This window comes from Gymnoscopelus braueri (assembly GCF_963280865.1).
Source record: "Gymnoscopelus braueri genome assembly, chromosome: 3".
In the NCBI taxonomy this organism is placed as follows: domain Eukaryota; kingdom Metazoa; phylum Chordata; class Actinopteri; order Myctophiformes; family Myctophidae; genus Gymnoscopelus; species Gymnoscopelus braueri.
The window spans coordinates 59,247,504-59,319,592 of NC_137612.1; the positions used below are offsets into that span (position 1 = coordinate 59,247,504).

General features: G+C 42.5%; 4 protein-coding genes across 6 annotated transcripts in view; 2 read left to right on the forward strand and 2 right to left on the reverse strand.

Annotated features, from left to right (window-relative positions):
• Positions 1-21,713: 21,713 nt before the first annotated feature.
• On the forward strand, positions 21,714-22,829 carry LOC308082054 (adiponectin receptor protein 1-like; the record flags this gene model as incomplete). The annotated part of the gene is made up of 1 exon (XM_080423663.1): positions 21,714-22,829. The coding sequence occupies one exon, from the start codon at positions 21,714-21,716 to the stop codon at positions 22,827-22,829; it is 1,116 nt and encodes a 371-aa protein (XP_080279789.1).
• Positions 22,830-24,951: 2,122 nt separating this feature from the next.
• On the reverse strand, positions 24,952-38,593 carry blcap (bladder cancer associated protein). 3 transcript variants are annotated; one of them, XM_080421303.1, is made up of 5 exons: positions 38,519-38,593; positions 33,588-33,980; positions 32,882-33,072; positions 30,374-30,505; positions 24,952-27,678 (listed from the first exon to the last, which is right to left on the reverse strand). In XM_080421303.1, the coding sequence occupies exons 3-4, from the start codon at positions 33,023-33,025 to the stop codon at positions 30,386-30,388; spliced, it is 264 nt and encodes an 87-aa protein (XP_080277429.1). In that variant the 5' UTR covers positions 33,026-33,072; positions 33,588-33,980; positions 38,519-38,593; the 3' UTR covers positions 24,952-27,678; positions 30,374-30,385. The 3 variants fall into 3 exon arrangements, with proteins under 3 accessions (XP_080277429.1, XP_080277427.1, XP_080277428.1); XM_080421301.1 differs by having other exon boundaries at positions 33,581-33,980; XM_080421302.1 differs by having other exon boundaries at positions 33,581-33,938; positions 38,519-38,581.
• Positions 38,594-57,294: 18,701 nt separating this feature from the next.
• On the forward strand, positions 57,295-58,490 carry tmem74b (transmembrane protein 74B; the record flags this gene model as incomplete). Its single annotated transcript, XM_080423665.1, has 2 exons — positions 57,295-57,522; positions 57,942-58,490. The coding sequence occupies 2 exons, from the start codon at positions 57,295-57,297 to the stop codon at positions 58,488-58,490; spliced, it is 777 nt and encodes a 258-aa protein (XP_080279791.1).
• A 7,015-nt stretch (positions 58,491-65,505) lies between these two features.
• The window catches only part of psmf1 (proteasome inhibitor subunit 1), a 9,875-nt gene continuing 3,291 nt past the window's right edge, over positions 65,506-72,089 (reverse strand). The window contains exons 4-8 of the mRNA XM_080424173.1: positions 71,593-71,675; positions 70,260-70,433; positions 67,270-67,326; positions 66,833-66,982; positions 65,506-65,738 (exon numbers count right to left, since the gene is read on the reverse strand). Coding sequence (XP_080280299.1) covers positions 65,687-65,738; positions 66,833-66,982; positions 67,270-67,326; positions 70,260-70,433; positions 71,593-71,675 — 516 coding nt within the window. The 3' untranslated portion in view covers positions 65,506-65,686. The remainder of the gene's footprint in view (positions 65,739-66,832; positions 66,983-67,269; positions 67,327-70,259; positions 70,434-71,592; positions 71,676-72,089) is intronic.

Genomic DNA, 72,089 nt, shown 5'->3' on the forward strand with positions numbered 1-72,089 from the left:
GGCCCAGCACGCTTCCGCTGCGCCACTCTGCTCTGACTTATGCAAGATGGAAATTGAACCCACAATCTCTAGATTAGGACATTATGCACACTGCGCATAATTCATGTACAGATAGAATGCATTGTATAGTCAAGGAAAAGCTCAGCTTAGACCTCCATTACGAGCAAACCTTCAGAGATTAGTGACTTCATGACTAGCTCTCGGGCATGTGCAGAAGACACAGGCGTATGAAAGCAAGGTTTGTAAATACATGTTTATGGCAGTGGTGGGATTTGAACCCACGCCTCCAGAGAGACTGGAGCCTTAATCCAGCGCCTTAGACGACTCGGCCACACTACCTACAGGCGTTGTGTGTCGCTGATGCCTACTTGTTCCTCTGCACTTGAAGCAGGCGTAAAGACCAAAGTGGACATGGCCACAAGTGAGGAAATACCATATACCCAGATTCAACACGTTGTCTTGGAGTGTACAGCAGCTGTGTCTTTTCTCAAAATCAAGAAACACTAAAGATGGATAGTGTGATCAGAAGGAAACAGTTGGTGGACAACATGCTTAGTAGTGGAAGATCTTGATCGCAGAGTTCAACTCTATTTAGAAGGAACTGTTGAAGGACCACAGGCTTGGCAGAGGATGGATTCGGTCCATCACCCCTGTGGGCTAAGAGCGCAGCAAGCTGAAATACACCCCAGATGGGATTTGAACCCACAATCCCTGGCTTAGGAGGCCAGTGCCTTATCCATTAGGCCACTGGGGCTAGCTAATTCAGAAAGCCACAGCCGCAGAATACGCATCTAGGCTCAATGTATAGAAATGAATGAAAAGAAGCCACTGGCAGTGGTGGGATTTGAACCCACGCCTCCATAGAGACTGGAGCCTAAATCCAGCGCCTTAGACCACTCGGCCACACTACCACACAAAAGCACATTTTGTGTCTCATTCATCTTCAGGTCTATTTCACAAAGGAGAGTCCTTGTTGTTTTCTGACTACTTACAGCAGAAAACGCGTGGAAATAAAGTGGACAATAGTGGACAGACTTACAGCTAGGTACGTGCGAGCACGGTTCACTTCAGAAACTACATTGCGTGGGTTTTGCCAGCACGATGAAATCGGCATGATGCCAAGACAGCAGGTTGATGTTGTGACGACGAAGCGTTAAAAGGAGGAAGCAGTTGTTGGACAACGGGCTTAGCAGAGGATGGTTTCGATCCATCGACCTCTGGGTTATGGGCCCAGCACGCTTCCGCTGCGCCACTCTGCTCTGACTTATGCAAGATGGAAATTGAACCCACAATCTCTAGATTAGGACATTATGCACACTGCGCATAATTCATGTACAGATAGAATGCATTGTATAGTCAAGGAAAAGCTCAGCTTAGACCTCCATTACGAGCAAACCTTCAGAGATTAGTGACTTCATGACTAGCTCTCGGGCATGTGCTGAAGACACAGGCGTATGAAAGCAAGGTTTGTAAATACATGTTTATGGCAGTGGTGGGATTTGAACCCACGCCTCCAGAGAGACTGGAGCCTTAATCCAGCGCCTTAGACGACTCGGCCACACTACCTACAGGCGTTGTGTGTCGCTGATGCCTACTTGTTCCTCTGCACTTGAAGCAGGCGTAAAGACCAAAGTGGACATGGCCACAAGTGAGGAAATACCATATACCCAGATTCAACGCGTTGTCTTGGAGTGTACAGCAGCTGTGTCTTTTCTCAAAATCAAGAAACACTAAAGATGGATAGTGTGATCAGAAGGAAACAGTTGGTGGACAACATGCTTAGTAGTGGAAGATCTTGATCGCAGAGTTCAACTCTATTTAGAAGGAACTGTTGAAGGACCACAGGCTTGGCAGAGGATGGATTCGGTCCATCACCCCTGTGGGCTAAGAGCGCAGCAAGCTGAAATACACCCCAGATGGGATTTGAACCCACAATCCCTGGCTTAGGAGGCCAGTGCCTTATCCATTAGGCCACTGGGGCTAGCTAATTCAGAAAGCCACAGCCGCAGAATAAGCATCTAGGCTCAATGTATAGAAATGAATGAAAAGAAGCCACTGGCAGTGGTGGGATTTGAACCGACGCCTCCATAGAGACTGGAGCCTAAATCCAGCGCCTTAGACCACTCGGCCACACTACCACACAAAAGCACATTTTGTGTCTCATTCATCTTCAGGTCTATTTCACAAAGGAGAGTCCTTGTTGTTTTCTGACTACTTACAGCACAAAACGCGTGGAAATAAAGTGGACAATAGTGGACAGACTTACAGCTAGGTACGTGCGAGCACGGTTCTCTTCAGAAACTACATTGCGTGGGTTTTGCCAGCACGATGAAATCGGCATGATGCCAAGACAGCAGGTTGATGTTGTGACGACGAAGCGTTAAAAGGAGGAAGCAGTTGTTGGACAACGGGCTTAGCAGAGGATGGTTTCGATCCATCGACCTCTGGGTTATGGGCCCAGCACGCTTCCGCTGCGCCACTCTGCTCTGACTTATGCAAGATGGAAATTGAACCCACAATCTCTAGATTAGGACATTATGCACACTGCGCATAATTCATGTACAGATAGAATGCATTGTATAGTCAAGGAAAAGCTCAGCTTAGACCTCCATTACGAGCAAACCTTCAGAGATTAGTGACTTCATGACTAGCTCTCGGGCATGTGCAGAAGACACAGGCGTATGAAAGCAAGGTTTGTAAATACATGTTTATGGCAGTGGTGGGATTTGAACCCACGCCTCCAGAGAGACTGGAGCCTTAATCCAGCGCCTTAGACGACTCGGCCACACTACCTACAGGCGTTGTGTGTCGCTGATGCCTACTTGTTCCTCTGCACTTGAAGCAGGCGTAAAGACCAAAGTGGACATGGCCACAAGTGAGGAAATACCATATACCCAGATTCAACACGTTGTCTTGGAGTGTACAGCAGCTGTGTCTTTTCTCAAAATCAAGAAACACTAAAGATGGATAGTGTGATCAGAAGGAAACAGTTGGTGGACAACATGCTTAGTAGTGGAAGATCTTGATCGCAGAGTTCAACTCTATTTAGAAGGAACTGTTGAAGGACCACAGGCTTGGCAGAGGATGGATTCGGTCCATCACCCCTGTGGGCTAAGAGCGCAGCAAGCTGAAATACACCCCAGATGGGATTTGAACCCACAATCCCTGGCTTAGGAGGCCAGTGCCTTATCCATTAGGCCACTGGGGCTAGCTAATTCAGAAAGCCACAGCCGCAGAATACGCATCTAGGCTCAATGTATAGAAATGAATGAAAAGAAGCCACTGGCAGTGGTGGGATTTGAACCCACGCCTCCATAGAGACTGGAGCCTAAATCCAGCGCCTTAGACCACTCGGCCACACTACCACACAAAAGCACATTTTGTGTCTCATTCATCTTCAGGTCTATTTCACAAAGGAGAGTCCTTGTTGTTTTCTGACTACTTACAGCAGAAAACGCGTGGAAATAAAGTGGACAATAGTGGACAGACTTACAGCTAGGTACGTGCGAGCACGGTTCTCTTCAGAAACTACATTGCGTGGGTTTTGCCAGCACGATGAAATCGGCATGATGCCAAGACAGCAGGTTGATGTTGTGACGACGAAGCGTTAAAAGGACGAAGCAGTTGTTGGACAACGGGCTTAGCAGAGGATGGTTTCGATTCATAGACCTCTGGGTTATGGGCCCAGCACGCTTCCGCTGCGCCACTCTGCTCTGACTTATGCAAGATGGAAATTGAACCCACAATCTCTAGATTAGGACATTATGCACACTGCGCATAATTCATGTACAGATAGAATGCATTGTATAGTCAAGGAAAAGCTCAGCTTAGACCTCCATTACGAGCAAACCTTCAGAGATTAGTGACTTCATGACTAGCTCTCGGGCATGTGCAGAAGACACAGGCGTATGAAAGCAAGGTTTGTAAATACATGTTTATGGCAGTGGTGGGATTTGAACCCACGCCTCCAGAGAGACTGGAGCCTTAATCCAGCGCCTTAGACCACTCGGCCACACTACCTACGGGCGTTGTGTGTCGCTGATGCCTACTTGTTCCTCTGCACTTGAAGCAGGCGTAAAGACCAAAGTGGACATGGCCACAAGTGAGGAAATACCATATACCCAGATTCAACGCGTTGTCTTGGAGTGTACAGCAGCTGTGTCTTTTCTCAAAATCAAGAAACACTAAAGATGGATAGTGTGATCAGAAGGAAACAGTTGGTGGACAACATGCTTAGTAGTGGAAGATCTTGATCGCAGAGTTCAACTCTATTTAGAAGGAACTGTTGAAGGACCACAGGCTTGGCAGAGGATGGATTCGGTCCATCACCCCTGTGGGCTAAGAGCGCAGCATGCTGAAATACACCCCAGATGGGATTTGAACCCACAATCCCTGGCTTAGGAGGCCAGTGCCTTATCCATTAGGCCACTGGGGCTAGCTAATTCAGAAAGCCACAGCCACAGAATACGCATCTAGGCTGAATGTATAGAAATGAATGAAAAGAAGCCACTGGCAGTGGTGGGATTTGAACCCACGCCTCCATAGAGACTGGAGCCTAAATCCAGCGCCTTAGACCACTCGGCCACACTACCACACAAAAGCACATTTTGTGTCTCATTCATCTTCAGGTCTATTTCACAAAGGAGAGTCCTTGTTGTTTTCTGACTACTTACAGCAGAAAACGCGTGGAAATAAAGTGGACAATAGTGGACAGACTTACAGCTAGGTACGTGCGAGCACGGTTCTCTTCAGAAACTACATTGCGTGGGTTTTGCCAGCACGATGAAATCGGCATGATGCCAAGACAGCAGGTTGATGTTGTGACGACGAAGCGTTAAAAGGAGGAAGCAGTTGTTGGACAACGGGCTTAGCAGAGGATGGTTTCGATCCATCGACCTCTGGGTTATGGGCCCAGCACGCTTCCGCTGCGCCACTCTGCTCTGACTTATGCAAGATGGAAATTGAACCCACAATCGGAATTATCGGATTAGGACATTATGCACACTGCGCATAATTCATGTACAGATAGAATGCATTGTATAGTCAAGGAAAAGCTCAGCTTAGACCTCCATTACGAGCAAACCTTCAGAGATTAGTGACTTCATGACTAGCTCTCGGGCATGTGCAGAAGACACAGGCGTATGAAAGCAAGGTTTGTAAATACATGTTTATGGCAGTGGTGGGATTTGAACCCACGCCTCCAGAGAGACTGGAGCCTTAATCCAGCGCCTTAGACCACTCGGCCACACTACCTACAGGCGTTGTGTGTCGCTGATGCCTACTTGTTCCTCTGCACTTGAAGCAGGCGTAAAGACCAAAGTGGACATGGCCACAAGTGAGGAAATACCATATACCCAGATTCAACGCGTTGTCTTGGAGTGTACAGCAGCTGTGTCTTTTCTCAAAATCAAGAAACACTAAAGATGGATAGTGTGATCAGAAGGAAACAGTTGGTGGACAACATGCTTAGTAGTGGAAGATCTTGATCGCAGAGTTCAACTCTATTTAGAAGGAACTGTTGAAGGACCACAGGCTTGGCAGAGGATGGATTCGGTCCATCACCCCTGTGGGCTAAGAGCGCAGCAAGCTGAAATACACCCCAGATGGGATTTGAACCCACAATCCCTGGCTTAGGAGGCCAGTGCCTTATCCATTAGGCCACTGGGGCTAGCTAATTCAGAAAGCCACAGCCGCAGAATACGCATCTAGGCTCAATGTATAGAAATGAATGAAAAGAAGCCACTGGCAGTGGTGGGATTTGAACCCACGCCTCCATAGAGACTGGAGCCTAAATCCAGCGCCTTAGACCACTCGGCCACACTACCACACAAAAGCACATTTTGTGTCTCATTCATCTTCAGGTCTATTTCACAAAGGAGAGTCCTTGTTGTTTTCTGACTACTTACAGCAGAAAACGCGTGGAAATAAAGTGGACAATAGTGGACAGACTTACAGCTAGGTACGTGCGAGCACGGTTCTCTTCAGAAACTACATTGCGTGGGTTTTGCCAGCACGATGAAATCGGCATGATGCCAAGACAGCAGGTTGATGTTGTGACGACGAAGCGTTAAAAGGAGGAAGCAGTTGTTGGACAACGGGCTTAGCAGAGGATGGTTTCGATCCATCGACCTCTGGGTTATGGGCCCAGCACGCTTCCGCTGCGCCACTCTGCTCTGACTTATGCAAGATGGAAATTGAACCCACAATCTCTAGATTAGGACATTATGCACACTGCGCATAATTCATGTACAGATAGAATGCATTGTATAGTCAAGGAAAAGCTCAGCTTAGACCTCCATTACGACTAAACCTTCAGAGATTAGTGACTTCATGACTAGCTCTCGGGTATGTGCAGAAGACACAGGCGTATGAAAGCAAGGTTTGTAAATACATGTTTGTGGCAGTGGTGGGATTTGAACCCACGCCTCCAGAGAGACTGGAGCCTTAATCCAGCGCCTTAGACCACTCGGCCACACTACCTACGGGCGTTGTGTGTCGCTGATGCCTACTTGTTCCTCTGCACTTGAAGCAGGCGTAAAGACCAAAGTGGACATGGCCACAAGTGAGGAAATACCATATACCCAGATTCAACGCGTTGTCTTGGAGTGTACAGCAGCTGTGTCTTTTCTCAAAATCAAGAAACACTAAAGATGGATAGTGTGATCAGAAGGAAACAGTTTGTGGACAACATGCTTAGTAGTGGAAGATCTTGATTGCAGAGTTCAACTCTATTTAGAAGGAACTGTTGAAGGACCACAGGCTTGGCAGAGGATGGATTCAGTCCATCACCCCTGTGGGCTAAGAGCGCAGGAAGCTGAAATACACCCCTGATGGGATCTGAACCCACAATCCCTGGCTTAGGAGGCCAGTGCCTTATCCATTAGGCCACTGGGGCTAGCTAATTCAGAAAGCCACAGCCGCAGAATACGCATCTAGGCTGAATGTATAGAAATGAATGAAAAGAAGCCACTGGCAGTGGTGGGATTTGAACCCACGCCTCCATAGAGACTGGAGCCTAAATCCAGCGCCTTAGACCACTCGGCCACACTACCACACAAAAGCACATTTTGTGTCTCATTCATCTTCAGGTCTATTTCACAAAGGAGAGTCCTTGTTGTTTTCTGACTACTTACAGCAGAAAACGCGTGGAAATAAAGTGGACAATAGTGGACAGACTTACAGCTAGGTACGTGCGAGCACGGTTCTCTTCAGAAACTACATTGCGTGGGTTTTGCCAGCACGATGAAATCGGCATGATGCCAAGACAGCAGGTTGATGTTGTGACGACGAAGCGTTAAAAGGAGGAAGCAGTTGTTGGACAACGGGCTTAGCAGAGGATGGTTTCGATCCATCGACCTCTGGGTTATGGGCCCAGCACGCTTCCGCTGCGCCACTCTGCTCTGACTTATGCAAGATGGAAATTGAACCCACAATCTCTAGATTAGGACATTATGCACACTGCGCATAATTCATGTACAGATAGAATGCATTGTATAGTCAAGGAAAAGCTCAGCTTAGACCTCCATTACGACTAAACCTTCAGAGATTAGTGACTTCATGACTAGCTCTCGGGCATGTGCAGAAGACACAGGCGTATGAAAGCAAGGTTTGTAAATACATGTTTGTGGCAGTGGTGGGATTTGAACCCACGCCTCCAGAGAGACTGGAGCCTTAATCCAGCGCCTTAGACCACTCGGCCACGCTACCTACGGGTGTTGTGCGTCTCTGATGCCTACTTGTTCCTCTGCACTTGAAGCAGGCGTAAAGACCAAAGTGGACATGGCCACAAGTGAGGAAATACCATATACCCAGATTCAACGCGTTGTCTTGGAGTGTACAGCAGCTGTGTCTTTTCTCAAAATCAAGAAACACTAAAGATGGATAGTGTGATCAGAAGGAAACAGTTGGTGGACAACATGCTTAGTAGTGGAAGATCTTGATCGCAGAGTTCAACTCCATTTAGAAGGAACGGTTGAAGGACCACAGGCTTGGCAGAGGATGGATTCGGTCCGTCACCCTTGTAGGCTAAGACCGTAGCAAGCTGAAATACACCCCAGATGGGATTTGAACCCACAATCCCTGGCTTAGGAGGACAGTGCCATATCCATTAGGCCACTGGGGCTAGCTAACACAGAAAGCCACAGCCGCATAATACGCATCTAGTGAGTGTTCGTCCAGGACAAGTCAAGTCATGTTTTTATATGACCAAGCATGGAATTTTGTCCTTTTAGGGTCAAGGCCACTTGGCCTTAGGTGTTGTACATTTTGTGAGGGCACAAAGGCCAACTACCAGGGCGGGAAGGCCATCAAATAAAACAATTATTTTATCTCCACGGAAATAATGAATTTCACTTCAAGGTTAAGGATGATTTCATTTTAATAGTAGTACAAGTACAAGTACAGTATAACTATCAGTGACATATAACCCGCTTATTTCACAAAATAATTTATTGGCATTTTACCAATATACAAAGTCACATTGGTCTCAATATTTGTCACATTCAGCCCTGGACTTCACTGATTGAAGTAGGGCTCTCATGAACCACATGAGCATTCACAGATTAGAGAATTTAATGCATTTTCCTTACAAAAAGTATTTTCATTTAAGATGAATTGTGATTGGACTAGCAGTAATGACTTAAGTTGTTTTTTACATGATATAAAATATAATAATTATATATCACATTAGATCATTAATTTGGTTAACGTGTCCTCGGGTAAACAAGTTTTGTTGCAGAGTTTAACTGCTGTTGTGTGTGACCTTCACGTGTGTAAAGCTCCATGATTATAAGCGCAAAGACTTTTCGGCATGTTAGACAGTTGTTTGGCAAAGCGGTGCTACTGGACAGCATACGTAGCTCGCTTCCCCTCGAACATTCCGTCACTCTGGCGGACTCTCATCATTCACATATAGGTACTGCAGTCTAAACTCCTGTCTGTTACAATTGTTTCAGTTAACTAAGCTGGTAACGTTAAACAAACAGCAGCTCTCTCTCTCTCTCTCTCTCTCTCTCTCTCTCTCTCTCTCTCTCTCTCTCTCTCTCTCGCTCTCTCTCTCTCTCTCCCTGTCTCTATCTCTCTCTCTCTCTTTCTGTCTCTCTCTGTCAAAAGCGTTACTTCATTTATTATTTATTAAGCAGCATTTTAAGCTACGAGCGATACATATCAGGCTCGAAATCAAACCTCCCACTGGTCATTATGCGCAGCGACGTTTCACTTGGAAACCGTATTGACAGGAATATAGCGCTGAGGAGAACACAGTGAAATCAGCTGGGGCAGTGCAGTCGGCTGGCATCAAGGCCACTGTGGCCGTGGGGCATGGGTCACACAGCCAAACAGAGGGGCAACGAGAGCCATGGTCATGGTGGCCGCCGTGAAATTCCTGCCCTGTATAGCACACAACAACAGCCACTGACCCAAAGTGCTTTACAATCAGGGATGAGCTGCAACAATGTGATAACAATTATTAACAATAATTAAAAACACACCAAGAAGCACAAAGTGGATGTCACGATCCGCTCCTCGGACCGTGGACTGACTTTATTATTTAGCCATTGTCTGACCTTTTATGGTATTGGACCCTTTTGGACCCTTTTGACCACTCTTTCTGTTTTGTTCCCTGTTCTCCATGTACCTTTATTCTGTAGTGTTGTCTTGGTGTTTCCTGTCTGCCCTAGTTGTTGCTTCCTGTCTTGTCTCACCAGTATGTCTTTGTAATTGTAGTTCACCTGTGTCTTGTTCTGTTCCAGCCAATCATGTGTTAATTGTCCTTTGTTCTCACCTGTGCCTAGTTAGTCCCTGTCTATTTATATGTCCCTCTGTTTCCAGTCTGTGTCGGTTCATTAATGTTGTTACTGTGTTCTGTCTGTTACCTGTTGTCCTTATACTCCCTGTTTAAGTAATAAATCCCCCTGCATCTGAATCACTCTGTCTCCGCTCACTGTCTGCGCTTGGGTCCTACACTTCTCTGCCCCGCACCGTGACAGTGGACATAAACCACGGGGCATCCTCACACATGAGAACTGAAAGCAAAGGGAGAAAGGTGGGTCTTTAGATTTTATTTAAAAACGTCTATTGCGGGGCACGACTTAATGTCGGATGGGAGACTATTCCAAAGTGTGGGGGCAATACAAAGAAAGCCCAGCGGTCACCTCTGTTTTTTAGCCGTATTTGAGGGACTTAGAGGAGCCGTTGAGATGACGATCTGACTGCCCTGGTGGTAGAATATGGAGTTAGCAGATCAGTGATTTACTGTAGAATTAATCCATTTAGGGCTTTAAAAATAAAAAGAAGAATGATTAAATCAATTGTATAATCCACTGATAGCCAGGGCATTAAACAGGATGGTATTTTCTTTGTGCAGCATTCACATGATGCTACTGTACCTCCTCTATCTGACACAGACACACTGAGGAGTCATTGCCGACACAGAACGCAGGGTAGAGGGGTTCAGTGAAAGTGGACTGGAAGGTGTGCAGGTGTGTCAGTGTTTCAGGTGACACACTGTAGAAAGACAGCATGCCGGCAGAACAGTCCACATGCACTCCTACCCTGTTGGAGTAAGAAGCGGTCTGGACACGGAGGACAGTGCTCTGATCATTGTGACGGACAGTGTAACTGTTACCATTACATACCAGACTCCAGGACTTGTCACTGTATCCAAACCTACTGTCATTTTCACGGCCTTTGTGGCCACCACATCCCAGATTAAAGACCCTGTCATCGGCTCCAAACCTACGGCCATCACACTGTCCTCTGTACATTCCTCCGTATGTCACTGCTATAGAAACCCATCCACTAAACTCTACCTCCCAGTAACAGCATCCAGTCAGACCCTCACTACTCAACACCTGTGGCCAGGAGTCGAATCTGTCTGGATGATGAGGATGCAAGTGATCCTCTTTCACACGTATCGCCTTCCTGTTGTCCTCAGACAGAGAGAGCTTTCTGTTTGCTGTGTTGGGGTCCAATGAGAGTTCATGGAAATCTGATGGGAAGAAAGATACAATACAACACCAGTTTAGGATCAAATGTGACTTAATTATGTATGGTATGTAAGCAGAACACTGATAACAGAAAACCGATAACGTGGAACTTTGTGCCACCACATCAGTTTGTCGCTGATCAATGTGTCACTTTGCAACGCATTTTTTAATAATACAATCATTTTTACTATGTCTTTCCAGCACTCACACAACCGTTCTTAGTATCAGTGGTGTAAAGTAACTAAGTACATTTACTCAAGTACTGTACTTAAGTACAATTTTGAGGTACTTTTACTTTAGTGGAGTATTTCCAAATTTCTGTACTTTTACTTCTACTCCACTACATCTCAGGGACAAAAAATCTTTTACTCCACTACAATTATTTGATAACTTTAGTTACTAGCTACTTTGTAGATTTTGATTATTATTACAAAACCACTTACATACAGTATACTTTGGCTATTTGAAAATAGCCGATCTACAAGCTCACAACTCGTCGCTTTACACATTTTGATACCAATACTTGTGTACTTTTACTCAATTAATATTGAAATACCTTACTTTTACTTGTAACAGAGTATTTTTACATTGCAGTATTGATACTTTTACTTAAGTAAAAAATAAGAGTAGTACTTGTTCCACCACTGCTCAGTATACAGTAGGTGTATCCTTCCTAAGGAAGGATACACCTATAATAAGCTTCCTTTACTTTAAGTGCTTCTGTTTTGTGTGTTCTTCAGAGGAGAAGTGGGGAAAGCTTTTAGGCAGTTTGTATTGTGAATATCTCACCCTTACCCTGCAATCCCACCAGAGTTCACTGTATAACAAGAGACAGAGCTACCGGGATGGCATTCATGCACTTAACCTCTTCACGTCCTTTTACAGGTAAATAAGTCAAAAGGCAGAACAGTGTTGTTGAGATCCCTGATCAATGTAATTACATAAGTTAAAGTAGAACAAGTGAATCGCTATTTGAATGTATCCTCTGGTTTGAATGGAAACAGATGGATGCAACACACACAGGTGACAGCCAAAAGGCAGTGGTCATTTTATGGTGAGGTAAGTAGTAGTTACTTAAAGGAGAATTTTGGACTAAGGTTTTCTTATCTTTTCTATGATGTTATGATATCTTAGGATGAATGGTACAGTAGAAAATTTTCATAACTCCATCCCGGGTCCGCCACAGCATAAAACGTGCGCGGATAGGCCTTGCGTTAGATCGCATATTTTAATAGCTTTTCTTTTTTTTCTTTTTTTTTTTTAGATCTGACGTTCATAGTGACAGAACACTGTCCCCCCAAAAAAAATAACAGAAGACTCGCTAGACGAGATTGAAATCTCGAGATTTCAATGTCGTCTTTTGGTTGCATAGTGTTCTGTCACAATGAATGTCAGATCAAAAAAAAAAAAAAAAAACTATTAAAATATGTGATCTAACGCAAGGCCTATCCGCGCACGTTTTAAGCTGTGGCGGACCCGGGATGGAGTTATGAAATTCTTCTACTGTACCATTCATCCTAAGATATCATAACATCATAGAAAAGGTAAGAAAACCTTGGTCCAAAATTCTCCTTTAAGGTTAAAATGGCTAAAAGCTACAGCAGGCCCATCAGAGACAGACAGCTACACAGAGACTTGACAATGTGACACATTCACTGCTGGTGTGAGTGAAGGTTTAGTGTGTAATTCTACAATCTTATGTGGACACCACAGGTAGGAAGGATACACCTACTAAGCTAGTGTTTTTTTAACTTAATTTTTTGTTTAATTATTTTTTTGTTAATATCACATACTAAATTAGCCTACAAATTATTCTTGTTGTTATCATCTTCGTTCGGAGTAGGATGTGAAGGAGTGAAGGCCACATGCTTATATGAGCTGATCATCTGAATAGCTGCATTTGTGCTCAAGAATAAAACTGAAAGCACGCTTACACTTCCTCAGATCTGGTTTCAGCCCACACACTGCACCATGGTCCACACTGGGGGTGGAGGAGAGACAAAGTCAGACCTGCGTATTCTCTTTGATGATAGATTAACTCTTTGACTGCCAAGGACGAGTAAACTCGTCAGTTGGCACTTGGTCCACAGTGCCAAACACGAGTTTGACGAGTTGGGGGTTTTCAGTGGTTTTCCACCAGATGGCGCTGTTCGCTACCCTATGAATGATGCTTTCACTGCCAGATGACGACAGACCCGGAATTGACGTCATAAAAAACAATAAAAGCTTGTAAACTTCCTGCTTATTTCCTGTGGTAAAATGTCTATCTGCTCTATTAAGGACTTCAAAGCTAAGAACTGGTGTTATGACGTAATTTAAGACGGAGGCGTGACCAATGCCATTTTGCTATTATGGGTGCAGTAAACTGCGCACTGCACCAAGGTGTTATGCGGTAAAACTGCCCTGAATTAGTCATGGGTGTGTTTGGGCGTTACTTTAATCAATCCAATCAGAGTACCCGCTGCCATACCCTTTAAGATCAGTGCAAGACGCAGTGTTATTATCCATGCGTTAAGCGGTGAGAGCAAACCTCACATTGAAAGGACCAAAGAGACTGCTACTGCTGCCTAAAATATCGTAATTTGCCTAGGGTTATGAGAACCTATACACAGGACTTCCACGCAAGGGGGCCCTCCAGGAGGGGATTCATTAATTAATTTAAGTTTATTAATTTATGTTTTTAATAAATAAAAATAGCCGCCAATATTACACAGTAAAGGCATCTGCTATTATATTTATTTGGGTTATTTCCAATATATTATATAGCCTATAGGATTATATCCACATAATAGTATTCATATACTTCTGAATCCTGAAATAAACAAAACTGTGAGGGAAAAAAGGCATTCGGGTGGAAACCGGAACGCTCGTCCTAAAACACACTCGCCCCATTTTTTTTGCGGACCGAGGCCACCGGATTAGACTCGGGGCGGGGGTGTTTTAGGACGAGTGATCTTCCATTCCATTTTGCAATGGAGAAAAATTAAATATTGATGACGATTTTAAACTGTTAATCATTCAACGATACGGAAGAGCATTACTGTATGATAGTTCACTGTTCCCTTCTCTAAGCCTAAAAGTTACAACAGTAAAAGACGGAGAGATTCTTTCTGATGATACATGGAGTTTTCTTTATTTACACACATACGCGCTCCCTCCAACATGGTGTCAGTATATGCCCATCAATAATCACAATGTATGACAACAACTTACCCTGTTGTAGGTTGACTAGGATCCATGCTGCTAACAGTGATCTCTTGTAACTTTGTGAATCACTCTGGAAAACAGCGTCTGCAGATTGTCATGTACATTGTTAGTTACAGTGTCTCTCCACGTTGTCAATAATCTGCTGAAGCTTTGGTTCTATTGTGTGGAGGGGGAAGAATTTAACTGAGAGAGAGAGAGAGAGAGAGAGAGAGAGAGAGAGAGAGAGAGAGAGAGAGAGATAATTATATTTTACTTCTAATTTCTTTCAGGATTTCGATACCAATATAATATTAATCATTCCAACATAGTAATTCGACAAAAATACATTAAATGATTAAGAAATATTCATGCAGGAAGCAACATAAGTGCAAAACAATAAACTATTTGGCAGATATCCAATCTGTATTCCTACTGCTAAACACAACATCCTGCTACCATCAAAACAACCAAACTCCACCCATAGATGAAGAATAGTACACACGCACGCACGCACACACACGCGCACACACACACACACACACACACACACACACACACACACACACACACACACACACACACACACACACACACCTCCCTCCACTATTACAAAACATTACATTACAATGTATGGGTGATAACACACTCATATCAATATGAACACATATATTTAACAGGACATTAGCATGTGTCCTGTGGTAATGTCCCCAGTGTAAATTTTCACTTCAAGGACCCCTTGTGTGATTAGGCCACGGACCCCCATTTGATAGTTTGTTCCCCCCTAACTCAACTAAATCAATCTACAGTGTAACATGCTCAGTGTTTATGTAACTCTGTGACTCTGGTCAGTGGTTATCAAACATGTTTATGTTGAGGACCACCAAACTGATATTAATTAGGCCATGGACCCCCAAAAGACAATGTGTGTGTTAACCCATTCAGACCGGGAAAGAATGTGTGTCATTATTAGATTTCTTTGGCTATTCAAAAATAGGACATTTGCAATTTTTGGGAAAAATCGTGACAATTTGTGCAAATCTTTAAATATATATTTTTTAAAGCAAACATTTGTAAAATATGTTGTTCCAGGGACCCCACAGAAGCAAAGATTTGAGTTACAAATGTTCGCTTTAAAAATATATTCAAAGATTTGCATACATTTTCCACGATTTTTCAAAAATAGCAGATGTACAAGCTTGTAGATCTGCTATTTTTGAATAGCCAAAGAAATCTAAAAAGATGCGTTCCCGGATTTAATGGGTTAAAACAAAAACAAAACATAATTCTTCAAGGTTTTTTCCGAATTATTGGACCCCTGGGGGTCCCCGGACCACATTTTGAGAAGCACTGTTCTAGGTGAACCCTAGCATGAGGCCCCTGGCAGTGTGCATGTTTAGCACATGCAGGTGTTTTTAAAGTCACTGATTAAAGAGTAGCATGTGTCTGCGCGTTGCCTGCAAAAAAATAATAATTAAAAGTATCAATACTGCAATGTAGAAACACTCTGTTACAAGTAAAAGTCTGGTAATCAAAATTTACTTGAGTAAAAGTACAAAAGTATTGGCATCAAAATATACTTAAAGTACCAAAAGTAAAAGTACTCAATATGCAGAATGTCCCGTTTCACAAGTTAAAACATTTATAAAATGTATACAAATCGTTTGAAAATAGCAGATTTACAAGGTCCACATTGTGAGCTTGTAGATCGGCTATTTTCAAATAGGCAAAGTTTAAATAGGGCTGAAGTGGTAAAAGTATAATAATCAAAATCTACAAAGTAACTAGTAACTAAAGTGTTAAAATAATTGTAGTGGACTAAAAGTACAATCTTTGTCTCTGAGATGTAGTAGTGGAGTAGAAGTAAATCGAAGTAATCTTAAGCACAGTACTTGAGGTCATGCACTTCCCACCACTGCTGACTGGATTATTGCTGCACGTGGTGTTTCTGGGCTGTTATTGTATTCTAAAAGGGAAACATGAATGACAGATCAACTATGGAAACACAACAACATGGAAACACACAATCTAATATGAAACATAATGTTATTACCTAGTCTCTGCTGAATGTCTGCTGCTGTCAGGACACAGAATCAAACTAGTCACGACACTGCAGTCCTTTAAATAGTGCGATGCCCCTTGATTATGCTGTGTAAACACTCAACATTGTATTAGCTTTGATCATGCGACACCGTTGGCATACCGTACAACGTAATGTCCCCTGGCTTTCTCATCAACATAGAATACCTGTTCACTTCACTGGAAAACACAGTATAAGTACTTAAGTAAAAGTAGCAATACCACAATATAAAAATACTCTGTTACAAGTAAAAGGCCCGTGTTCAAAATGTTACTTGAGTAAAAGTACAAAAGTATTGGCATCAAAATATACTTAAAGGACCAAAAGTAAAAGTACTAAAATGTTTAAAAGTAGAAAATCTACAAGCTCACAATGCGTCGTGAGCTTGTAGATTGGTTGTGGTTAATTTATGTTTTATAATGTAATAATTTATATCTGCAAAGTAACTAGTAACTAAAGTTTTCAAATAATTGTAGTGGAGTAAAAGTACAATATTTGCCTCTGAGATGTAGTGGAGTAGAAGTAAAAGTAGAGAAAATTGGAAATACTCCAGTAACGTCAAAAATACCTCAAAATTGTGGTACTTGAGTACATGTACTTAGTTACTTTACATCACCACATACCATAAAATATAATCATAATCATGTCCCCAGGCTTTCTCATAAACATAGAATACCTGTTCACCTCACTGGAAAACACAGCTATAAGCTACCTTGCCAAACAAAAAAACAGTTGGTAGAACCTTATACATGAGGTGGATTTATGTGAACATGTGGTTAGCACTTTCCAAGACACACACACACACACACACACACACACCACACACACACACACACACACACACACACACACACACACACACACACACACACACACACACACACACACACACACACACACACACACACACACACACAGCCAGCAGGTAAGTGATTACCTACCTACAGACATTAAAATAGTAGTCCAATTGCGGTCCAATGAGGATGCGAGAAATACTAAATACTAAAAACTTGTAGAAAGGTAAAATCACCATGAACTAGAAAAAGTGCTCCTCGGAGCACAGGTCTCCGTCAGGTCAGGTAGGTTATTGTGGGCCAACAATGTTCGGAATTTGCCAATCAGGATGGAATATGAAAAATCGGACAGAACCATCTTGATCACTTGACTATAGAGATAATGGGTACCGATTTGCATGATGATTGGACAACATTTGTAGGAGTAATACAACAAAGAAAGGTTTTGAAAAAATCGGCCTCCTGGTGGCGCTATAATAGGGCAATGTTAAAGGGTGGAATTTGTTCTTCAACTTAGGCCTAGGCTTCACGTACATGGATCTTTTTCTAAACGCACATTTTTGTGTGCGTTTGGGCCTTTCAGCCACACGCAAACGGTGTTTTTGGCCGCTAAAACGGATGTTTTTGTAAACGGATAAATAAGTGAAGGTTTTCCAAAACATGCGTTTCAGTGGATCTGTGTGGACATGTAATCCGGAGATTTTGAGAAACGATGACGTCATCGCGCATTCGCACATGGTCATTATAATAATAAATAATATAATAATACATAAACACCGGACCGCTCATGGTCATTATAATAATAAATGAAGAGAGAGAGAGAGCAACACTTACAGTCTATGAAACAAGGCACGCTCATTTATGGCAAAATAATGTCATAATTAATAATAAGACAGTGGTGGGAAAAGTAGCTCATTCACTGTGTGACGAAAACCCTCTTTCTCTGCGCCAAGTAGCGAACACCGCACGGCTCGCACACGGGTTGAATGTGGGGTCTGTCGTCCTAAAACACAATCGCCCCCGGGTCAAAATCCAGCGACCATGGAGCGGCCGCGGGTGGCCCGCTCAAAAGGTGCGTGGGGCGGGGAGTTTTGGGACGATGGAATGAATTGATGAAGTAAAACTCATCTGTTTGCGTAGCCCTGAATCATGACTGTCATACCATGACAGCAGGGCCGGAGTGGGACTCCAAAACTGACCGGGAGTTATACGCCCAGTCAGGCCACTCTGTGGCCGCGCGCGCGGCGAAATTTTTTGGGGGCCTTTGGAAGGCTTTGGGGGGCCTTTACAGTTAAGTTACAGCAATTTCACTTGAAAAATGTACCAATCTGTGACAGTCACACAACAGGCCTGACTGGCCTGGCCTGAGTTTAGGAGATTTCTTTTTTTTTGGTGCAGCACTTAAGCGCTGCGCTGGCTGTGGCTGGCTGGCCTGACCTGATTTTTTTTTTTTTTTTTTGAGAGAGACAGGCAGGCCACTAAGGAGGCAGGCCACCGGGAATAGTCCCGGTCCTCCCGACGGCCAATCCGGGCCTGCATGACAGTCATGGTGCTTAGAGTCCCTGCTTTATAGTAGTGTTCGATTTTTTTTACATTGCCAATTCTCACATGTACATAAACGTTCAGATTTCAAATATAAAGTGCTTACCCCTGAGCCACAGACGTTACAAGGCGATCCGGACCGCGATAAGTACCCGTATCTCCCGTATTGTTCAATAAAAAGCATTTTAATACGATCGCCGGCCATTTTCTCCAAATTTTCTCCGATGCTTTTGACCATGCGACACTAATGGTTGGGAGGTGTATTGCACTCTGATACATTACAAACAAAAAAGAAAAGAAAAAGAAAATGGCCGGTGATGGGATTAAAATGCTTTTTATTGAACAATACGGGAGATACTGGTACTTATCGCGGTCCGGATCACCTTGTAACATCCGTGGCTTGGGGGTAAGCACTTTATATTTGAAATGTGAACGTTTATGTACATGTGAGAGTTGGCAATGTAAAAAAAATTTAACACCACTATAAACCAAGGACTCAGCGTCATGTGAACCATGGCTACTGTGCGCTGCAGCTGCGCCCTAATAATGTTGTTTTCGTTTATGTTCACGTATGCTGTTCACTAATGCAGCTATTGCAGTATTGGGCCTTAACATGTGATTACAAATATGTATAGGCTATATGTATTTGACCCCTCATATATACAATTAATTTAAATATAAAATCTGATATAAAATTGAAACTTGCAGCTGATCAATGCGTTTCTGCGTCTACGTGTGGACAGGGATTTTTTTAAATCTTTGTCATGTGGCCAGGGATTCTTTTTAAAAACGGAGGACTAAAATATCCGTTTAGTAAAAGATCCATATACGTGTAGCCTAGGCCTTAGTGCGAATGTGCTTTTAAAGTGTCACCTCAATCGGACGCTGCGTTCATGATTTGTGGCATTTTGTTCAAAACGGGCCACTTCTGCAAACTTTAGATGTCATTGTTAGCCAATCAGGATGAAATATGAAAAATCAAACAGTTCCATCTTGATCACATGACTATAGAGATCATGTGTACCGATTTGTGTGAAATTTGGATAAAATGTGAAGGCTTAATATCCAAAAATGTGTTTTACATAAGTCGGCCTCTTGGTGGCGCTATAAAAGGCAAATGTGAAAAATGCAGGGCGGATGTTTTTCCTTGGCCTCTAGGGAGTGTGCGTACAAAGTTTCACGCAGATCGGTGCAGTTATAGTTAAAAACACAAATCAGCCTTTTATAGCGCCACCATGAGGCTGATGTGAAAAATGTCAGGTGGCATTTCTTTCTCGGCCTAGTGGGAATGTGTTTGTGAAATTTCACGGAAATCACAAGCTGCGTTCATGATTTGAGGCATTTTGTTCAAAACGGACCAATCCTGCAAATTTTGGAAGGTAACCTTAGCCAATGAGGATGGAATATGGGAAATCGGACAGATCCGTGTTGATCACATGACTATAGAGATACTGTGTACCGATTTGCATGACGTTTGGATAAAATCTGTAGGAGTAATGTAAAAAAATGGGTTTTGCACAAATCGGCTTCCAGGTGGCGCTATAACAGGCCCATGTGAAGAATTTGAGGCAGAGGTTCTGAATTGGCATCCAGGGAGTGTGTGTGCACAGTTTCGCAGCAACCGGGCCAACGGTGCCGGAGATTAGCTGGTAACACACGGACAGGACACACACACGGACACACGGACGGACGGACGGAAGGACGGACAGGGGGTAAAACATACTCTCTCGCCATGCCTTTCGGCCTGGTGGAGACAATGAATGAACAAATGAATAAATCAATGAATCAATGAATCAATGGATCAATTGATGAATTGATGAATGAATGAATGAATGAATGAATGAATGCATGCATGCATGCATGAATGAATGAATGAATGAATGAATGAATGAATGAATGAATGAATGAATGAATGAATGAATGAACGAATGATGGCCATGAGGAATAGGCATAGAGTTAAAGGGAATAGGCCTACATACATAGATAGAGGTTTTGCCACCAAGCCAGTCATGAACCAACAGCAGCCACAACACAACAGACACACTGCAGGTCTTTAATTCAAAATGCAAACATTTTGAAATGATGGCTGTTAAACCATTTGGAACTCCCTCAAGGAACCATGACGGTCTATGGACCACACTTTGAGAGCCACTGGTGTAGCAGAGTGTTTCAAGCGGGTCAGCCTTTTTTTATGAGTTTAACTAAATATTGTGGCTTTTCCAACAATGGAAAACTAAAGCCACAGTTCTTGATCAGGGGGCAGGGGCTGTAGTCTTGTGTCTCGCTTTGTTTAGGCTACAATTAATCGCGGAGAGAGAGAGAAGGTACCAGGATTTTTTAAATTTGTTTTGGGTTGACCGACCCCGCATTAATTGCATCGGAATCTATAACCCGTCCACCCGCCCCACAGTTCAACCCGCGGGATCTGCGGGCTACGGGTCGGCCCGTGCATCGCAAATACATACCTAGATACATACATACATACATAAATAGTTGGGATAATATCGGGGCGCTCGGGTGTTGCAGGGGTAAAGTACCTGTCAACCACCATGGAGTCTAGAGGTACGTCCGGCTGGGCTGAGCATATATTGTGAGGGTGATATTTGTCACTGCACGTACTCCTACAGGTTGGGGGGAGCCTGTCAGTGGGGAGTGTTGAACAAGAGGAGTAGGATGGAGGCGCTATGTCCTCCCGGTGGGGGCTCCTCTCTGGCACATGAGCCAGTAATGTAGGGTACAACAGTACGTTCTTCCAATGGGAGCTCCTCACTGGCAGGTGAGACAGTAAAGTAGGATGGAGGCGCTACATCCTCCCGGTGGGGGCTCCTCACTGGCAGGTGAGCCATTTAAGGAGGGTACAACAGCAGTGGGAGTACAAATAAATTGGCTAAATTAAAAATAACTCATAATCTCATAAAAAAACTGTTAGACCAGGCTAGACTTTACTTCACGTTCAAATTAATGTCTAAATATGGAATTCCTCACGGCTCCATATTTGGGCCGGACTGATGACAATATTGTCACAATAATGTCACAGTGATGATGTGAGATTCTTTGGCAGAAATATGAGATATCAATGCAATATATATATAGATCTGCAGAACGAGGAAGAGTTCAGACACACTTCCTATGCCAGGCCCAGATGAGCCCCGGACAAATGCAGACCGCTCTATCCCCGAGGACTTCCATGTCCCACGTGATGTGGAGCTGATGGAGCTCATGGAGATGGGACCCCTGCTAGAGGATGCAGAAGACGGCCGGCAGATAGAAGACTTGGAGATAACGCATGCTGACCAGAACCATGGTGATGTGGAGGAGGTCCCTCACAGAAGAGGAGGTGATATGGAGGAGGTCCTTCACATAGGAGGAGGTGATGAGGAGACGGTCCCACAGGTTCTCCCTTTCCACGTCCTTCCATACTGGCTGCAGGACAACGACTACCTCCTGCACGGACATCGGCCGCCCATGCCCTCGTTTCGGGCCTGTTTTCGAAGCATCTTCAGAATCCACACGGAGACGGGAAACATCTGGACCCATCTGTTGGGTCTGATCTTCTTCGTGTGCCTGGGCGTACTGACCATGTTCCGTCCAAACAGCTCCTTCATGGCCCCCCTGCATGAGAAGTTGGTGCTGGGGACCTTCTTCCTGGGAGTGGTGCTCTGTCTCAGCTTCTCTTGGCTCTTCCACACGGTCAACTGCCACTCCGAGCGCGTGTCGCGCACCTTCGCCAAGCTCGACTACTCGGGCATTGCCCTGCTGACCATGGGCTCTTTTGTTCCCTTGCTATATTACTCTTTTTACTGCTCTCCTCGGCCCCAGGCGATCTACCTGGCTGTCGTTTGTGTCCTGGGCATCACGGCCATCATCGTGTCTCAGTGCGAACGCTTCTCCACCCCCCGTCACCGGATTACGAGAGCGGGCGTGTTCATCGGTCTGGGGCTGAGCGGTATTGTCCCCACGGTTCACTATATCTTGAAGGAGGGCTTGGTCCGCGTCACACTGGGACAGATGAGCTGGTTCTACGTCATGGGTGCCGTCTACATCGGCGGCGCCATGCTGTACGCAGCCAGGATCCCCGAGCGCTTCTTCCGCGGTAAATGTGACATCTGGTTCCACTCGCATCAGATCTTCCACCTTATGGTCGTAGCCGCTGCCTGCGTCCATTTCTACGGAGTTATCAACCTGCAGGAGTTCCACTACGGCCTGCAGGGAGCGTGCACAGCTAACAACGCTACTGATCCCTAGTGTCTGCAAGGACTGGTTATTGGAGGCTACGTCTCTGTAGCGGAGCCATAGCCCCGAGTTATAGTCAGTTCCCATTGGTCCACTAAGACCTCCCACCAAGTTTCGGACCCGTAGGATGCACAGAACAGGAGATGTTTACTTAAACGCTGCTGTGCATGTAAGCATGTACAGCTGACAACACTACTGACCTCTAGCGTCTGTAGGGAGCATGTACAACTGCCACACTACTGACCTCTAGTGTCTGTAGGGAGCATGTACAGCTTGAAAGAGGAAGAAGCAAGCACTCATCAGACAAGTAGTTCGATGTACATGTGTATCGGGTGCACAGTTCAGGTAGAAACAGTTTCTCAGGAAGGAATACCAGCACTCACTTTCATCCACTCAGGATCCTGTCTATTACGGTCTTATCGCCCTCAGCAGCTTATAAACCGGACGTTTCGGCCCACAGGCCTTCCTCAGCGTGTATGAAGCATACAATAATCAGTGTCACTTATAAAGGGGACCTCAGTGCCTCGCAAAAAGCGGTCCCGGTGAGAATCATATTTGCATGCCACATCAAGCACAACGTTTTTTTTACAGGAGGGTCAAAAATAAGAATGAAAACAGTATTCATTTGTTTCACGGATTTGTACCACACTTTTAGAAGACATTTCTAGAAAAACCCATGTCCATGCGAGTTAGAAACCCCTATATAAAGACAGACTCTGATTTTTTCAAAAATACCACCACTTCATCATAAAAGACACATTTTAAATACCATAGACACACTTTACAGATCTATAGGTCTCTCAGGCTGTGCTGCTTGTTACTTCCTCGCTGAAGGCTTTTTGTTCTTTGTAAATTGTGCTGTTTGTCTCTGGTCTTACATTTCATGTTTGGCCCTTAACCAGCAGTCCATTCCCACAGTGCTGGCCCTCTGCCCTAAATGTCTTTTACATTGTTGTCATAATTGTACGTATCCACAGGTTTCCCAGGGCGTTGTGGGCATCACTTCCTGTCGATTTGATCCCTGATACCTGATCAAATCGACAGGAAGTGATGCCCACAACGCCCTAGGAAACTTGTGGATAAGGTATTTTATTCATTCATTATTCATCCCTGTAACTATCATTGTGTTTTTTTTATACTGGTCTAACTTTGGCCTTTCATACTGTTTGACCGAAAAGGCATAGGCTGAAGCTCATAGCTTATTTATGCCTATCCTTTATACATGTTGATTTAAGTTATTCATAGTTACAAAGTTCATTAAATGAACACTCAAAAATTATCCGCAATTACATTCAAAACTACTTAATCTGTTCGTATTAATCGAACACTCAAAATGTTTCAATATTTAAATTCATGACTTCATACTTACCCACACCATCACGTGTGTGAAAGTGTGTAAGATATACACCCGAATGCGTGCATATACCCATATACGCACGTTCAAATATACATACCGTATTTATACAGACGCCAACACTACCACATCACACCATACCCCTTGATCCATCAATTAACTTATTACATATATATATATACATATATATTAACATGTTAAACCGAGCAGGCAACACTCCCTAATCCCCATATACATACATACATACATACATACATATATATATATATATATATATATATATATATATATATATATATATATAGTTATTATAATATATATACGCCCAATTCCCCGTTTAGAGAGCGGATGTCGGCCCGTTCACTCTCCTTCGGCCCTCCTCTTCCGGTGAAGCTCCTTTGTTTTCATTCCTAATAACAACTCTATACGTTGTAACCGCAGTCACCGACAGACACGTGGTGAGCTTTTAGATCTGCCACTTTCGGTGCGTGACACCACGCACAACTAAGTATCAAGCCTTTACTAGAGATGCAGTGTACGGCATGGATTAAAAAGGACAATTCTTTCAACATAAAAGGCTGTATTCAAGTTCAGGAGAGTTCAGTAAAGACAATTATCTTGAACGCTGCCTTCAGGTATGACATGGAAAGGACACCTGGGGAAAAACACATTTGGTTAACAGAGTATTTCTACATTGCTACTTTTACTTAAGTAAAACATTTGAGTACTTTTTCCACCACTGCTTATAAACTAGAAAAGATTCCACTGGACACCTTTCAACACATTTAGAGGAAAAAACTTTATTTAAATTATAACCAAAAGCAGTCATGTACTACTAGACCAAGATCAACGCGCGCACACACACACACACACACACACGCACACACACAGACACGCACAGCAGGGCAGTTGTTTTTAAACGTGATTTTGACCTCTGACCTTCAGGATTGCTTAATTATTTACAAATTAACTCATCAGATTCTCGCCACATCAGTGTGACAATTCATACTTTTCAATACTTCAGTATTTTGATTTAAAAACAGAGCACTCCAGTACTTTAAGGCATTGGCTCACTAAGTGGGGTCCAGGGACCCCCAGCAAAAGTAGTTAATACAGCATCACAATCATTTTGACCACTTTATCCATCTATATATTGGCTGTTCAAAAATAGCAGATCTACAAGCTCACAGCGCAAGCTAGTACGTCTGCTATTTCTGAATTTTTACATAAATCTTCTCATCTGGGGGGGGGGGGGGGGGTGCACAATACCTTTTCAGATCGGGGGGGGGGGGGGTCCGTAGGGGTCCGTAGGGGGTCCGTACATATCAATTTGAGTGGTCCTTGACATGAAGAGGTTTGAGAAACACTGGTTTAAGTCAAGTACAACATTTTGACAGAGCAACTTCCACTTGTAGTCGTAGTAATATATTGAACCAGGAGCATCTGCTTTATACTTTATGACTCAAAGTACTGGAGCTGTAGTACTTGTCCTCCGGCGATGACAAAAAATACTTTTATCTTTACGTTTCAAAACCATATTAACCAAAAACTACACACTCACACCTTATCACATACACTAACAGTCTTACACACACACGCAGGTTTGTACTATACTTGTGAGGACATTCGGCCCTCACAAGTACAATACACACACACACACTCTTCTAACCCTTTGGAAACTTTCAGCATTTTTCATGTGAATTAAAATCAACAAAAAAAAAGAAACAGGAAAAGAAAAACTAATTTAAAACCCGCCTCCCTCATGCACAGGAAATAAACAAAAAAACAACAACAACCACCAATCAGTTCGCACAGTTGATGGTTTCCACGACAACGAGGAGGAGGGAGAGGAGGAGGAGGCGATGAAGAGTCATGGAAAACGCCCCGTGATGCTGTGATGCAGCCACAGGCCTCTAGGAGGAGCTCCAACACAAGCTGTGGTCATGAGCCAATAGCAAACACTGACACATCATCCCTACTCTCTGAGGAGCCCTCTGATTGGTCGGCTGGATTACAGGCTGGGGGGGGGGGGCAAATTGACAGGCTTGGGGGGGGGGTCAAAGTGTGAAAACAGCAGATCCACAAGCTCACGATTTTGCAGACCGGCTGTTTTTGGAGCACGACACCTGCGCTCAGATCAGGCATTGATGGCGAGGCCGTTCATTGGATGGATGGATATGGGCGGGGACCGAGCTATGAGCCTGTAGATCCGATTTTTGGGGGGGAAATCGTGAACATTTGTGCCGATCTTTAAATATATAGTTTTTTTAAACAAACATTTGTAAAATGTTGTTCCAGGGGACCCCCAGATGCAAAGATTTGAGTTACAAATGTTCACTTTGAAAAATATATATTCAAAGTTTTGCAGAAACTTTCATAATTTTTTCAACAGCTTGTGTATCTGCTATTTTTGAATAGCCCAAAGAAATCGAAAAATGACTCTGATGATTCTTTCCCGGTCTTACTGGGTTAAACTTATTTTTAGATCAGGTCACTTCATGATCAGGTTTTCATCCACGGCACCCCTACATTACGTTGTTACTTTACAGCGCTTTACATTTATGTCATATTACGACACGTAAATATGTAAATCGTTCCCCCTAAGGTACGTATGCCACGAGGAAAACGTGAGAGAATATCCTTTTCCATTATAGGACAAATTGAAAATAACTTTATACTTGACGATCAACCACTTGAACCCCAGCATCCCTATATTCTGGGGGGAACATTAACCAAAAATAGCAGATCTTCAAGCTCACAACCTTGGTTGGAGGGCTGGGTGGGTGGAGAGTAAAAACAGCTAGGTGAGCTGAGGTGACCGCCTCACCGCTTATCACCGCTGCTCAGTGATGTCATTTTGTACCGAGGTGGGTGGGTGGATTAAGACCGGGAACGCATCTCTGTAATTTTTAGATTTCTTTGGCTATTCAAAAATAGCAGATCTACAAACTCATAGCGCGGCACCGTGTGCCACGCCATGAGCTTGTAGATCTGCAAACCTTTGAACATATATTTTTTTAAAGCGAACATTTGTAAAATATTTAGTTCCAGGGACCCCCAGAAGCAAAGATTTGAGTTACAAATCTTACGCTATGAGCTTGTAGATCTGCTATTTTTTGAATAGCCAAAGAAATCTGAAAATGACAGATGCGTTCCCGGTCTAAAAGGATTAATTTTGAGCATGTAGCTACCTAAGGAATCCCCCCAAGGATAGTCTGCTAAATCCATCCTCTCCTCTCATCTCCTCTCCATCACCCTGGCAGTGTTCTCCTCTCTCTGGTTCACATCATGGTTGCAGGATGTCTTCTACAGTTCTCCTCCAGCACCGGCAGTGTCTCCTCCTCCTCCTCCTCCTCCTCCTCCTCCTGTTCCATGTCTTCTCTCCTGCTCTTCTCCTCCATGCTCACTACCCCCTCTCACAGCATGGTGGCACTCTCTCTCTCTCTCCTCACACACACACAGTCCATGTCTCTCTCTGGTCTCTCCTCTCCTCTCCTCCCAGCAGACCTGTGAACATCAGGACATTTAGTGAACATCAGGACATCGAGTGAACATCAGGACATTTAGTTAACCATTGAAGAGCTAACTAGAATTACGCTCACAGGCCACTTCATTAGGAACACCTGTCCAAATTCCACACATTATCGCAATTTCTTATCAACCAATGACATGGCTGCAACTCGATGCATTTAGGCATGCAGACATGGTCAATATGATCTGATGCAGCTACAAACCAGGCATCAGAATCAGAAAGGTGATTCAAAGGGCCAGACCACTTTGGTAAAGGTTTGGATTGTGTAGTTACCTTACCTTTAAATTATGTTGATGCCAATACTTTTGTACTTTTACTCAAGTAAATTGAGTTTAAATTGATTTGGAAAAACATCTAACTCGGATTTCTTCACCCAGTTTTTTGGTGAAAACGAGCCATATTCAACTGCCGATAACAACAGAACGGACGATCGCAATCGAAAAAAATTATGTTCCGGTGGATAGAAGAGACCCCCCCCCAGACAGCTTTTGTGTGGCTTCCGTGGGCCTCTGTGGATCGCCAAAATATGGTAAAACCGCTGGCAAGGCGAATGAATGAATTGATTGCTGGCAGTCAATGTATTAATTTGAAAAAAGTCATGATGGTTGTGAACTATTCTCTGTAAACCCAAGAGATGGTTGTGAACTATTCTCTGTAACCCATAAAGATGGGTGTGAGTGAAAATCCCAGTAGATCAGCAGTTTCTGAAATACTCAGAGGAGCCGGCTTGGCACCAACAACCATGACACGTTCAAAGTCACTTAAATCCCCCTTCTTCTCCATTCTGATGCCTGGTTTGAACTTAGCAGATCATCTTGACCATGTGTACAGGCCTAAATGCATTGAGCTGCTGCCATGTAATTGGCAGAGTAAATGTACTTTAACATGCAGTTGGAGAGGTGTCTAATAAAGTGGCCGGTGAGCCTATGATATTGACTAATAATACTAATAATAAGAGGTGTGTTTAATAAAGTGAGTCTATAATCCTGACCATGGCAGACTTCACACCACAACCATAACGACAACAAATCCATGAACGATATATTTCGAATCACTTTCAGCACGACAGGAATATTGACAGCCAATCAAACTTAATCGGCACATCTGGGCTGCAGTTGGTCTCACTGACCCTCGGAACATTTAGACGATTATGAAGCTAACACTAGCTGCTAGGCTAGTTGGCATTACCTCGTAGAGTTTACTTCCTCCCGGAGGGGGCTCCCCACTGACAGGTGAGCCAGTAGGATACAACAGCTCCCCACACATAAAAATGTGTGGGGAGGAATTCATTGGCATAACGACTAAATTGTGGAGAAAAGGGGGTCAAAAGCATATACCTAGTATATTTGTAAACCTACATTTGTAACTATGGTTGTTGAGGTGTCATTAAGATGTTATATTTATGTAATGAGTCACCACTAGGGGTGGGCGATATGACGAAAACACCGGTGAATCCCATGTCTCCACGATATGCCTTTTCAGAGAGATCGTATAGATCGTGATACAGGCATACAGCGAGAGCACATTGTATGATTTGCAGTTCTACACCTTGACTTATACTCCATTGCACGACGGTGTCGTTAGTCAAAACGCGACGCGTTATCAGCTTGTAGATCTGTTCTTTTTACTCATGCACGCATCCAGAGGCCCCATCCAGAGGCCCCTCCCCCCTTTTAGCTGTCTGTCTGTCTGCAAACTACGTTTATTTGCAAAGTTTGCAACGACAATGTTCAAATGTCACTCGACTTTACCGTTTAGCGTTCAACCAAGCACTGAGGGGTCACCGCATGGTGCAACAGCTATAGGCTGTTACGTAGCACTGGCACACAGCCTAAACGGCATTTGAGAAAACAAGCGCTGGAAACTGCTGCGTGTGTATTGTAAAACTGTTGGGGCTTGCATGACTCTGCTGAAAATAGTTGATCAGCACAGCAGTAGTCCTACAAGTTACTCACTCGCAAATATTTTTGAAACACGGCCGTCCACCTACACCGAATGTCACATGACATGATAGAACAGCAACATAAAAACAAGACTATCATGTATTTTATCCAGTCTGACTTTTACTTTCGTATAGATCGAAATCAATAAAATACATAAATAATAAATAAATAATCCAAAGCTAATAAAAACAAATAGATTACCGGTACATATCTATCTGTCTGTCTGTAGTATGTATCTATCTCTACAGTATACAGTATGTATGTAAGCTATGTAGGCCTGTATGTATGTACATGTATGTATGTACCCAATATCGATATCTATAGTTATGTATGTATGTATGTGTGTGTATGTAGGCTATCTGTCTGTCTGTCTGTCTGTCTGTCTGTCTGTCTGTGAACATATTTGTTAATAATATATATTATAATAATATGTGGTTGTATAATAATAATAATCATATTAATAATAATATATAAATATAATGAATCATCATCTTATATCGTAATAAAATAATAAAAATCTATATTAAAAATGAATCGTGATAAAATCATGGATCGCGATTCTGGCTGAAGAAAATCGTGACATGTGATTTTGGCCATATTGCCCACACCATACTATAGGCCAATGGGAAGATTATGATATGGACCATCTGACTCTGATTAATGGGTGAGACAGCAGACAGACTGGCATCAGGACAGTGAGACGGGTATATGTATACGTGTAATGTACCTGTCTGTGTCTCTAGGTGCCAACGACAGCTGGGTGAGGGGCGACAGCGGGTAGACTGGCATCAGGACAGTGATATAGGAAGCAGTTTCCCCAGCAGCTGTAGCACAACAGGAAGAGAGCCGCCAGGAACACCTAGAAATATAAGAAGAAGAATGATAATAATAATCATAATAATAATGATAGTAATCATCCTCTTCTGCCCCGTTCTCCTCAGTGGCTGGAGCAATTGATCTGCATTTGCACACAGCCATTGACCATTACCATGTGCACGGAGCACCGAAGCCCGTTTTTTCGCTTTCCCCAAATGTCAGCTGTTTATTAGCGTTTTTGTGTTCGCTGGCTCCCGGGTTGCCAAATCATGTGTGTGAAACAAGCGCCGGTGTTGCCCGTTCCGTGAAACAAGCGGACCATGACACGCGCGTGTGTGTTGGAACTGTTGCAGGTACCAAGTACTAAGTCACTTTTTAGGCCTGATGTACATACTTTGGGTGCTCATATCCGCCGATGGGTATGGTCTAGTAATAATGATAATACATAATTATACTAATAATAAGACGCAGGATCTCCTCTTCTATCAAATAGAGTGCAATGAGGACTCGCTGGAGCCCTCATCCAATGTTATTTTGACTATGCTTGCACCTTATGGTTCACTAAACATTTCGATGTCTCTAAAAACTAAACTGCAGACCTCTCAAAACAAACTAATAACACTACTGCTTGTCCTCTCTACCAGCACTCTTCTCCGAGCTCACTTTGCTAGTCTGGGCTGGCTCTAGGCAGAACACAGAGTGCAGAACTTTTTGCAAGTTCCAGACAGTGTGCGGGATCTTTTTCTTTGATTAGATATCACAGATCCCTTTCTGAACATTTGGACCTTCCTGGTTGTCCCATGCACCCGTCACCAACCTTTAAAGGTTCGATGACATTCATTTTCACTTTTTTTATTTTTTATGTTTTTTTGGGGGTTTTATGACCTCAATTACACCCAAAAAATCTGAACTTTGAACATTCAGTGGATTTTCTGTGGTCTGGGGTTTTCTGAATAATTAGGCTGAAAAGTAATCTGAGCTTGGCCCTTCGACAGTGAGGTCACAGTCAATTAATCCCGCCCAATCTCCTCCTCGCCCCTCCCCTCCCCTATCCTTTCCTTTGGGGGGGGCGGAGCAGAGGCGATGATTGACAGGCAAAATCCCTCACCAGCAACACCCGCAGGCAAAGATTTATTTTTTCATTGCAGTTGAAAAGGCTTTAGAAATGTGAGACAAAAACACCTACAGTGAATCACTGGAGTGGAATTTTCAGTTAAAACTTTTTGTACACGTTTGAAGGACCAGGACAAAGACTGAATGTGGTGTAAACATGAATGTCATGATACCTTTAAGATGTGCATCGGCCTTCTCTTAAAAGGAGACGCAACATCTCTCAATGGGTCTGGTCTTTAAGATACTAGGATCAGTGCCCAAATACCTGTGGGCATGTCCATGGGCATAACACAAGGAGATTATCTGACCTCGTTCCCCCAAAATTCGTCTCAAACATGGGTAGTAACTACTACTACTATGCTGCCACCAAAATGTGAAATGGCCAAAAGACAAAGGTTCTCGACTCCCTACCCAAACTTAACCTCAAAATGCAAGTGAGCATAGTTTAACTCCTTGATAGTAGAATCCTCTGTGTGCCCCCCCCCCTCCTCCTTTCTCTGTAAATATATCTTAAGATTCTATTCTGTATTGTATGTATTACTGATTAATTTAATACCATGGAAGCCGCTCGGGTGGTGCAGTGGTAAAGTCCCTGCCTACCACCACGGAGGTTGTGGGTTTGAATCCACCGTGGTGCATCCGGCTTTGTCGAGTGTCTACACACGAACACAATTGGCCCGTGTTCGGGGGAGGGAAGCCGAGCGGGGAGGAGGGTGATATTGGTCATTGCATGTACTCCTACGGGCTGGGGGCGGAGCCTGTCAGCAGGGAGTGTTGGGCGGGAGGAGTAGGGCGAGGACTCTACGTCCTCTTGGTGGGGGCTCCTCACTGGTAGGTGAGTCAGTAGGAGACAACACAGAAATGTGTATGGGGAGGAATCAATTGGCATAACGACGGGGGTAAAACATAATTGGCTACTCAAAATAAAAAACATTAGTACAATGGACCACAATGGAAACAAGCCCCCTGGGGCTTTTTGTGTTATCCTTTTAGCATAACCTTCAGCATAACCTGACGTTCCATCAAGGGGTCTTATGAGAGACACACCCTGAATTTGAGACCATTTCTTCTATCGCCCTACGAGTTATGCCCTGGACATACCGATACTCAAGAGATCTGGTGACTTATAATAGATAAGATGTACATATTTACCAGAGCACATATGGTGCAGGGTTTTTTCTCCATTTGGAAGCTCAGCTGATAGTAAACATGGTACAGGCAGTCCACGAGCTCCAGACGTGGCGCAAAGTAATCACTTATCTATTCTAAATAAGTGATTGTATTTTTATTAAATGTATAAACTCACCAGAGCACATATAGTGCAGGGTTTCCTCTCCAGCAGGAAGCTCAGCAGGTAGAAACCCATGAACATGGAGTGATTGAACCACAATGCCGGGTTCAGAGGCTTGGGTATCAGCAGTACCGGCAGCAACCACTGGAGGCAGTACATTGTCTCTGTTGGTGGGTGTGACGTCTCTCTGGTGTCTGCTGTCAGCACTGTAAACGAGAATGGACACAGCGAACGGTGACGTCACTCACTGGCTGCTACAGACCCGTTTGGAAGCCACTATGTCAGTTAATTCATATCCACCATCGTGGAACTTCCGGTCCCGAAACTTCTAATGCGTGAGCCGTGAGGGGGGATATATATATAAATATATATATATACACACACACACACACAATAAAAAAGGATGGACCTTCCATAAGGTGCTATCTGACGAAGCTCACGGCGTTGTGCTGATAAATCACTCAATGCAGTTAAGTTCTCTGGAGTGTGCAGTCTCTTCCTTATGGAAGGGCCATCCTTTTTTACAGTTTATATGCCTGCAGCCTAGACTTGCACCTCCTACGAGTTTTTTTTGCTGTGCAGGAGTCCTCTGTTTTTTTATATATATATATATATATATATATATATATATATATATATATATATATATATATATATATATATACATATATATATACACACACATTTTTTACGTTAATAAATTACTAAAGTTACCTTTCACCTCTGTGCTAGAGCTCAGCCACACAGCAGTGCAGACGTGGGGGAATTGTAGTCCAGAGATGTGTGGGAATTGTAGTCCAGAGATGTGTGGGGTTTGTAGTTCAGATGTGTGGGATTTGTAGTCCAGATGTGTGGGGTTTGTAGTTCAGGGCTGGTTAGTTTGACTTTTACTTTGAAAGCAGGTGTGTAGTTTGTGTACACATAGTGTGTGGTTGTCTATTGGGCATCCCAACCAGCAGGAGGCACTATGGAGTCAGGTCTTGTAGGTGTTGTGTTAATCCACTTGGAGGCGGTAGGGAGTCAGGTCTGTGTTGTATGGAAGATGTTCAACGTTACTGTTGTCAGGTCAGACCTGAAGGCAGACAGACACATCAGTCAGACAGACAGGTCAGACCTGAAGACAGACAGACACATCGGTTAGACAGACAGACAGGCAGACATGTCAGACCTGAAGACAGACCTTAAGACAGACAGACAGGTCAGACCTGAAGACAGACCTTAAGACAGACAGACAGACAGGTCAGACCTGAAGACAGACAGACAGACAGACAGACAGACAGACATTCATGTCAGACCTGAAGACAGACAGTACAATAGTATCAGACTGTGGTTGTACTGGTCAGCCTCCAGTCGCGATGTGACATGTTGTGAGATTCACATCTGCTATTTTCAAAAGTCATGTTTTCATCGTGTGCCTGTGATGACTCATGAATACTAGACTCCATGTTCTGGGCAGGTCATTAAAGGCAGGTACACACTGCAGGATATTTGGTCCAATATTGCTGTCGCCGACATTTTTTGGCGCTCGCCGACAAAACCTCCCGATCTGACACAGATCGGCCTTTGATCGGCGAGCTAATGCTCGCTCTGTGTGAAAGGTTCCGCGAGACGATGTGGCCGCGATTATCCGCTCTGCGACGGCTTTCCGACCGTTTTCAGATAACTACCATGTTAGATATTCAGCTCTGTCCCAGACAGGACAGCAGACAATATCGTACAGTATGAAAGGAGCTGCGACCACCTTGCAAAGAGATGAACGCTACAGCCAATGAGAGCACATTACAGCCACCGTGGACCACAACAAACAGATCCCCCTCATAGTTACCGTCCAGTCCTGTATTAAGTTAAACATTATTATAAAACAGAATGAGAGTGAGCGAGCATGCTCGAAGGGGGCTGTTTATTTGAGACTATTGCACAGAGATAGAGAGAGAGAGAAAGACACAGAGAGCGAGCGATGTGTGTGTGTGTGTGTGTGTGTGTGTGTGTGTGAGTCGTTGTCTGACTGTCTGTGAGTGTTGCCAGATTTTGCGAGAGAAATAAGCAACCAGGTTTGTGAAAACAAGCCCAACAACTATGAGCACTTTAAGCCTATCTACAAATACATTGGATACTTGAAAATAGACGATCTACAAGCTCACGTTGTAGATAGGCTATTTTTAAAGAAGGGGGGGGGGGGGGGGATTTGTGGAATATTTTCCAAATCCACACAGATCTTGTATGGGGGTCTATGGCACAACATATTTTCAGAAGGGGGAGGTCGTCTGCGCCTCTGCGGACAATTAATTATTATTATTAATTTGGGGGTCCTTCTCATGAAAATGTTTGAGAACAACTGGTTCAAACAATATTAGGAAACAAGGCCAAAAAAGCAACTACACTTTCAAGCAACTTTACAGAAAAATAATCCCAAAGTCGCTTATAATAAGCGGACATGGCAACGCTGTCACTGACTTCAGCGCACTTGATGTGCGAGAGAGAGAGGGAGGGGGAGAGGGAGAGGGAGAGAGGCATATCACGGGATACGTCGATTAAAATGAATTGGAATAAACACAAATGTATGTATTGGGTCTGACTCTGGAGATAGCATCCTAGTGAACTATCCTACAGTGTGTAATCCCTGGTCGGGGATCAATCTATAGGGTGAAAACCACAACGATATATGACAGCCGATTTCAAGAAATAAACTCCTGCAATGTGTAATGCTTAACGATCAGACGACTCCCCGACCACTTTAAAGTCCTACAGTCTGTACCTGCCCTAAAGGCGAATATTAGTAGAAAATAGGTGAACATTTGGCTATTTTTGGCAAAGAGATGTGGTGTACTGTAGATCAGGGGTCTTCAAAAAAAAAAATTCAGGCCAAGGACCCCTTAGCTGAGAGACAGATGAAGCAGGGACCACCCCACTACATATTGTATACAATTGTGTTGCAGATTAATTATTTTTTTCATGGATAGCTTCATAGACTTGTTTGACAGCACTATCATCAGTGCTGTGTAAATTAATGGGGTTTTTGTTTTGTTTGTTTATTTGTTTACACATATTTTATATTAATATGTTGTATTCATGTTAATGTGAATTTAACCACTCAAACCCTCAATACCAAGTAAACTTGACCCTTGGCCCTTGGCAGTGGCGTTCCCAGAAATTACATTTAGGGCAGGCGAGATTCCCCCCTCAACTCGGGGGAAAATCTCGGGGGAAACAAGTTAACACAACAACACTACCTGACTACAAAACTGAAAAACGTTAATAAAAACAATAATAAGTAGCCTATAATCAATGTAGGCTATGTATTTTTATTCTAAAAAAAAGCAGCATTACAGAAAAGGCGAACATGATGTCCTGCACAAATTATTGACTCATTTCAACATTGCGATTACAACAGTAACAATAACAGCCAAATCAAATAGTTTAAGCATGTAGTGATGTCTCAAAACATGAGACGACGGGGCTTGCTGCACTTGACAATATCTATAACTGAATCGTAGTTCAGACCTTCAGTTAAATCCCTCTCAAACGCTAGGAGACACAGACTAGGCGAGAGGTTGTCATTGTACTTCTGCGTGTACTTTTTATGCCAGGTGAGTACAGGTGATGGCCCAGACCCCCACTCCTGGCACTCCTAGTACCCCATGAAGACAATGGCATACATGATTTGCATCACTATAGGCGAGGGTCGCTCTGCTGAATGGATACGGTAGTGATTGGCTGCCTGCCCGCGTGAATGACGGCCGCTGTCTGTCAGTCTTTTACTTTATTTTCTAGGGGTGGCGAGATTTTAGTTGGGCAGGCGGCCGCCTGCCTTGCCTCTATGGTGGGTACGCCACTGCACTGGCCCTTGGTCTGCTCTTTTTCCCCCCATCTACACCAAAAGTCTTTCCCGCAAATAGCAGATCTACAAGCTGCGACTCGCTTGTAGATCTACTATTTTCGGCTCATGTTCCCCTCAAAATAGGGATGCTTGGGTTCAAGTGGTTAATAACCCCCTGTTGAAAACGCATGGTGTAGAGGGCAAAAAGCAGGGGGCCAAGGACAGAGCCCTGGTGAACTGAGTTTAACCCATTAAGACCGGGAACGCTTACGTGTAATTTCTTTGATTTCTTTGGCTGTTCAAAAATAGCAGATCTACAAGCTCATAGTGCGGCACAAGCAGTGGTGTAAAGTAACTAAGTACATTTACTCAAGTACTGTACTTAAGTAAAATGTTGAGGTACTTTTACTTTACTGGAGTATTTCCAATTGTCTATACTTTTACTTCTACTCCACTACATCTCGGAGGCAAATATTATACTTTTACTCCACTACAATTATTTGAAAACTTTAGTTACTAGTTACTTTGCAGATATAAATGATTCCATTATAAAACATACATAAACCACTTCAGCCCTATTTTATACCTAGGCTATTTGAAAATAGCCGATCTACAAGCTTGTGAGCTTGTAGATCTGCTATTTTCAAACATTTTAGTACTTTAACTTTTGGTACTTGAAGTATATTTTGATACCAGCACTTTTGTACTTTTACATTTTGAATTCCGAATTTTGAATTGTAACAGAGTACTTCTACAATGCAGTATTGATACTTTTACTCAAGTAAAACATTATTTGTACTTTTTCCACCACTGGGCACAAGTGCCAGGCTAAGAGCTTGTAGATCTGCTATTTTTTTAAATCGTGAAAATGTGTCTAAATCTTTGAATATATATATTTTTAAAGCGAACATTTGTAACTGAAATCTTTGCTTCTGGGGGATTCTACTAATGTCAAACAGATTTTTTGAAAGAATTTATGTTGCTATAATAACAGTGGTCCTCAAACCTTTTTCATGTCAAGGACCCCCAAAATGATATGTATTTGTCCGCGGAGCCCCCCATGACGGCCCCATCACAAAATATTTTGTTCCAGGGACCCCCAGAAGTTTGAGTTAAAATGTTCACTTTAAAAAATAATATATATACAGTATATATTCAAAGATTTGCACACATTTTAACGATTTTTCTAAAATAGCCAAAGACATCTTAAAATGACACAAACGCGGGGGTCCGCACACTAATTCATGTTAATTGGGGGGGGGGGGTCCATGTTTGAGAACCACTGCATTCGTTGACAATTTAATGTGTTTTACTTCGAATTAAATCCAGTGGTATAGAGTAACTGAGTACATTTACTCAAGTACTGTACTTTAGAGGTATTTTCAAAAGATTTGCATCCATTTTTACATGAAAACTTGCGAAATCAGGACATTCTGCATGATGAGTACTTTCTACTTTTGGTACTGTAAGTACATTTTGTACCTTTCCACTTTTTACTCAAGTACATTTAGAATTCCGGACTTTCACTTGTAACTGAGTATTTCTACATGGCAAGTATTGATACTTATAGAACCCGGGGAACATAGGTATGACCCCCTTAAATGGCATTCAGGGGAACAACACATGAATGCTAGCTAGCAGCACGCTAACACTAGCAGGCTAGCCTGGGTTAGCAGCAGCATTTCTTTTAGTTCAGTGCCTGTAATAAATAAATAAACGGGACTTTTAACGAAAAACATTACAACCCGTTCGATAAAAAACGTAAAGAAGTCACGAGCCGTCTGGTTAAAATGATAGTTCATGAATTAAGACGGTTAATGAAAAGGTAAACAAACCTGACGGACATATTTCCGTCTCATTGTCAGTGGGACTCCATCGCTGTTCTGGAGCAGCATTGCTGCGTACATGGGCAGGGTTGCCACGTTCCGCGAGAGAAACGAGCATAACCGAGCAGTGTTGCCAGATTCTTCGAGAGATATTTTTTTGTTTTATTGAATACTTTATTAGAAGTTTGCAGGGGAAAAAAGCAGTGGTGTAAAGTAACTAAGTACATTTACTCAAGTACTGTCATTATCTGGGGCGGGCCCCAGATGATCAGCTTAATTTAAATTGTTTTTTATCTATCTATCTATCTATCTATCTATCTATCTATCTATCTATCTATCTATCTATCTATCTATCTATCTATCTATCTATCTATCTATCTATCTATCTAGCTATCTCGGACATAGAGGTCTTGGATATCAGTTCATTCCTACTGGTCTTGGACACAGAGAGGTCTTGGATATCAGTTATTTCCTATTGGAGTGCCAAAGGTCAAACGATATTGAGAACCTTTGGTAATGTGTTTATTTAGACTAGAGCATTCTGGCCTAACTGAATGAATCCATTCCAGTTGATATTATGTCATATTATATTATATTATATTATATTATATTATATTATATTATATTATATCATATCATACATTACATTACATTACATTACATTACATTACATTACATTACATTACATTACATTACATTACAAACATTTGGAGTTTGAAGTAAGACTGTCTGTCTGTCTGTCTGTCTTAGGGGTAGAGTGGCCGGTAGAGAGGCCGGATGGAGGACCGTGAGGTTGCAGTTCGATCCCGGGCTCCCCCAGAGTTAGTGTCGGAAGTGTTGTTGAGCAAGGCGCTGAACCCCTAATTGCTCCCGATGAGCAGGTTGGTGCCTTGCATGGTTTCCTCCGTGTAAAGTGCTTTGGATAAAAGCGCTTTACAAATGGACCATTTACCATTTATGTGCCGATAGTCATTTTATTCAAATTGCTTTTTTTGCAAAACCTGACAGCACACTTTTAAAGTAACTGATCTTAATAGTTTTCATAAAATGAACAGAAGCAAGACTTCAGAAAATGAACACTTCTATAGTCCTATTAAAAACAGAAATTTTAGTAGGTGATTCAATTTAAAAATAATAAACTTATTGTTAGGGATGTTTGATAGTGACTTTTTGGCCAATATCCGATATTCCGATATTGTCCAACTCTTAATTTCCGATTCCGATATCAACCGATATATGTAGCTATATGTAGCGATATAGGTAACTTTTCACCAAAAGTCAACTAATTGTCAGGTAACAACATCAGACGGACGGACGGACGGACGGACGGACAGACGGACAGACAGACCATGATATCATAGTACTGATGTCATAGACTGGCCACCAAATATATACTATGCCCATATATGGAGCTCTATGATGTCATCAGTATGACGTCACATTACTGATGTCTTAGACTGGCCTCCACGTACTCTGACAACGGGTACAGTGGGTACGACAGGTACATGGGTATTGTATAACCAGAGGGGGCATGGGTTCCCAACAGGCATCAGCCTAGGATTGATAAAACGTTTGATTTACCTGTTATTTGCAATAATAGAAACATGGACGACAGGTGTCATAGTACTGACAAAACAAATCTTGTTATTAGCACATTTCTGATTATATAATTTTGCTAAAATGGCCATTCACTTTGAGTAACGTTATTAGCTATTCCATATAATGATGTCATCAAGGAAAGACGTCACAACATTGTCATCACATTCAACAAAATTGTCCTTTATACATGTTGTTATTTTATTGTTATTATTAACACAAAACCATTCAGGAACTGTTAGCAACAAATTTCCGCACCTTCTAGCCTCTTCTGAAAATTAGTTGCTCTGATTCACAGTGGTGCTGGTGTGTGAAATGTTTCACTGGACGATACATCTGGTTACAGTCCAAATAACCACAGGGATCAGATTGTTGTCCGCATCTTCAACACACTGTCTTTACGCTGGAAGAAGTTGACCCCAGTGACAACTCGGAGAGGAGAATGTCGCCTTGAGGTTCCCTGCGCGTATGGGGGCATAACGGCTGTCCTGGTAGAAGATATTGCATACATCTGGGGGGGACTTCCTTACGGTAGCGTGCTTTATTCATTTGATGTTGACAACCACATATGGTCCAAAGTTACCAATATGTCTGGTACTGTTCCAGAAGAGAGGTACCACCACTCGGCCTGTGTCTTGAGGAAGGTCATGTATATTCATGGAGGAATCACCCAGCTGCCTGGACGCACTAATGACGTCTACAAGTTGGACACCACCACGATGGTCTGGGCTTTAATTAACACCGTAGGCACTCCGCCACCTGTTTCATATCGTCACTCTGCCACCATCATCGGGACAAAGATGTTTGTATTTGGGGGCGGGGGGGACCAGGGGGTCGTCCACGGCAACATCAGAGTGTTTGACACAGAGACCGACTGCTGGCTGAGCACGCCTTCTGCACAGTTTCTTACAGCAGAACCCTATGGTCATGCAGCCTTTGCCTACAATGGAGAGTAACTACGTTCCTCAAGACAGCATGTGTGACGCAAGCTTCTTGGATGTGGCAGCGTCAGGTTAGACGTTTCACATACTAGTAATAATATGATATGGATTATAAGGAAGTTTTATATTTATCTACCATTTATAGATTGAACTGCACATTTATGTTAGTTATCACAACTTTTTTTTTTTTTATTGCCATATGGACTTCCCACTCCTCATTCTCTTCACACATTCCCAATGATTTATTTTCTGTAGCTTATAATAATGTGTGAGCTAGATTATCGAAATGTCTTTGATAATGATATTTCACAGAGTATGGAATGAATACGCATGGAAAGTGTGCACAAAGGTGTGAGATGTAGCCTGGGCCTAATCAACTTTCACAGACAGCTAACATCACTCAGTATGGTCATAATATGCTATTGCTTAGAAATATATTTGTGGAGATCTATATCAGGAGTTCTCTAATCTCTCAAGAACAGATTCTGCTCTGCGTTTGAATCTGTCGGTAGCCATGTTGACAACCTGTGCACATTGGCTACAAGTGGGCGTGCCATCAGATCAGGAAACAGGCTTTACCCAATCAAATGTAGTGGCCGGGATTTACGTGTGTGCCGTTCGTTCCCCACTGGAAACAAACCGAAACTCATTTAACAATAGCGTCCTCTGTCTGTCTGTCTGTCTGTGTGTGTGTGTGTGTGTGTGTGTGTGTGTGTGTGTGTGTGTGTGTGTGTGTGTGTGTGTGTGTGTGTGTGTGTGTGTGTGTGTGTGTGTGTGCGTGCGTGCGTGCGTGCGTGCGTGCGTTATTTTTTTTTAATCAACAAATTTGGAACATTTCTGACTTATAATTAATGTACAGTACTTCTCATTTAGGGGGTCACTGGCGCTAAATATTTTCAGATGGTGGTTCATGGCCAAATACATATTAATTTGGGGGGTCCTATCCACTGGTCTATAAGATGTATATAGAATAAAGATTGTATGTATAATATATATGTATATAAAGTATATATATATATATATATATATATATATATATATATATATATATATATATATATATATATATATATATATATATATATATGTGTGTGTATGGGTCAAAGACGAGACATGCAAATTTGTCCTGAAGCCATCCAAAAACAGAAAAACATAAATAAGAATAAATATCATATTAAATAACTCAACTCATACTCTTCTTTTGACCGAGAAATATTTGTGTTGCAAACGATTCATTTGATTCTGTTATTCAGCTCTAAAGTGTCAAAATGTCATTCAGTGTAACTGTCCGGGCAAAAATCTTAATGACAACACTATTTTTAAAGAATTAATTGTGCTAGTGCTCACAACAACATAAAATACAATGGGTTATAGATTCTATCTAAAAAGTATTTAAAAACTTGTATCACTTTTGTCGGGAATGTGTCATAACAAAGATGACCTACTGAAGTCCTTCTATCAATGTGTTGAGTTGACTAAATATCTCTGAAATGTTTGATGATTTCACGGTTTCTAACCTTTGGAACAAAACACATTATTATATTATTTTATAATTGGGGAAAAAATTGAAAAGTAAGGATAATCTCTATAGGTCACGGTAATAACGTTATAAAGGTGGCCACAGAATTGCCTGTTAAATATGTTTATGAGTTTTACATCATTCAGTGAAACACTTTTGTCATTCAGCGTAACAAAGGTTTCATGACAGTAGCTTTGTTATAGGCCAACCTTGTTTTAACTAGCTTACAACATTTCGGCTCGGAACGGCTTGCCAAGAAAACGGGTCTCACTGTCCACTCTCAGGCTTCCAAACTGCATTAGGAACAATATAAAGACACCCTCAATAGCACACGCACCTCCCACTACTCCTCCGTCATTCAATCCGGCAGCCACAATCCAAAGTCACTTTTTTCCACCGTCAGCAAACTCCTCAAGCAACATGGACACCATCACCACCTCATTCACCACCAGCAAATTTGAAACATTTCTATCATTTTTTCAGTCAAAGATCAACTACATACATACTGAACTGTTATACATATACTTCCACCTCCACACCTGATTCTGAACCAGCCTCCCCTCTATTCCCCAGCCGACCACTCACTTCCTTCACTGAAATAACCACATCCAACCTATCCTCCATAACCTCCGGCATGAAAACCTCCACATGCATCCTTGACCCAATCCCCTCCACCTTAGTTATTGCCTGTCTCCCTGTACTCTTTCCTCTTATCACCAATATTATAAGCTCCTCCCTCTCCACTGACCACGTTCCCCCTGCTCTCAAGCTTGCTGCCATCACCCCAATTCTGAAAAAAAAAAGGTCTTGATCCCGACTCCCCCACCAATTACCGGCCCATTTCCAACCTCTCCAAAATCCTTGAACGAATGGTTGCGTCCCAGCTCGAACCCAGCTCAAACCTTTATGAATCATTTCAATCCGGCTTCTGCTCATCACACAGCACCGAAACCGCTCTCATAAAAGTCACCAACAACATTCTCCTGTCTGCTGACTCCGGTTTCCTCTCCATCCTCATCCCCCTCGACCTCAGCGCTGCCTATGATATGCCCATTAACCACTCCATCCTCATCACCCGTCTTCAGTCCTCCCTTGGTTTTAACCGGCACTGCGCTTTCCTGGATAACATCTTACCTCTCAGATCGACAACAATTCATCTCCATCAATAACTGCAACTACCTACAAATAACCTGCCCCAGTTACCCATGGTGTCCCCCAGGGCTCAGTTCTTGGCCCCCTTCTCTTCATCATCCACATCCTACCACTTGGTCAGATCCTCCGCCACCATGGACTCCAGTTCCACTGCTATGCCGGTGACACCTCTCCACCAAGACCATCACAGCAACCACCCACTCCACCCCCACTGCCTGCCTCACAGAAGTAAAGACATGGATGCAAAAGAAATTTCTCAAACTCAACTGCAAATATAGCTGCAAGCAGCGATAATACGGGGCCAGTGATTGCAGACAGAAGAAAGAAAGAAGCAATGATAAGTAATATGCACAATAAGCCATAGAAACATAGAAGACTGAACTTGAGAGAAAGAAGACCATGCAATTAACATGAGCATTTTAAACCCTCACTAACCCTAACCTCAGTAATACAACGCCGAAGCCTATCCTCAAGAAACACTATCTGTTATCCGAATAATGCCAAATCATGATCACCTCAATACATTGTGGCGGACAGGGATCGAACTAGCGACCTATGGACTCCAAGGCTGCCTCTCTTCTCATTGAGCTAGATATGGCCTCCCTGATAGCGTCTGTTGATATTTATAAGTATTATGAACCAAGCCTCTGTGTCCCGAACTACTCTAGATCACTGGTTCACAAACCATTTACCAATAAAGGCATTGTTGTGTCTCCTCGGAACGAAAACTAGTGAAAGTAGCCGATCTACAAGCTCACAAAACGTTGCTATCTGAAAAGTTGTGAGATTGTAGATCGGCTATTTTCACAATGAAGTTTGTCATACATTGCACAAACATACTCTCTCAAAGAAGCATTTCATGTTACCTTGAACAGTTGCACATGCATTAATTGATACAGTCATGTTTTGTGCGATACAATTGAAAAGCATCCAGTATGAGGTGAAGCTTGAACCAGCGACCCTGCGATCCAGAGGCTGATGCTGAAGCGCGAAGCCATTGGACCAACAGTCCAGACCCCGTGAAAAAGGAATTCACACAGATGATACAGTTTCACGCAAATAGCTGAAAATCCTGGGTTTAAGTGTTTTTCAAACTGCTAAAAATTGCGGACAATCTAAGGGCGGAGCTTACTGGTCAACGTGATAGATGTGTTCCTCATGAGTCAAGGCACATGTGTAAGCAGGTTTAATGGCTGTCGGGCCAAACGAGGCATGACCTTTGCCTGTTTGAAGTTTGCATTTTCAAAAAATCGCTATAGCGCCCCCCTTTGACCAATTGGAGTAAGATTGGTTTCAGTGATATTTGGAATGACCCTCAACATTACCGCAAAGTTTCAAAGAAATGTGAGTCTGCATGTATGTGTTAGGGGCAGATGAATAATTGTCATAAAACTGCAATATTGGCTCATTAAAGCTTCATTTTTTCACTTATGGAAAATCCGCTGCATCAGTTTGTCGGCATAGGTCCAAAGTTCATGTGTAAAAAGTTTTGTGCAGATTACTCAAAAATCCAGGAGGAGATTTTTCATATAATTCAAAATGGTGGGAGATCTAAAGGTCAGAGGTCAAAAGTCAGAGTGTGAAAGTTGTTCATCATGAGTAGACGCATGTGTGTATTGAAGTTTCATGGCTGTAGGTCAAACAGGGCATGAGTTGTACCTGCTCAAAGTTGGCATTTTCAATTGAGTGCTATAGCGCCACCTTTTGACAAAAGATTGTGAAATTTATTTCTTGATAGTTTTTCATGACCATCTATCATATGGCAGAGTTTCGTAAAAAGCGTATGCACGGTTCAGCCAGAACTGCGAAAAGTGGCAGAAGAAGAAGAAGAAGAAGAATCGGAAGAATAATGCCAATATCAAAACGGAGCCATGCTGGCAGCCTGGCCCCGTAATAATGCCAATAGTAAAACAGGGCCAGGAGCCATGCATGTAATCGAAATCGTCATCATCAGCCTCAACTCCCTAACCCCGCTTTACCCAAGACTTTTCACTCAATATTGATGGCTCCACTGTCACACCCTCCACCCACGTCCACAACCTGGGCATCATTCTTGACCCCACCCTTTCATTCCTCCCCCATGTAAACCAGGTTACCAACACTGCCTTCTTCCACCTCAGGAACATTGCCCGTCTCCGGCTCTCTCTGTCATTCTCTGCAGCTGATTTTCTCATCCATGCTTTCATCACATCCCGGCTCAACTATTGCAACAGTATCCTCCATGGCACCACCTCCAAAGTCCTCATTAAACTTCAATATGTCCAGAACTCGCTGCCCGCCTTCTCACCAGTACCCGTTCCAGAGACCATATCACACCAGTCAAACAAAGAATCCACTTCAAAATACTACTAAACACCTATAAGGCACTGAACAATCTGGCTCCCCCCTACCTCTTTGACCTCCTCAAAACGTATGTCCCCTCCGGCTCCCTCAGGTCTGGTGACGCAAACCTCCTTGAGGTCCCCAGGACCAAGTACCGTACCTGGGGCGATAGAGCTTTTGCTTTTGCTGCCCCAACCCTGTGGAATGCACTCCCCAATACTCTCAGAGGAGCCCCCACCCTCCAAACCTTCAAAACCGCCCTCAAAACCCACCTCTTCAATGTGGCTTTCCCCAGCCAACTACCCCCCCCCCCCACACACACACACACACACATTTTCTTCATTCCACTGTTTTTATTGATTTTTATTCCTTGTCTTAATTCCCCCTAATAAAGTCGTTTTTCTTCGTTGTTTTCTCATGCCACCCATGTCGTCATTGGGTACTTAGAAAAGCGATATATGAATTAGAGAACTGCTTCTTCTTCTTCTTCTTCTTCTTATTTCAGTAAAAATGAATTGCAAGCACTCATATTTAATTGTTCTATCTCTCTCTCTCTCTCTCTCTCTCCTCTCTCTCTCTCTCTCTCTCTCTCTCTCTCTCTCCCCTCACCCCTCTCTCTCTCTCTATAATCTCTCCCTCCCTCATCTATTCTCTCTCCCTCCCTCCCTCATATCTCTCTCTCCCCCCTTCTCTCTCCCCCCTTTCTCTCTCGACCCCTCCTCTCTCTTCTCTCTCCTCTCTTATCTCTCTCTCTCCTCTCTCTCTCTCTCTCATCTCTCTCTCTGTCTCTCTCTCTCTCTCTCTTGTCTCTCATCCCTCATCTCTCTCCCTCTCTCTCTACCCCCCTCTCTCTCTCTCATCCCTCATCTCTCTCTCTCTCTCTCTCTCTCTCTCTCTCTCCTCTCTCTCTCTCTCTCTCTCTCTCTCTCTCTCTCTCTTCTCTCTCTCTCATTCTCATCTCTCTCTCTCCACCCCCCCCCCCCCCCCCTCTCTCTCTCTCTCTCTCATCTCTCTCTCTCTCTCTCTCTGCTCTCTCTCTCTCTCTCTCTCTCTCTCTCTCTCTCTTCTCTCTCTCTCTCTCTCTCTCATTCCTCATCTCTCTCTCTCCCACCCCCCCCCCCCCCTCTCTCTCTCTCTCTCTCTCTCTCTCTCTCTCTCTCTCTCTCTCTCTCTCTCTCTCTCTCTCTCTCTCTCTCTCTCTCATATCTCTCCCTCGCAACAACACCATCGTGTGTCCGTGCGGAACAAAGCGGACACAACGGGACGTGGACAGACAGCAGCAGGTACAGGAACACGTTTCTATTCTGCATTTATTCACACATTCGTTCCGTTCACACGCACGCAATGCGCGCCGCGACCACACGCACATTATCTTTTGTGTTCATTTATAAACGGGGGGGGGGGGGGGCTTTTCTCACCCCCTTTAGGATCGATGCTGTCAACAGACATGCGTTCATTTTAAACCGTCCAGAGCGACGCTCTTAGTCCATGAAGCCAGGTTAGTGTAATACTAATATTACAATAATCATTATTATTATTATTAATAATAATGTTAACCGATGCTGTCAACTTACACACACACACACACATGCATTTTAAAGCATCAAGGACTAGGAGCTCTCCATGGTGCTGTCCTATATAGTTAATAGAGCGTGTTAGTAGCATGATATGATAATACAACCTATTTGTGGTTGATAAGGCTCCTATCATGGCATGTAATAGACTACATTGTTGATATTGATAATATAATCTATTTACTTTCATATTCAATCTATTTATGGATGATAAGGTTACATTTATGATACAATGAGCTATTCATGGTTGATAAGGATCATATCACATTAACATTATCAGGTTAGTAGCTAGCATTAAGCTGTATGGTTAGTAGGTTAACATTAGATAAGCTGTATGCTAGATAAGGAGGTTAGTTAGTCAGGTTAATAGGTGTATGGTAGATAAGGTGGTTAGTCAGTCAGGTTAATAGGTGTATGGTAGATAAGGTGGTTAGTCAGTCAGGGTAATAGGTGTATGGTAGATAAGGTGGTTAGTCAGGTTAATAGGTGTATGGTAGATAAGGTGGTTAGTCAGTCAGGTTAATAGGTGTATGGTAGATAAGGTGGTTAGTCAGTCAGGGTAATAGGTGTATGGTAGATAAGGTGGTTAGTCAGGTTAATAGGTGTATGGTAGATAAGGTGGTTAGTCAGTCATGGTAATAGGTGTATGGTAGACAAGGTGGTTAGTCAGTCAGGGTAATAGGTGTATGGTATAAGGTGGTTAGTCAGGTTAATAGGTGTATGGTAGACAAGGTGGTTAGTCAGTCAGGGTAATAGGTGTATGGTATAAGGTGGTTAGTCAGGTTAATAGGTGTATGGTAGACAAGGTGGTTAGTCAGGTTAATAGGTGTATGGTAGATAACAAGGTGGTTAGTCAGGTTAATAGGTGTGTGGTAGATAAGGTGGTTAGTCAGTCATGGTAATAGGTGTATGGTAGACAAGGTGGTTAGTCAGGTTAATAGGTGTATGGTAGATAAGGTGGTTAGTCAGACAGGTTAATAGGTGTATGCTAGATAGTCAGTCAGGGTAATAGGTGTATGCTAGATAAGGTGGTTAGTCAGTCAGGGTAATAGGTGTACATTAGCTGTATGGTAGATAAGGGGATTATGGTTAGCAGCAGTAGTGTATGGTAGACACATATTAGTATTACAGCTTTCAGAGTCAGGATCATCTTTATTGTCACACAAACAGTGGGTGAAATTCGTTTTTGTGCAGCACCATCGTTCTTGATTGTTTCCAGAAAAAGAGACAACAAGGTATCTACATATTTACACATGGCATATCCATCCAAACATGTACAGTACATGAGGTTTAGAAATAAGGTGCGTGAGCATAGCAGCTGGTATGTACTGTTCATGACATTAGTGCAAGAAGAGTATCAGTGCGTTGTACATGAGATTAAGGTGCAAAGTATTGGCAATTGTCAAGTTCAACCACATGGTCCACAAAAGGTTGCTTTATACCAGATTCACAGGTAGGTCTATGGGGAAAGCAAAAGTCCAAGGCGGTCATACTTTGTTCAACAGTGTTATAGCCGGGTGGAAGCTGTTCATAAAACTGGTGGTCTGGCCATTGGTACTACAGTAGGCCTCCTTGCCTGGCCACGGTCGTTGTAGGGGTTTGAACGGTTTGTGGCTGGGATGGTGCCTGTCCTTCATGACTACACACCTCTTCTTGTATAGTTTCTGGAGAGAGGGGAGCTCGACTCCCATTATGTGTTCTGCTGACCGCACCACTCGCTGTAGGTTTTTATTTTCTCGGGGGGTGCAGTTTCCATACCAGGCTGTAAACACAGCCTGACGGGACGCTTTCAATGGAGCTCTTGTAGTACAATCTGAGGATGCGGGGGCTAACTCTGTTCTTCTTCAGGCGGCGAAACCAGTGTAGTCGTTGCTGGGCCTTTTTCCTCACATGTGTGGTGTGTGTGTCCCACTGGAGCTCGTCCTCGATGTGTACTCCAAGGAACTTGAACTCGCTGACCCTTTCCACTGCAGCTCCAGGATGTGATACTGCCCATTCTCACCACCTGGTGTTGGTTCGACAGGAAGTCTAGTATCCAGTCGCACATGCTTGCGTGTAGCCCTAGGTTTCTGAGCTTTGTGTCAAGTCTTGCTGGGACAATACTGTTGAAAGCTGAGCTGTAGTCCACGAACAGCATGCACACGTACTTCTCCTTCAGCTTTTTGTCAGAAGATGTAGTCTCTCACCAGCTTCTCAAAGCAGACAGACAAAATACCCTTTTACTTTGCAGTTTGAGAGAGCTATAATAATAATAATAATAATAATAATAATAATAATAATAATAATAATAATAATAATAATAATAGCACTAATAATTATTATTGTTATACTACTACTACTACTAATAATAATAGCACAGTCAGGGTGTGCAGTATAGGTAGGTAATGTGATAATAATAGAATGTTCTTCTCTCAGGGACAAACCACCAAGGTTGAAATGCAACACTGTCCTGCAAATTACACCATACTATGCACTGTTACTTTAAGATAAGATAATATATAATAGACCTAATAGACCATTATTACACCACATGTACTGTTATATTAAGATAAGATAAGATAAGATCAGAGGTGGAAATTAACTAGTGTGCATGTACTCAAGTGCTGTACTTAATTTTGTATTTAAGTATTTGTTTTACTTTACTGGAGTATTTCCAATTTGAATACTTACTTCTACTCCACTACATCTCAGAGGCAAATATTGTACTTATTACTACATTGCAATTATTTGACAGAGTTACTAGTTACTTTGTGGTTTTTCATTATTGTTACGAAAACATGCATTAACCACTTCAGCCCTATTTAAACTATTTTCAAAAGATTTGTACACATTTTATACATTTGAAAACTTGTGAAATGGGACATTCTGCATAATTAGTACTTTTAGTTTTGGTACTTAAGTATCATTTGATGCCGATACATTTGTACTTTTACTCAAGTCAATTTTGAATACCAAACTTGTACTTGTAACAGAGCATTACTACACTACAGTATTGATACTTTTACTTAAGGTAAACATGTGAAGATAAAATATCCAATTCTCGTTCTTGACTTAAGCTTCAGCAGACTATCCCTTCTCGGGGTCTCTGTCTAGTCTGAGCTTAATGTTTGAGGGTGGTCAGTTGTAGGCTCAGGTCAGTTTGAGGTCAGTTGTAGGCTCAGGTCAGTTTGAGGTCAGTTGTAGGCTCAGGTCAGTTTGAGGTCAGTTGTAGGCTCAGGTCAGTTTGAGGTCAGTTGTAGGCTCAGGTCAGTTTGAAGTCAGTTGTAGGCTCAGGTCAGTTTGAGGTCAGTTGTAGGCTCAGGTCAGTTTGAGGTCAGTTTTAGGCTCAGGTCAGTTTGAGGTCAGTGGTAGGCTCAGGTCAGTTTGAGGCTGAGCATCCATAGTTTTAGTTTCAGTAATCACTCGTTTGACTGCGTTTTGTCTGACCCATCGCCCCAGACCTGTCCGATTTGTATGAGCCACCGCCTGTCACCAGACCTGTCCGATTTGGTTAAACCTTCCACCGGCATAGCTATAAGGATCTATTCAGGTACATATAGCCTCCTAGTCAGTGTAAGGGAAAGACCCACCCTGTGTAGCTTTAAAACACAACTAAAACCAGAAAAAGTGCTCCTCTGAGCACAGGTCTACTCTCCACCAGGTCAGGTAGATTATTGTGGGCCAGCAATGTTCGGAATTCGCCAATCAGGATGGTATTGGAAAAATCGGACAGATCTGTCTTGATCACATGATCATAGAGATAACGTGTACCGATTTGCGTGATGTTTGGACAAAATCTGTGGGAGCTATATAAAAAGAAGGTGTTTGGCAAAAATCGGCCTCCGGGTAATATATAATATAATAGGGCAATGTGAAAAGGGTGGAATTTCTTCTTCCTCAAACGTAAGCTTTCAAATGCATGAAATGCATTAAAATCTTTTGAAAATAGCTGAACTACAAGCTCACAATGTGTCACATTGCGACGCATTGTGAGCTTGTAGATCAAATGGGGATTTTCAAATGGCCGAAATGTATATAGGGCTGAAGTGTATTTTTTTAATAATAATCAAAATCTACAAAGTAACTGAAGTTTTCAAATAATTGTAGTGGAGTAAAAGTACAATATTTGCCTCTGGGCTGTAGTGGAGTAGAAGTAAAAGTACTGAAAATTGGAAATACTCCAGTAAAGTAAAAATACCTCAAAATTGTGCTTAAGTACAGTACTTGAGTACATGTACTTAGTGACTTTACACCACTATGAAGAACCGGGCGGCCGGTGTCAATGAGGGAGCAACGTATCTGTGTTGTTGTTGAGCAACACAGATACAAAGCGACAGAGCGACAAATACGCTGTGTATCTTTGTATCTTTGTATCCTTGAATCTGCCCGTGTGAACGCAGCATATGAGTAGAGATTAAATTCTGCATTAATAAAGTAAGTGTTTGTTCAGTAACAGCCAGGGTCTCCCACCTGGTTATAGAGTGTTTGTTCAGTGACAGGGGTCTCCCCATCTCTCCAGCTCTTTAATAAACACAACATAAATGTGCAGGTGGGTTGCCAATATCATCCGACCAGGAGACAAAGCACATTGATCAGTGTGACGGTATGATTAGGATGTAGGAGCCAAAATACTGACAGTCACAACGTTTATTCACAAACACCCGGGGAAATACAATGAAGATAAACTCCCAACAGAAGACAACGGACTCACAAGAGCCAAACAGGACGGCAAACATGAGGTTACAAACTGGCAATGAGGAACAGAACACAGAGCGGGACTCCCTCTTTCTTTGCTGTTTCACCCAGGTGGGCGTGGTTATATACCTAACCCTAACCTTTAGCCCATAGACAAAAGATAAATAAAAAAGGTAGACGCCCTGTGTTATATTGTTATACAACTAGATTCTGACAAGTCCCGGAAAGAACGCGCTGTGAGTCACTTTGATTGGCAGGTGTGACTTCTGAGACTTGGAACTATGGCAAAGGGGACGAAATTATGCCTAAAGTGGTGAAATTATGCCTAAACCTAACCTTAACCCTAACCCTAACCTCACAAAAAGTAGAATTTTATCGGCGAAAATAATTGTCCCCTTTGGGGGCAGAGTCGTTGTCTTGCATTCAGCCAATCTCAAGGCAGGCAGGGCGGGGCTTGACAGAATCTAGTTACCATTAAAGTATACGCACACCGCGCCGCCTCCAAATCTGGAGCGTATGTATCTGCGGGCGCCCTATTGGGAAGGGAAAGTTCATAAGAGGCAGCTGAGCAGCAGATTGGAACTCGGCAGAACTCCACAGGAAGAAGAGACATAATTAGTTTGTGTGCAGCTTGGGATGAGGTTGGTTCAGAACGAAGTTGTGTTTGTGCTCAGGGAGCATATTGAGGATACCCAATTTGGTATTGACAGCCATCATTTTATATTATTGTCATTATTTGTGTCTTAATTTTACAAACTGAGGCTTCACCACATCGCAAACTATAAATTACAGAGTGGCAACGCGGCAAAATTTGTGTAAAATAGTTATCTTCCAGGGATTTTATTTATTTAAATACTTATTATATTATACTGCTCTGCGACTTTGATGTTATAATTTCTTTCAACTGTCGTGGAGTGTTATAGTGTGATAGTGTTATGGGTTTTAGTGCTAAAATATAGAACACATAACATATTATAGAATATATAACTCAATGATGATCAATTATTTCAAAGTTTATAGCGATATACGTTTTTTGGTCCAAAAATTCTATAATAAATATTTATTTAATTGTTGATTTTATTTATTTCATTGTTTATTATTTAGTTGTATATATGTTTGGACAAAAAAACGTCCATAGATAGCTGTGTTCAGACCTGAATAGCAATTGTGTCTGCTCATTCATCACTTCCAATTCCACTTGTTTATCCTATATCCTGTATGAGTTCTCTTTCCTGATTGGATAAAATTGGTATACCGACCTGAAAATTAATTTTCTGTTTACTGAAGAACTGGAGAGATGGAGAGACCCCTGTTGCTAAACACTCTACACCAGGTGTGGTTGTCAAACTCGTTTCGGGGTGCGGGCCACATTGTACGAAAGGTGACTTGATGAGGGCCACGCGCATTCACTTACACAGCTGTCACTTGGCTTTGTTTTTCAGCCTGTTGTTTCAGTCGCTGCTATAACTTTACAAATTGTGTTTATTTATTATTAGATTTTAGCTGTAACCATTATTTTATACTTTTGGCTATTAGAAAATAGCAGATCTACAAGCTCATAGCACTACGAGCTTGTAGATCTGCAATGTTTTTGGAAAAATCGTGAACATTTGTGCAAATCTTCGAATATATATATGTTTTTTAAACATTTGTAACTCAAATCTTTGCTTCTGGGGATTCTACAAATGTCTTTGTCAGTTTTTTGGAAAAAGCTTATTGTCTCAAACTTTTTTCATGTCAAGGAGCCCCAAAATGTGGACCCCCATCTCAAAATATATTGTTCCAGGGACCCCCCAGAAGCAAAGATTTGAGTTACAAATGTTCGCTTTAATTTAAAAAATATATATATTCAAAGATGTGCACACATTTTCACGATCTTTAAAAAAATAGATCTACAAGCTCATGAGTACCGCGCTATGAGCTTGTATATCTGCTATTTTTGAATAGCCATGACACAGATTATTTCCCGGTCTAAATTGTTTAAGAAGAATAGCTACTTTAATGATTGACTTTCGGGTTAGTAGGCTACAGGAAATATGATATGATAGATGAAACAATCAATGCAAAAAGAAAAAAAGGTAAATGGCTACACAACTTCTTTTATGTAGGCCTATTTTCTGCTTTATTGAAGTGGCAATGAATCACAATAATATGACTCTCATTCGATTTTAAAAAGATCTAAAAATAATAATAACCCAGAAGATCACATTTCAGTTCAAAACATCTCAAAAAGCTTAGAAAGCCTGCTCACAGAGATAAGTTATTGTGCCAAACATGCAAAGGATTTCTTTAAATACAGGGTAGTGTGGTCCCATGTTTTGATAGAATTGCTCCAGAGACATAGCCAGATATGTTTTGTTCAATTTGTCATCACTCTGAATAGTAATTAGCTGCATTTGGATGTGCAAATCCAGCTGCTGCACATCATTAGGGCTGTCACGATTACACATTTCAGTTGACGATTAATTGTCACTCAAATAATTGCGAATACCGATTTAATTGTGTGTTTGGCCATTGAACATTGGAACATATGAAGCCTTTTAGGCTTCGTAATAAAGAATTACACAGGGCAGATATGACAAATAACTGAAATATACAAAGACATTATTGACATATTTGACAATTTGTATACATGTAAAAAAAAACAGAGATAGCAGATCTACAAGCTTACAACACGTCATGAAGCTTGTAGATCTGCTTTTTTAATATTTGAAAATGTGTAAATCTTTCAAAATGGAAACGATTATGACGATTATGCAAAAATAATTGCGATTATCTCAAATAATTGCGATTAGACAATTATGTAATAATTATGACAGGCCTACACATCATGCGATATAGCGTCGGTGGTAAACGGGAATCTAAGTAATGAGAATTTCGTCTTTAGCTGAACAAAGTCATGGAAATGATTCTGAACCTCACTTGTCAGCTAGCTGTGATATTTTGTCCATACCTGTGCATTATTTCATTCAGCGACATATACTGACTGCAAAGTGGGGACATTTCCTAAGATGCTCTTGGACAGCTGCTTCTCCCACACTCATAATCTCACATGAAAGGCACCAATGATGTTGTAGTATTCCGTAACAAGCTTGCGGCCTTGCATCATAACATTAAAGGCATAGTTCACCCAAATAAATACTTATATTCTATATATTACACACCCCACCCAACCTTGAATTCATTGACTTTTTTTTTGTTTTTGTCGCATTCCTAAGCAGATCATTTGATGTCTCAGGAGACTCCACTGAGTCTCCTACAGACCCATGACCCGGTCATCATATTATTGTCTCAGGAATGTGACAAAAACTAAAAAATCTCCATGAATTCAAGGCTTCACAGGGTGTGTAATTGATAGAAAATAAGTAATGTTTTGGGTGAACTACTCCTTTAAGCATGTTGAAATGTTCTGTTATATCCACCAAAAATGCAAGATCAAGAACCCAGTCTGGGTTATCCAACTGTACAACTGGTTTCCCTTTGTCCTTCATGAATACTGCACTTCTGCAATTCTGCACGTAATAAAAATAAAAGTAAAATTGGCAGCAATTATGAAGTATTATAACACTTGATACTTATAAGTCATTATAAAATGCCTTATAATGTGTTATGGTTATGGTTATAAAGCATTCTGAGTATTTATGAGCTCTTGTAAATCTGATTATACAGGGTTATGAGCAGATTATAATGCCTTATAAGTATGTGTATAATGCGTTATACACATAAGATGCATAGCAAGTGCTACCTTTTTTTCAGACAAAAGAGTGTCAAACTGCCGATGATTGCTACATAATGCCTCTTGTGTGGTGTATAATACAAGGACAATGGACCCTTTGCTAAGCCCCACCCACTCCACTCTGTGACTGGTGGTGCGAAGTTAGTCACACCCAGGCCTGGCAGCGCCTGGCAAGCTCTGCTTCTCACCCATTGACTTGCATTTTAAATGATGGCTTTTCCCCTTAAAAATAATCGATCATTTCAGGAGCAAGAGCTTCAAAATCTCTTCTAAATGTAGTCAACAAGACCTGCAGTAGGCTATGCACTGGACAAATGTGCATGACTTTATTTCAATAAACTAAAAACATGGGAAATGTTAGAGGGAGTAATAGCCATGGATACACGACGGTCGACTGTCACGACCGTCATGGATGAACTTCAACCTGGTGAATGCACTTTCTCCATTTATGGCCCGTACATCTACATATATAAAGTGCCTATCCAATGGCCACGAATGTTACATTTATGTACAGGCTCTCAGAAGTACCCGTATCATCCGTATTGTTCAATAAAAAGCATTTTAATCTGATCGGTGGCCATTTTCTCCATATGCTATATAGCGACCCTATCGGTTGGTAGGTGTATTGCACTCTGATACGTTATGAGAAAATGGCCACTGATCGGATTAAAATGCTTTTTATTGAACAATACAGAATATACGGGTACTTTTGAGAGTCCCGTGCATAATTGTAACATCCGTGGCCATGGGGTAAGCACTTTATATTTGAAATTTGAACGTTTATATAGATGTACGGACCCAGTGGCGTAACGCAGAATCGCGGGGCCTCCCCGCGGGAGTTTCACGTACAGTACATGAATTTAAGAAGTGCAGTATTCATGAAGGACAAAGGGAAACCAGTTGTACAGTTGGATAACCCATGTGCGTGCACAACCTGCACGCGTGCGCTTCGTCAGGCTACACTGAGCCTGGGTGCCTGGACCGCTACACGTAAAAAAATGAGTGGGGTTGGGGTATTTACCAACATATTTTGTGTCGTAAAACAAAACAGGTTTACCATGCTTATTTCATGCATTTAACCAAAAATAACGTATAAACTTTAGAAAAAGGAAGTGTAAAATGTCAACTCATTGCTGAGTTTTGGGACTACAAACTGCCACCCTTATTCTCCATCATGTGAACAGGACAGCAGAGGGGCGATGCTATTGACATGAGCACATCCAGTCAGTAGGGGGCGATGTTATCGACATGAGCACATCCAGTCCATACCGATGGAGTCTCACGACGGCGTAGAGCTCCGGGAACTCGGAGACGGAAGTGGCTCAGGGCGGCGGCGCGCCGCTCCGTACCGGCCCGTCCACGCTGGCCTGTCCAGTGGGGCTTCCGCAGTGCGCTCAGCGGCCAGCAGAGGCTTCGAGAACGCCTCGTACCTGCAGGATGAGGAGCAGAACCAACTGGAGGGGTCGCCAGAGCCTGGACCTTCAGCCTCACGCAACAAGGTTGGTTGGTTGGTTGGTTGCTGTCATCTGTTTATTTCCATACATCTTCCCACCAGATGTCTATTTGACCAGGACAGTTGAACTCATAGTTGTCTATTTGACTCCCGTTTGGTGTTCGTTGGCTTATTGTGACATATAGGTGATGTTCAGTGATAAATAAACTTAAACATGGATTTATTGCATGGGGTCTGTAACTGCTAGCAGACAGTGTAGTTTACTGATGTGCTTTCTGGTCAAGACTTTTATTTTATTATCATTTAAACAGAGGAATGACACACAATTCAATTTAATCTCTGGGTGGAATTCTCTCGATGGATGGTCAACAACCATCTATTAATGCTCTCTCTCTCTCTCTCTTTCTTTCTCTCTCTCTCTCTCTCTCTCTCTCTCTCTCTCTCTCTCTCTCTCTCTCCACCCAGGAAGGAGACCAGCAGCAGTATGAGGAGGAGACAGCAGGGGGCAGTATTGCTCATGAGGTCCAGGACTTCACCGAATTCAACAACAACAGCGGCAGCATGGAGGACCGGTCGGCAGACTACGGCTTCATCGTGGCACTGGTGTTCTTGGTGAGCGGCATCGTGCTGGTGGTCATCGCCTACACCATCCCCCGAGAGGCCAAGGTGGAGCCCGACTCGGTGTCGGCGCGTCAGATGGAGCGCTTGGAGCTGTACTACGCCCAGCTGGGCTCCCACCTGGACAAGTGCATCATCGCCGGCCTGGGCCTGCTGACTCTGGGAGGGATGCTGCTCTCTGTGTTGCTCATGGTGTCCATCTGCCGCGGGGAATTGAACCGCCGCAGGACCATGTTCGTCCGACCCAAGAGGACTTACGGCTCCATCAACCTGAGGATGAAGCAGCTGGCCACCGGGGAGGACATCGCAGGAGGGGGAGGGGCAGGGCTGGAATTTGAACCCACAGAGACGGGCCTGGACTCTAAACAAGAACCGGGGACCAGTGGGAACCAGTAGGAACCTGCTGGAACCAGCAGGAACCAGTGTTCCACAGCTGGTGCAAATGCAGGCAATTAGCTGTGGTTTGATTTTAGTGCATTTGACCCAACCGCACTGCAACCACCAACCCACCGCACTGCAACCACCAACCCACCACAATGCAACCACCAACCAACCACACTGCAACCACCAACCCACCACACTGGAACCACCAACCCACCACACTGGAACCACCAACTCACCACACTGCAACCACCAACCCATCACACTGCAACCACCAACCCACCACACCACTGCAACCACCAACCCACCACACTGGAACCACCAACCCACCACACTGCAACCACCAAGCCACACACTGCAATACATTGAAACACACTGCATTCCTCCACACTGGAAGCCAGTTTTGCACTCCTTTATAATATCTGTTCGGTGGGTGCAAAACAATGCGGATGAATGTGACACGTGTGGGTGGATGCAAAATGCTGCGTTTGGATACAAAACAGACCTAATGGAATGCAAAACGGCGTGGGCAGATGTACAACAATGCAGGTGGATGTGAAACGGCACAGGTGGATGCAACATATAGAAGCCGAGAGGAGAAGCACAACCTGAGCACAAGGACTTTCCTTTCAGAGTCACAGCTTTATGACCAAGAACTGGAGTTTAATCTGAACCTTTAAAAATCATTATAAACTAATTTATAAACTGGAGTATAAACTGAAACTTTAAACATAATCTATAAACTGCAGGATGAACTGAACCCCAGCAGAACTTATAAACTGAGTTGAATGGAACTGAAACCGGGTCAGTTGAAATGTCTCGCGAGCCAGACTGTTGCTTCCCACAATGTTCAAATGCTTCCGTCATACAGCCTGGAGCAACTGAAGCTCTGAAAACTATCCAAGGTTAAAACAGATGTGACTCCTCCTCCCCGCTTCCGTGTCGTCTTTACAGTGGCGCAAATTTGAAATAATAAATAAATCAGAATAATCAAAGCCTATATAGCTTGCTGCTTATCAGAAATGGAAATTCAAAGATACATTTCAAAGATATTTTAAAATATATTTTCGTGAACGGAAATGACGAACAGATGCCAGCTTCCTTTCTCGGATTTCAGGGGTGTATTTCCAGACTCTATATATAGCATTCGAAGATTGTGGGATAGTTGTCTGGCTACGCGAGACTAGTTGAAACCACCAGAAGAGGTTTAAACTAGGTTAGTGGAAATTTAACCGAAGCCCTTCACAATGTGAATGTGAGCACACATGGACCAGTCATAATAGTTTATAAAGAGTTATGACTCATTTACTTTACTCTCTGTCACACGGCACTGCCGCGGACTGATAATAGCATGATCTATAAGCTCACACCGTGTTGAGGATGCAATGCATTTTGAGCATACAAATCGTCTATTTTGGGTCTGCAACACTGTGGTACAGTGAAGTATAAATGGGTGTTTATAAGCAAGTGTTATTGTTATAACAGACTGAGCTGTAGAGAGAAAAGCACAGTGTTGCTATGCTAACTATGCTAACTGTACAAAGTAATGCTAGCTTCCTCCAGAAGAAAGCAATGAGACAACAACTTTATGTTTTCCACTTTCTGCCTTTCTTCCTAAAAGTGATATTTAACAACAATACATTGTATTTATTCATGTATTGTAAAAAACTAAACAAAAAAACACACCACCTGACCTGGTTTATTTAAAATTGTTGCCTCATTTTGTTTTTCTTTTCAAATCAGCATTTTGGCTAGCATTTCTTTAGTATTTAGCATCGCTTTAGTCGGTATGAAAGAAAAGGAATTTAAACCATGCTGCAAATAGATCCACTTATCAGCATTTATTATCCCAGACTTGAATCTATGTGTGAATGTTATTACAATATAGTGTACAACAGAATTGTGTTCCCCATGCTGAAATGATAGTGTACAAGAGCAGAATGTTCCCCATGCTGAAATGAATTTAATGTGTGAAAGTTAGTATCATATAGTGTACAACAGAATTATGTACCCCATGCTGAAATGTACGTATGTGTGAAAGTTATTATCATATAGTGTACAGCAGCAGAATGTTCCCTATGCTGAAATGTGTCTATGTGTGAATGGTTATTATCATATAGTGTACGACAGAATAGGCTCTATGCACAGCAGCCATATTGGAAAGAAATTGGGCCTCTTCTTACTTTCTTCACAGGTTTTACCAATGATGCTAATGAAGGCTCTGTTCCATTTCATGTAGCACAGTGGTTCTCAAACCTTTTAATTTCAAGGACCCCCATAACTCTGAGAGTGTACAAATGGAACCAAATTGACCTGTAAGGGTCCATTTGGTTCCATTTGTACACTCTCAGAGTTACACACCTTTTAAGGGGCCATTTGGAAATTGGAACCCCCCCAAGGAACCATGAGGGTCCCTGGACCACACTTTGAGACCCACTGGTGTAGCAGAGTGTTTCCAGTGAGACAACATGCACAATATCAGCACCCTGACTCTGTTTGACCAGAATGGAACAGAGCCTTCATTAGTATCATTGGTAACACCTGTGAAGGAAGTAAGGAAGAGGCCCAATTTCTTTCCAATATGGCTGCTGTGCATAGAGCCTATTATGTTCCCCATGCTGAAATGATATGTACAACAGCAGAATGTTCTCCATGCTGAAATGAATCCATGAGTGAATGTTATTATTATCATATAGTGTGTACAGCATCAGAATGTTCCCCCATGCTGAAATGTGTCTAGAGAACATCATCGTTTTTCTTTGCTGTTTTGTGAGGAAACCTCATAACTCCACATCTGACACACACACACACACACACATACACACGCACGCACACACGCACACGCACGCACGCACGCACGCACGCACGCACGCACGCACGCACGCACGCACGCACGCACGCACGCACGCACGCACGCACGCACGCACGCACACGCACACACACACGTGCACTCATGCACGCACGCACACGGCAGTAAATAATACAATAAAAAACACACTTTTAGGGTTTTAAACAAAAATGTCGTCATTCCTGTGAAAGTTGCCATGATGGAGATATGAGGTTTTTATTTACTGATAAAAAAAGAAATAATGATCTGCAAAAATGAGTAATACTTTTTCTTTCGAATAGACCTTTAATGTGTTTGTATTATAATGTAAGCAGATATTAAAGGACGACTTCACCCGTTTTCAACCTGTCTTCATATAATTGGTCCTCACTAATACTCATTAGAACATGGCACCATTTTTGTCTACCCTGTCTGTGTCTCAGAGGAGGGCTGTGCCGTGGACAGTTCAGAAACCCACCTACCAGTGACATCAACAATGGGGAATCCAACTTATTAGAAACTGCAGGCTTTCTATTCCTGGAAAGTTAGCATGCTATAATGGAAGCCATTGTTCTCGCATTAATAAAAATCGAATTAACAAATTTGAAATCTTGTTTGGAAAACTAAAACTAAAAACTGCTAATAATGTCACTGGTAGGTGGGTTTATGAAGTGTCCACAGCCCTCCTATGAGACACAGACCGAGTAGAAAAAAAGGTACCATTTTATTAGTGAAGACCAATTATATGAAGATATTGTTGAAAATGGGTGAAGTCGTTCTTTAAGATGGTCGTGTGAGGATACAATTACAATATTAATTATGCCTTAACGAGGAAACACACATTCACTGTAAACTACGTACCTTATAAAAACTATATCATATTAAACACACATTCACTGTAAATGACGTGTACCTTATAAAAACGATATGCTAATCATGAACTGTGTGTACTCCTGTGTACGTACAGTCTGTCAACTATATGTAAATCATGTACTTTATCACAGTCTACTTTATTGTCACATCACAGGTTTACAGGGGTAACAAAGTGGGTGAAATTAGGTTTTGCATATCCACAAGTTTCCTTTAAAAATACAACGGGATATTTTTATACAACTAGATTCTGACAAGTCCCGGAAAAGACGCGCTGTGATTGGCCAGGAGTCAGGAAGCGTGCCCCCTCTAATATGGCGGCCACGATGCAGGTCGCTCCAATGAACTGAAGCGGCCAATGAGGTGTCTAGGTTTCTAAATCTATGAGCTTACAGGGGAAAAGGGGGTGTGTCAATTAGGGGCATCACTTCCGGTCGTCAGTCATTCAATTCATTTCAGTGATCCGTGTCGGTGAACAATAATGTGGGAACATGAATCCAAAATGGTCTGCCTACTTACGCTACAAGATCTCCCTCCACACAGCTGATTTAAAGGAACGATCAATGCTTATTATCAAACGCTGAAGTCACTTAATAAGCACCATTTAATCCCCATGCAGAGGTTCAGGTGTCACAGCATGCAGTATGAAACACAGGACAGGAGTTAGGCTACTGCTAAGAGCAAGTGTCAAGAGCAGTGGTGGAAAAAGTACTCAAATGTTTTACTTAAGTAAAAGTATCAATACCGCAATATAGAAATACTCTGTTACAAGTAAAAGTCCGGAATTCAAAATGTACTTGAGTAAAAGTACAAAATTAATGGTATCAAAATGTACTTCAAGTACCAAAAGTTGAAAATACTCATTGTGCAGAATGTCCAATTTCAAGTTTTCAAATCTATAAAAATCTTTTGAAAATAGCAGATCTACAAGCACACAATGTGTCGCATCGCAATGCATTGTGAGCTTGTAGATCGGCTATTTTCAAATGGCCGAAATGTATATAGGGCTGAAGTGGTTAATGTATGTTTTGTAATCAATCAAAATCTACAAAGTAACTAGTAACTAAAGTTTTCAAATAATTGAAGTGGAGTAAAAGTACAATATTTGGATCCAATATGTAGTGGAGTAAAAGTATTGGAAATACTCAAATAAAGTACTAATACCTCAAAATTGTACTTAAGTACAGTAAATGTACTTAGTTACTTTCCACCACTGTGTCTGACTGTCTGTCTGTCTGTCTGTCTGTCTGTCTGCACATTGACCATGAAGGACTCGGTGAGAAAATCAATCCCATCACTGGGTTACCATGGTTACGGTCTATTTATACCAAGGAGGAGAGGGTCTCAGGTGTCATGGAAACAGGAGAGGGGCGGAGCCTCGTGACCCGGACGCTGGCAGGCACAAACCTCTTATCTCCAAGATTTGGACAATTAATTCCCAACTTGATCACACTGCAGCGTCACGCAAGAGCATCAAAAGTAGCAGATCTACAAGCTCGAGTAGGTCTGCTACGTTAGATGCTTTTGAATTTGAAAAGCAGTGGTGGAAAAAGTATTCAAATGTTTTACTTAGGTAAAAGTATCAATACTGCAATGTAGAAGTACTCTGTTACAAGTAAAAGTCCCGAATTCTAAATTGACTTTATTAAAAGTACAAAAGTATTGGCATCAAAATGTACTTAAAGTACCAAAAGTAAAAGTACTAAAATGTTTGAAAATAGCAGATTTGCTATTTTCAAATAGCCTATATATAAAATAGGGTTAAAGTGGTTAATGTATAAAGTGGCTAAAGTGGTTAATGTATGTTTTATAATGTAATCATTTATTTCTGCAAAGTAACTAGTAACTAAAGTTTTCAAATCAATGTAGAGGAGTACAAGTACAATATTTGCCTCTGAGATGTAGTGGAGCAGAAGTAAAAGTATAGACAATTGGAAATACTCCAGTAAAGTAAAAGTACCACAAAATTGTACTTAAGTACAGTACTTGAGTAAATGTACTTAGTTACTTTACACCACTGGTGAAAAGTAACAGTTTTGGACGTATAAGGTTTCCACCTGACAGAGAGGATTTAAAACCTTGCACCGGTATGTCCTTGTTCTTGTCATTTAATACCCTACTTCTTTGTACAAGAGTCGCCCCAAAATTAGCAGAGAATAGCAGCTCTTAACCCTTTGTCTTCATGCTGTATGGCACCGTTTCTCAAAGTGGAGCCCGGGGACCCCCAGGGGTCCTTGAGGGGGTTCCAGGATGTCCTCAGCAAAATAATTTGATTCAACAAAATGCTAGTTTTAAAGGTAAGGTAAGTTTTAGTTTGGCTAAAATAAGTGTTAAATAGCTCTATATTCTGATAGTACTCATTGATATGGAGTGTTTGTTCAGTAACAGGAGACTCTCCAGTTCTTTAGTAAACAGAAATGCATTTTCAGGTCGGGATACCAATTTTATCCAATCAGGATAGAGTACTCATACAGGATACAGATTAAACAAGTGAAATTGGAAGTGATGACACAAAGAAATGAGCAGACAAAACTGGAACTGGATCACTATCAAAATGAAGCTGATAAATGGTTACTCTCTCCTGATTAGCTGAAATTTTGTCACCTACCTGAAAATGTATTTTCTGTTTATTAAAGAGCTGGAGAGACAGGGAGACCCCTGTGACTAAACAAACACTCTAGCAATGATTACTATCATAATATAAAGCTTTAACCTTTTAACATAAAGCTTTTTGTTTTAACCAAAACATATCACTTACCCTACCTTTAAGCTTCAAATGGTCACACAACTTTATCTTCAAAGACAGAGATGATATTTTAAATGTTTAATTCAGTTCAGGATGATCTCATGTTATTATTAGAGCATTTTGGCAATAAAACATGTAATCAATAGTGAAAACCACAAACAAACCACACACAAAATTAACTCTATATTGATTCATCTCTGATTAACAACTCTAAATTAATTAATTAATGAGCCTGTCAGCTGGAAATGTTGAAGGGGAGGAGAAGGAGGGAGGTGCCACGGCCTCACGCTGGAGACTCCTCACTGGCAGGTGAGCCAGTAGGGTACAACAGTATGTCCTCCCGGTGGGGGCTCCTTACTGGCAGGTGAGCCAGTAGGGAACCAATTAAATTAATCCAGAACAGCCAATATAACAAAGAGAAACTGAAACAGAACGTCCAAGGTTCGATTCCTGGTCCCCCCCCCCCCCACACACACACACGCACACACCTTTTCCACCATGGGAGGAAATAGGTTGAATTATTATTATTATTAATACACTATTCTGACTAAATGTAGGAGAAGAAAAACAATCCATGTAGATCCATATAAGCCACCAAAAATGATTTATTTTATTTGTTATTTTTCATCAAAAACAAAAACTCAGCATTTTGTATTATTAGTGCTTGATAAGGGGCGTGTCAGAATATACCCCTTGCCCTCTGCTCCTATTGGCCAGGAGTCAGGATGAGGTCACGTTGCGTGAGGAGGAAACAGGAAGTGATCAGTTCTACATGTACATGTCGTCATATCCTGGAGGCGGGAGGTGGTCTGGATCTGGCCTGTCAATCAATTACAAAACACAACACAACACAACACAACACAGCAATTACACAACAGTTTACACAACACAACAATTATACAACATGCAAATGATACAGTATATGGTGTGTAGGGTTGGGATCGGGAACCGGATTCAACATTGATGATCCATCACATTTGGAACCGTTTTTTTATCACACTGTCAGAGCTGGTATGTGGACTTCATGTCTGATATAGAATTACAATACCAGTGGTTCTCAAAAAATATATATTTCAAGGACCACCATAACTCTGAAAGTGTACAAATGGTGTACATGTGTGTGTGTGTGTGTGTGTGTGTGTGTGTGTGTGTGTGTGTGTGTGTGTGTGTGTGTGTGTGTGTGTATTTCTGACCTGAAATAAATTCACACATTGTTTGTTATAGTGATGTAAAATGCAACCATATTTAACCCATTTAGACCTGAGGTTTTCTGAAAAACTTCAAATATTTATTCAAAGATTACATAAAATATATGTTGCTATATACTGTACATAGCAACAACCACAAAAGGGGTTCCCGTCTTGAAAGGTATAGTTACAAATAGGGGTTACCGCCCTAAATGGGTTAAATGCCACCAAAGTATTTAATTTGCAATGTCTTTATTTTATTTTACTATAATATATTTTGGTGCTATTTACTTCATATAGCCTACTGTTCTATGTTTGTATACTTTTATCATGCACATATTAAAGTAGTCAGATTTATAATATTGTTTATTTCATTCATATACACTTTCTACATTAATATAACCATATTATAACCACATAAGATCAAGTTGTGAGCTTGTAGATCGGCTATTTTCAAACATTTTAGTACTTTTACTTTTGGTACTTTAAGTATAGTTTGATTCCAAAACTTTTGTACTTTTACTCAAGTACATTTTGAATTCCGGACTTTTACTTGTAACAGAGTACTTCCATATTGCAATATTGATACTTTTACTTGAGTAAAACATTTCAGTACTTTTTCCACCACTGCTAAAATACCACCCTTGGGTCCCGGGACCCATTCCTTTGAAAACCTAGCACTATCACTGTATGTGTATGGCGTGTGTGTGTTTGTGTGTATATGTACCCTGGTCGGTGGCGTCCCACAGGGCCAAAGGGGTCGAATCGGGCCCCTGGGGGAACGGCTCCTGGAGGCAGGATGTCTGGGAAGCCGCCGGGCGGGCGAGGATACCCTGAACGCAACGGGTCCATGATCATCCCCCCTCCCCCGCGTCCCCTGCACACACACACACACACACACACACACACACACACACACACACACGTACATTAGAATTAAAACAAATTTATAAGAGATGTATGGATGAAAAGAACAATGTAAAAAAAAAAAAAAAAATCACAAAGTTCAGCAGAGGAGATAGGAGGAGAGGAGAGGAGATAGGAGGAGAGGAGATAGGAGGAGAGGAGATAGGAGGAGAGGAGAGGAGATAGGAGGAGAGGAGATAGGAGGAGAGGAGATAGGAGGAGAGGAGAGGAGAGGAGATAGGAGGAGAGGAGACTCACCCAAATGGATCCAGGTCTGCGCCTCCTGCGGCAAATGGAGGAACCATGGGATCTGACCTGAAATACAGACATATATGTATCATTAATGTATCATATATGTATCATTATTAGAGTTCTCAAATTCTGCCCAAAACCGACCCGGGCCAAAAATCTATGCTAATTAGTTTGGGTAGCGTGTACTGTATCTGTGTATCAGTAGGGGGGGCGTATCTTAGCAACAATGAAAGCGCTAACTCTCATTGGTCATGTCATGAGTAAATGAGCCAATGAGCTGCTGAGCAAACTTCCAGACGCCAGGGTCCTAGTGTTGCCATGTCCGCTTATTTACCGCAACTTCTGGACAAGATTTGGCTTGTTTTTCTGGCTTGTTTTTGGAGGTACGTTTCCTTATTTCTCCCACGAGACTTGGCAACACAGCTGACAGGCTGAGACACACTCACACACACACACACACACTGGACAGCACATACATCACGCTGCCTGTCATTCATTGAAAAAAACTCCAACATCTACACTTCATGGAGTACATTTTTTGTACTGAACCAAATTAAGGTAAGAAACCCACCCCCCCCCCCCCCCAAAAAAAAGTAACAAACCCGAAAAATAACCGAAAATCTTGCGCTGGGAACGCATGCGTGAGTGTCCTCTTTTTGGGAATTCAGAATATGGTCACCCTACCATTAACTCATTCACTGCTAGACTTATTTCTGGCTGCATTTGCCCACTGCCAGAGATTTTTCATTGTAAAAAGAAAGGTACACAGGAGCCGAGATACAGAATTTTTAAGTAATAAGTTAACCAGGAAGTGGATAGGAGTCTAGATCTCCGAAAAATGATATCTCCTGGGTCTGTGGGTCAAATTCTCTCTCGCTCGCTCACTCTCTCCTCTCTCTCTCATCTCTCTCTCTCTCTCTCTCTTCTCTCTCTCTTCTCTCTCTCTCTCTCTCTCTCTTCTCTCTCTCTCTCTCTCTCTCTCTCTCTCTCTCTCTCTCCTCTCTCTCTCTCTCTCTCTCTCTCTCTCTCTCTCTCTCTCTCTCTCTCTCTCTCTCTCTCTCTCTCTCTTCTCTCTCTCTCTCTCTCTCTCTCTCTCTCTCTCTCTCTCTCTCTCTCTCTCTCTCTGTGACAGCAGGAAGGTCGATAAAGAGCTGACATCACCTTCCTTGTCTTTTCAGGTCACTGAAGAGAGGAGAGGAGATACGAGAGGAGAGGTTAGAGTAATAAAAGAAGGAGAGACAGACGAGAAGTAAGGAAAGGAGGTGACTGAATCATTTCTGGAGTTCTGCCATTTCCTGAATCCCCCCCACCCGCACGCACACACACACACACACACACACACACACACACACACACACACACACACACACACACACACACGCACACACAGAGTGTGTAACAGGATGCACAGACACTATTACTCTTTATTAATAGCCCTGCTGAAATGATCCTCCTTCACCCCACACACACACACACACCCCTTCTCTGTCCCTCTCTCTCTCTGTTCTCCCTGTCTACTGTAAATATCAAATATGACTGTGCAGGATACTGCAGTGGCACACACACACACACACACACACACACACACACACACACACACACACACACACACACACACACACACACACACACACACACACACACACACACACACACACACACACACACACACACACACACACACACACACACACACACACAGCATGGAAAACTTCAGCCATACTGTAACTGGATGTTATGAATGAATGATAACTGACCTCTTAATATAACTTTACAAATACATGAATGAATGATAACTCTGTGGACAAGATGGCGGACGCGACAGACCAACCAAGGTCCGGCTGCTCCTACTCGTAAAACCAGTGGTTTACAATACCGTCAATGGCAAGGTCATTGTGGAGGTTCAAGGTCATTGTGGAGGATAAGTTGCTGAATTTCCTTGCTGTAAAAATGTACCCAAATCTTCGGATGACGTTATTTCCGTATCCGTGTGAGTTACAGTGAAAGCGGTCACTCCGGATTATAGATCAGCGTGATCTTTTATAAAACAATTACAAAAGATCATGGTCAAGGACTCCCAAAATGATATGTATTTGGACACAGATCCCCATCTCAAAATATGTTGTTCCAGGGACCCCCCCCAGAAGCACAGATCGGAGTTAAAAATGTTTGCTTTAAAACAGGGGTTTTCAACCGATTTTGACCCAGGGACCACCATCCTGACTAAGAGCAACCTGGGGACCACCACTATTGTGCGTGGTGGGTCCATCATAGACCCAGCCCACACAATAGTGGTGGGGGGTTCATGCACCGCAGGGAGCTGGAGAAAATAGCTATAACATCAATATAATATCTAATAAAATACAGTGATTTTGTAATATGATTGTCCTGATTGTATTCAAATGTTTGAATATATATATTTTTAAAGCGAACATTTGTAACTGAAATCTTTCCCTGGAACAACATATTTTGAGATGGGGGTCCGCGGCCAAATACATATAATTTTGGGGGTCCTTGACATGAAAAAGTTTGAGAACCACTGATTATAGCAACATACGTTAGAAGACATTTGTAGAATCCCCCAGAAGCAAAGATTTGAGTTACAAATGTTCGCTTTAAAAGATTTACACATTTTTTTACGATTTTTCAAAAATAGGAGATCTACAAGCTCATAGCGCTATGAGCTTGTATATCTGCTATTTTTTGAATAGCCAAAGAAATCGAAAAAATAGATGCTTTCCCGGTCTTATTGGGTTAATTTGAAGAGGGAACAGGCCGGCGCCCGGAGGGCGTGATGTTCGTGCCGGGCTTACTAGGCCAGCAGCGCTGTCCATTGTCCTAGTATATGTAAAGACGCAATTCTGTGTAAGGATGTCAATTCTAAGGAGGAGAGGCACAGCCAAGCTCTCCGTCTTATGTACGATAACGTAGTGGGTACCAGTGCTTAGTTCGTAAATGATTAGGTGCCGGATCTCATGAAAACGACTCAAACTCACCAGTGCGGGTGTGTTCCAGCACGCGGGTGTCGGGTGGGGATGCGTAGAGGGTCATCTTGGTACTCCTCCTGGTCCCTCTTGGTCTTCTTGTCTTTCCTCCTTCCTCCTCTGTCCTCCTGAGACACTAGATGCCTCCTCACCTGCTCTGATAGAGCCTGCATGTCCTTATAAACCCTGGTCAACACACACACACACACACACACACACACACACACACACACACACACACACACACACACACACACACACACACACACACACACACACACACACACACACACACACACACACACACACACACACACACACACACACACACACACACACACACACACAGTATTTATGTCCACAATATTCACAAGGTGCTGTTTAAAAAAAAAGTAGTGTCAGCAAATCTTGGACAAACACCCTGTTCCATTGTAGACCTGCAGAGCAGCTTTGTCTCGCCGTCTGACAGGCATCTAAACATATGTATCCACTCCAAATCTAACACAATAATAAATAATCCCTGTGAAAATATAACATTTTATAAACTCATTTAAAAAAAACTGCTTTAACAGTCATTCAATAAGATTGCAGATCTGGCTGCATTGGCTATTTCAAAATAGCAGATCTACAAGCTCGCAACGCGTCGCTTGTAGATCTGCTATTTATAAAATATACGAGCGCTTATGCGAGAGCATTTTCGGGAGTTTGGACCGGCGTGGCGGCGCCACTGTTATCTTTTCATGGCCACCGGGAGATCGGATATTTAACCGGTCCAACACACACCAGCCTTCATCCATTAATGTTCTCTCCAGGCTATCTTGACAGGCAGCGAGGCAGCGAGGCGAGGCGAGCCGGTGAAACTCTTTCTTATTGGGTTTCCATGCTTTGTTGGTCGTATTCTGGTTCTTCATGTCGTAAAATCGGGGCGTTTCGCGAATATTTAAAGGCATGTTATTTAAATGACGCTAGTTTTCGGTATGTTTACAATTTTCAATTTGATTGATTGATTCACTATATATTCCCTCATAATATGGGGGTTGTGGTATTAAAAAGTTTGAGAACCACTAGTCTAGGACATGTGGAGCGTTGTCCAGGGTGTTTTAGGGAAGGTTCAGACAGCTACCCTGTGTTAGCTGATCTGAGTGAGTGGGAGAGGTTGGAGGGTTGGATCAGGCTTTGAAGGTATATGTCTGAGGAAGAGCCACTAGGCTCCAAACGTCACAGTAACGGTGGTAATAAATATTTGATAGTTTGGAGCATATTCCGGACCATTGTGCGGACCATTGACAAGGGAATTTAACAGACGTGTGTACGTATATATTATATATATATACTGTATTGTCACCTGTCAAAGGAATGCAGTTGGTCTTCATTGATGTGATCACTGATGTTCACCGTTAACTCTGATACCTGCTGTGTGGTGGTGTTCTGAAAACACACACACACACACGCACACACGCACACACACACAAACAATAGCATTAGCTGTATTTACATGTGAAAATTGCACATAAGCCAGTACAAACAATCAGGTTAAACTAATTAATTAAATAGTAAATGAATACTAACCATCAGGTTAATTAAACTAGTTAATTAATGCTGAGCGTGGAGAGACCATCTGACTACGTGGGTGTATGTATGCATTACCTTGTTAGCGAATGAGAATGGAGGGACCGGAGTGTGTGAGTGTGAGGGTGTAGCAGCTACACTGTAGCCTATACCCTCCTGCCTGCCGTGCCTACCTGAACTAACGCTGCGCTCGATAAGTAACAGGTCTTGTTCTGAATTGACATTGTTCCCAATTAAGGGACATTGGTCTAGTATCTATAAGTTCCAAGAGTC

What these genes read in the sequence shown, in the direction of transcription:
- blcap (XM_080421303.1), bottom strand. Translation starts at nt 33,025, where the DNA reads ATGTACTGCCTCCAGTGGTTGCTGCCGGTACTGCTGATACCCAAGCCT. An exon ending in CCTGCACTATATGTGCTCTG is followed by an intron (nt 30,506 to 32,881) that starts GTGAGTTTATAC and finishes TTATATTTCTAG; the next exon opens with GTGTTCCTGGCGGCTCTCTT.